Source organism: Coptis chinensis, chromosome 3, assembly GCF_015680905.1.
Source record: "Coptis chinensis isolate HL-2020 chromosome 3, ASM1568090v1, whole genome shotgun sequence".
Lineage (NCBI taxonomy): Eukaryota > Viridiplantae > Streptophyta > Magnoliopsida > Ranunculales > Ranunculaceae > Coptis > Coptis chinensis.
Genome location: NC_141458.1, coordinates 57,916,870 through 57,988,958, shown reverse-complemented (window position 1 = coordinate 57,988,958; position 72,089 = coordinate 57,916,870). Strand labels below are relative to the sequence as shown.

General features: G+C 36.7%; 3 protein-coding genes and 2 long non-coding RNA genes across 7 annotated transcripts; 3 read left to right on the top strand and 2 right to left on the bottom strand.

Annotated features, from left to right (window-relative positions):
- Positions 1 to 2,829: 2,829 nt before the first annotated feature.
- LOC147510173 (Protein kinase superfamily protein) lies at positions 2,830 to 11,734 on the bottom strand. 2 transcript variants are annotated; one of them, XM_086602219.1, is made up of 5 exons: positions 11,547 to 11,734; positions 10,819 to 11,193; positions 10,625 to 10,716; positions 10,065 to 10,538; positions 2,830 to 3,977 (listed from the first exon to the last, which is right to left on the bottom strand). In XM_086602219.1, the coding sequence occupies exons 2-5, from the start codon at positions 11,182 to 11,184 to the stop codon at positions 3,032 to 3,034; spliced, it is 1,878 nt and encodes a 625-aa protein (XP_086458345.1). In that variant the 5' UTR covers positions 11,185 to 11,193; positions 11,547 to 11,734; the 3' UTR covers positions 2,830 to 3,031. The 2 variants fall into 2 exon arrangements, with proteins under 2 accessions (XP_086458345.1, XP_086458346.1); XM_086602220.1 differs by having other exon boundaries at positions 11,389 to 11,547.
- A 2,849-nt stretch (positions 11,735 to 14,583) lies between these two features.
- On the top strand, positions 14,584 to 15,977 carry LOC147510172 (uncharacterized). The gene is made up of 2 exons (XR_015216736.1): positions 14,584 to 14,727; positions 15,012 to 15,977. It is a non-coding gene; the product is annotated as an uncharacterized LOC147510172 (long non-coding RNA).
- Positions 15,978 to 29,153: 13,176 nt separating this feature from the next.
- LOC147510171 (uncharacterized) lies at positions 29,154 to 32,473 on the bottom strand. The gene is made up of 4 exons (XR_015216735.1): positions 32,276 to 32,473; positions 32,161 to 32,182; positions 31,519 to 31,619; positions 29,154 to 30,155 (listed from the first exon to the last, which is right to left on the bottom strand). It is a non-coding gene; the product is annotated as an uncharacterized LOC147510171 (long non-coding RNA).
- A 438-nt stretch (positions 32,474 to 32,911) lies between these two features.
- Positions 32,912 to 57,250, top strand: LOC147510170 (Molecular chaperone Hsp40/DnaJ family protein). 2 transcript variants are annotated; one of them, XM_086602215.1, is made up of 11 exons: positions 32,912 to 33,396; positions 33,489 to 33,557; positions 35,073 to 35,165; positions 39,556 to 39,677; positions 42,993 to 43,188; positions 46,630 to 46,805; positions 48,351 to 48,480; positions 53,813 to 53,973; positions 55,178 to 55,269; positions 55,512 to 55,608; positions 56,694 to 57,250. In XM_086602215.1, the coding sequence occupies exons 1-11, from the start codon at positions 33,124 to 33,126 to the stop codon at positions 56,737 to 56,739; spliced, it is 1,455 nt and encodes a 484-aa protein (XP_086458341.1). In that variant the 5' UTR covers positions 32,912 to 33,123; the 3' UTR covers positions 56,740 to 57,250. The 2 variants fall into 2 exon arrangements, with proteins under 2 accessions (XP_086458341.1, XP_086458343.1); XM_086602217.1 differs by having other exon boundaries at positions 32,920 to 33,396; positions 55,946 to 57,050.
- Positions 57,251 to 58,927: 1,677 nt separating this feature from the next.
- On the top strand, positions 58,928 to 60,726 carry LOC147510169 (uncharacterized). The gene is made up of 3 exons (XM_086602218.1): positions 58,928 to 59,105; positions 59,185 to 59,872; positions 59,940 to 60,726. Exons 2-3 carry the CDS (start codon positions 59,441 to 59,443, stop codon positions 60,219 to 60,221), a joined length of 714 nt encoding a protein of 237 aa, XP_086458344.1. The 5' UTR covers positions 58,928 to 59,105; positions 59,185 to 59,440; the 3' UTR covers positions 60,222 to 60,726.
- The last annotated feature ends 11,363 nt before the right edge of the window (positions 60,727 to 72,089 follow it).

The window sequence follows — 72,089 nt, the reverse complement described above, 5'->3', positions numbered from 1 at the left end:
GTTCCTTGTGCAGAAGTAATGCAAAATTTTGCCAATATATTCCACGAGAAAAATCGAGGCGTAAGACGCCGATTACATTTTATCCACCTTTTTTTCCTTAAGGGTTTGATTCACAACCCATGAATAAAAAAGGGGGCATCTCGTGTGCATATTTTAGCAAATAGATATGTAACACATGGCAAGATCTTCTTAAGGCTTGGATATAGTCTTGGTGTGGGTAGAAAGTACCGTAACATACCTAAAGTCCAAATCCTCTTACTTCGAGGTTCGAATTGGTTGGAATAGGCTCGGAGAACTGGAGGTTCGGAACCGGTTAGAGTAGTAGGCTCGGAGAACTGGAGGTTCGGAACCGGTTAGAGTAGTAGGCTCGGAAAACTGGAGGTTCGGATCTAGTTCGAGTTGTAGGCTCGGAGAACCAACTCCTGACTAGGAACACCAAATCCGGAACTACTAAGTTTGAAACTCCAACTCCCAATCCGAACCTAAACATGTTTTTCTGTTGTTTAAGTCAATAAAGGAGACCTATTTGACTTGAGAAACATGGGGCTTCTAGAAGAGTCAAGATGAGACTTAACAAGAGACGGTCTCCTAGTTAAACACTAATTGGGAAACCTCATCTATTCTTATAAATAAAATAGTTGAACTACGCTTGGAGTTTGATTCCTATACACAAGATACGTAGGCAGCCATTAAAGAACGTGGTTCAACTCATTATCTTCTAAATCTCTTCTTCTTATTGATTCAATACTTCTAGTTGTTCTTTGATCATCAACAAAATATTTGTGTTTCTTGATTAGGAAAAATCATCACACACAAATAATGTTGGTTTGGATTTGAAATATGATTTGATTTTGGTTGTTGCTAGTTCTCTTTTGTGTGCTATATGGATGTGAATGACGTTGTGCATTTGGATTGAATAGAAATGATGCATTACAATTTGTGTTCATACAATTAATCAATAAAAAAAAATCAAAATAATGACAAAACTAATTAGTGAGAACTTGGTCCATACTCAATATAGCTATACTATCCTGGATTCTCGTATGACTTCAACGAACACAAGTAAGAAAGGCCTTCACACATCACCAAATAGGTATGAACTCGGGTATGAACAATGATTGTTTCATACTCCAATAGATGTTCTTACTGATCATATATTATATTAAAGTATGAACAATGATTGTTCCAACAGGTGTTCTTACTGATTATACATTATATTGAGGTATGAACATTGATTGTTCATACCCCAAATAGATATAAACAATAATTGTTCATATGAACAATGAGTGTTCATAGTTTATATTGGGGTATGAACAGTGATTGTTTATACTCCAATAAGTGTTCTTACTGATCATATATTATGTTTATGTATGAACAGTATGAACAATGAGTGTTCATAGCTTATGTTGAGATATAAACAATGATTGTTTATACCCCAAATAGGTATGAACAATAAGTGTTCATAGCTCATGTTGAGGTATGAACAATGATTGTTCATACTCCAATAGATATTCTTACTGATCTTACATTATATTGAGGTATGAACATTGATTGTTCATACCCCAAATAGGTATAAACAATTATTGTCCATAGCTCATGTTGAGGTATGAACAATGAGTGCTCCTACCCTAAATAGATATGAATAATGATTGTTCATACTCCAATAGGTGTTCTTACTGATCATACATTATATTGAGGTATGAACATTAATTGTTCATACCCCAAATAGATATGAACAATGATTATTTATATTCCAATATGTATTCTTACTGATCATACATTATATTGAGGTATGAATAGTGACTGTTCAAACTCCAAATAGGTATATACACTGAGTCGTTTCGGTTGGGTCGAGCCACTTATTATTTCGCATTAAGAGTATACTTGATATTTTATCTATCCGAACCGTTTTTAATTTCACACAAATATATACTTGAACTTTTATCTACCCAGTCCTTACAAGTGATTAAAAAAAAATGTCCTTAGGAATTATTTCTTGACCGATTTGTCTAGGAGAGTTTCTCCCTTTATTAATAAAGTTAGGACAAAAGGAGACCCGTCAGATCCCCATGATTTAGAGTGGGCTGAACATTTTTATTCGCACCACCACTTCCCAGGTAAAGGGTCCATACAGTAAGTCTTAATTTTGTCAAAGCCAAATTGCGGCTGACACGGGCTGTCTGAGACTAGCGAATGGTCTAGCGTTTTCTTGATAAATCTGGTCTATTGGATTGTTTAGAACGAATTGATATTTAGATTTGTTGAGTATCGAATGGAGAGAGTACTAGCTTTAGAAGGGGTGAAATGGCGTGTGGAAAGAGCAAACCGGGTGCAACGAGTAATACTCGTCTGCTCCTTTATAATCAAACCGTAGGAGTTTACCACTAACCAGTAATACTCGTCTCCTCCTTTATAATCAAACCGTAGGAGTTTACCACTAACCAGTATTCGTCAACCCTGGTCAACCAGGATCTTCTTTTTGAAAACTATTAGCACAGTTGGGGATTTCAAAATTTCTAAAATTCCAACAGATCCAAAAACCGGAATTCCGTAACGTCCGAACAAAATTCCTAATATGCATTTTTCATACCCTTACATCATGATTTCAATTCCGTTCGAAATCACGAACTATTAACTATTAGGGTATAGCCTGACCTCAACCGCGTTTAGTCAACCTAACTGACATGCCTCTGGCACATGCAGGGTATATCCAACTGTCAGTCTATACGGTAACACATACAAAAATTATTGTGTCCTCAGTTTCCTCACATTGCAAAGCACACCAACAACAAATACCAAAACAACTGCCGACTTTCAAGAACCAAGGGGGAAACAAGTTTACTGATATATTTACAGTAAGTAAACTAATGAGATAAAAATAGTCATCGTATTAAGCATATATACACCCTAATCTTAGATTTATAAACATAATATCATCTTTTTGTACTTGTGCATGGATACTAGTTTACTGTATCACCTTACGGAAGTTTTAGGAACATCAACCAATGACAGACACATGCAGTTAGTCCAACTACCTTCCTGTAGATGTAGGTACACTTTCTCTGAAAAGGATATTTGCCACCGGCGGTGGAAGCCAAGCTGAGTTTCCCACTGTCTGCCCATCACCTTGCACCAAACTGGTACGGCCTTTCTTTGTCCTTGACCTTCTCATGCTCTTTCCAGCAAAGAAGCCCAACTTCATGGCAGTGAACAGACCCAAGGCAATCATGAGTGGCCTGATGGCCCAGTGGAAGTCCTCAAGGTGTTGGTACTTCTTTACTACACCAGGGCATGTACTGAAAGACACTACTTCAACCTCAGCAGGATCTGCCAAGAAACTGCTACATGCATCTCCAAACTCCAACCTCCCCGGGAAACCAACTACAAGGCATCCATTCGGGATTATTTGCCATATCCTCCCTGTTGCCCATTCTCCTCCCCTTTTCCTTGGCCACTCAAATCGAGGGCTAAATACATTTTCTTTCACCCTCACAAACTGGCCAACATAATAAGATTCTGCCATCTGAAGGTCCGAAGAACTTCCTGTCCAGAGTGTTTCCATCCCTATAACTCCAACAGCTACACCGCCATCACGCTGGATAGAATGGAGAATACCAACAGGAGAGTGCTTGTCTTCGTGCTTCACCCGTACCCAGTCCCCAGCGGCCAAGCCAGATGTCACTCTCTCCACTGTTGATGGTTTGACCCTTAAAGGATCATGGATCCCATGGACCCTAATCAGAATAAAACCATCCCTTTCAGTACCAGTATCCAAACCAACTATAGTTCCTTCTGGAATATCCATGTTTTCGGGTTTGCATGAATTTGGAGTTTTCCTAGAACGCACAGTGTCACCTACTTGGAGCTGATCCTTGCAAAGTAACCACTCGGAGAAACCACCCGTACTTGATTTTTCAGTAAATTTTCTATTTCCAACACCAACCCAACCACCATCACCAAGAATTGCATTCTGCGAGCTGCAAATATCAACATAAATTTGTTAGAATTTACAACAGTTACACTGTTTGAGAAATACAAGTACACAAATCAAACTAGCTGTACATATAACTAAGCTGAAATTAAAGACAGTATTCAGATGGAAGTCGCTCCAAGATTTCAAGCATGGTGATCTAATACATTTTGTCAACTTCGCTAACGTGTATCTTGTAAAATGAAACTAATTAATGACACACTAAATAAATAAAACTCCTTTTCTCCATGGAGCAGAATGTTGACAATCAGGGGTCATTTTCATCAAGTAAAACAGTAGAGAATTGTAATATGAGCACCTGCTACTGCTCAGCACTGAAGGTTATTCAGAAGTTAGTCAGTGCACAACAACAAACAGCAACAAAGGCATCCACGTCGAGTTCTTTAAAAGAAGAAAGCTCTAAAGATATAAGACAAGGGAGTTGAAAACAAGTTGATTGAGACAGACTAAAGAAAAGCAAAATGTATTACCAAGAGTTGAAGCTTCAGAGTACTTGAGCAAGGAAAGACATAACTTTTTTCTTTTTTTTGGATCAGTAGAAGGAAAGACAGAATGAAACGTATAAATGAAAAGAACAATCTATCTACAATATCTTGATACTAAAGCGCCACAAACAATAGGAGAGGGAAATTCTAAGGTCGACAGCAAGAGAAAGGATAACCTGCAACTCATCAAGAGGGATAAAACCCATTTTTAAACTGTCCCTCTGGAATGCTCACTATACTACATAGATGTCTCAACTGCGTGTTCCCATGGCCTATAAAGGTCCTGCGGTTCAGATCATATTATTGACTTTCCACAATAACCATCCTATCACTCATAAACATTAAGCACTGACAATTGGCGAATTCCCAGATATATCTGTACTAATGTTATCACTGTGAGTAAGTTCTCAACCTTCTTCAAGAAATTGTTGAAACAAAAATTAAGCGCTTAATTACTGAAATGATCCATGCACTACACTGTATATTTCACTTTGGGCCACGTACTTTTTAAACACATCAAAAGCACCACGTACAATTCAACTTTTGAGTTTGGGCCACTGTTGTATTTCTGTGAAATCTTTTGCTTATGTGAACAGAAAATACTAAGGGCGACTATGTGTCTTGATGGACCAACACGTAGCTCTGTTTAAGTGAGCGAAATAAAAAAGAAATCTGACCGAAACATAATAAAAAAACAAAATCAGAACCTGACCAAACCAAAACCCTGATGCATTAAAAAATTATAAACCCTAATGCATTAATAAACTCTAATCAACGTCATAAAAACAAATATAACCATAAATCAACCCTAAGCATGCACATTTAGCAAAAAATCAACATTTAACAACACCATCAACAAAGACAACTTCTGCTTTGTTTGTCAAGCTCAATTCCAAAGAAGAAGACACTTCAAGCACTTCAATCGAAAGCCCAATTTCCCATTTCTAAGTTGAAAATAGGTTGCTCTCGCACAAATTAGGGTTTTATTTTGCTCATATTTGGGTTTTTCCAATTCCAGAACTTAAGATTTTAATTTGTGGATTCCAATTATTTTCACTTGCTGATGGATAAATAAAATGTAATGGTCAGATCTCATGTGGAATTTTTTTAATGGAACCACGTAATGGTCTATTCAAACACCTAGGCACCCGTTTGTCAACAGAAGCAAAACAAAGTAACAGAAACATGACAGTGGCCGAATTAAAATATTTTGAAAGTTCATGGTTCTTTTAAATGGAAAAGATAATACGATGCCCCAAGTGAAAAAATACATATGTGTGGCTCATTCCAGTAATTAAGAGTAAATTATGTATACAAGTTCATTATTTTGTGAACTCTTAACGTAGGAAGTATAACAGTATAACTCATATCCTGGGAACTCTTAAGATGTGGTTATAGCCATCTATACAGCATTCACCTTTAGTAATTACGAGTAAATTAAGCATAAAAGTTCATTATATTTTGTGAACTCTTAACATAGGAAGCATAGTTGTCAAATCGTATATTGTATCATATATCATTTTCCATTTTTTACATATCGCATCGTGTATCGTAAGATACAGTATTTTTAAAATTAATATATATATATATATATATATATATATATATATATATATATATATATATATATATATATACACACTTTGCAGAAAAGGGTATTAAGGATTGAAGAGTGAAGACTCATGATTATAGTTTTATATGTTTTTGTGCATGTGTATGTAAGTTTTGTACAAAAATAATCTTATCACACACAGTACTATTAGCGTATGGTACAAAATGGCATCATTTTCAACCATTAGGCACAAATTAGTATTAGGCATAAAAGGATAGACTAGATGTTAGATGAGTAAGCTAGTTGTTGCTTTTGCATTACAGTTGTTTTTATCATATCCTAAAACCTTAGATGGTTTTCTAAGGCTTAGAAAGGAGAAGAAAAAACTAAGTAAATCTTAAAAACTCGTTTTTAGATAATTGTTTTTAATATTTCATGTGTTTGAAGCGCTCGATACAGAATGTATTATGTATTGTATCGTACGATTTGCTCCCTATATTGTGTGATACATAAGTCTTTCGATACACTAGTGTGATATGTATCAATTTGCTTTCGATACGATACATATCGTAACGTGTATCACACGATATTGATAACTATAGTAGGAAGTATAACATAATAACTCATATCCTAGGAACTCTTAAGATGTGGTTATAGGACGCATCTATACAACAATCACCTCTTCCAAGCCTAGACAACTATAACACCAAACTACTAACTTAACCTGTGATTCATAGTAAAATACATTACGAACAACAATTATTATTACATATATATATAGGAAGGGATAGAGACATTAGAGCCACATTGTAAACGAATCCAAACAAAATCGTAGACTTAAAGGTTGAATTGAGGGCTAAATTTTTATAGATATGATCTCCCCACCATGGAGAACATGCTCACAAAAATTAGTTCATTCAAAGAAGTCTAACCTTAGAACATGCTAAAAAAAAATTGGACCGTTAGTTGAAAAGTTCAATAATGAACACTAATTTTTACATGGTTAGACATATCCAAATATTATAATTTTTTGTGAGAATGATCTTCACAGTGGGAGATAATCTCCACAAAAAACCAAGCCTTAATTCATTTGTATGTCGAAATGTGGCTATAATGTGCACATAATAAATGTGGCTCTAACTCTCCTATAATTTATATATATATAATTCCATTCAAAATAAAAGGTTACATACAATACTAGAAAGTATACCCGTGCATACGCACCAACTCTTTTAAAAACTTGTTTAACAATCATAACTATACATATAGAAACTTTTAACAAATCATAATTCCGGTTTTCATCCCTAACCCGTTTTAATTTCCTAACAAATTGTTTTAATCAAGTCTTAAAAACCCGTTTTAATTTCTCAACAAATTGTTTCAATTAAGTTTTAAAAACCCGTTTTTTAATTGGCGAGGGATCTGTTTTAATTTAGAAGTGAGATTCCCGTTTTTAATAGGAGAAGGATTCCCGTTTTAATTAGAAGTGTTGGATTTTTCTTTTTCAATAAGGGAGGAATTCCCATTATATTAGGAGAAATATTCCTGTTTTAATTAGAAGTTTTATAATTTCTCTTTTCAATGGGAAAGGAATTCCCGTTTTAATAGGAAGTGATGACATGGAATTTTAAGAGAGCTAGAAAAATACCCCTTGTAAGAGCTTTAATATTAATATATTGATATGAGTCTCACGTAGCAAGGAGCTATAGACTGCTCCAATGTAAACACCTATGTTAAAAGAATGTTACAATCTATGTATTAGCATTATAGCATGCACCCAATGTATGTTTTTAAAATTTCACATAAATCAAGAGAGTCCAACTATATTTAGTTATTTACAATACCGAAGAAAGAAAGAACGAAAGACAGTAATTTTTTCCCTATTAAAACGGGAATCCTTCTCCTAAAATGAGAATCACAACTTCTAAATTAAGTCAACTAATCAAACGGGATTCCTCCCCCAATTAAAAATAGGTTTTTAAAGCACACTTAATACAATTTTTCAGAAAATTAAAAGGAGTTTTCAACTAAAATGGGAATCCTTTCCTCAATTAAAATGATTTGTTAGAAAATTATTATATGTTATTGAGGAAGTTTTCAAAAGAGCCAGTGCGTATGCACGAACTTACTTTCAAGTTACTTATGACATCACTAAACATCACCCCTTCAAATATCAGACAAGCACAAGACCAACCATACAAAGTATCTATGACTCTGATGCACTTGCGTGCAATAAGGTTATGAATGTGACGCCAAAGAATCACGAACTAGTTGCTTGTGAGCTACGATTGTTGTACGCGACGACCTCACTTGAAACCCACAAAATTGAGAAGGAAGATGACAAATTATTACTTGTATCACCCTGCAAATAATTATCGAACAAGAACACACACAAGGAGTGAAAACCTAACCTTTCTCACACAAACACAAAATTTATAAAATCAACAACCAAGTATGGAAAAAGGCGTACAACTCTATATATAGACCAAAGTAACTATGAATTTAGAAGCTATCCTTCTGAATTCGAATTTAGAAACTAAAATACCTAATTTTTTAAATTAAAAATAAAAATAAAAAGAACCTATGCTAAAAACATTCAAATAGCAATCAAACAATATTCTAAAAATCCCTAGTAATACATAAACCAATACAGACAAAAACTAAGGGTTTAGAACCCTAGAATGCATCAGACCCCCTCCACAATCTTGTGTAAGGTCATCCCCTTTGGCACCAGGGAGAGTAATAACTAGAAAATAAAAGGAAGAAGAGGAAACGAGAAAATCAACAATGTAATCATAGTTGTCAACTCCTGAATCGTATCGGGAATCGATTTCCATTTTTATGGAATCGTAGATCGTATCGACTCGTGAATCGTAAGATTCCAATTACATTTTAGTTTTATTAATATATATTATATTTTGTATATAAGTAGAACTGAAACAACTTAATACGTCAATATTTAGAGTTTGGACGACTTAAAAATTCTTACAAATAAATTGGGCCTAAATTTAATACACAGGCCTGCTTTTAATGGAATAATGGGCCATTTTAAAATAAGACATGGGCTAGGGCATTCATAAAGCGAGTATTAAAAGCAACTGGGCTTTAAAGTCTGGTCCATAATCCATATTACTGCCCAATTGATGTCTCGCTAAAAGTCTAAAACCCTATCTGTTGGAAAGAGAGCGAGAGAATCAAACCGCCGCCCAGAAAAGCAAAAATGAAGATAGAGGGAAGGAGAAGAGAAGCCAGAAATTCCAGCAAAAAAAATAATAAGAGAAGCGAGGAACAGAGTTGAAGAGATCGATTGAAGAATAGAGACATAAATCACAGATCGATCCTCCACTACTTCTTCTTCTTCTCTCTTTCTTCGATCATATATATTTGGGCAGATTTTACTGCACACTTTGAATCGTGGACTCGCGATTCTATTACGATTCCATACGATCCAACGGGTCAAATCGCGATTTTTAAGCGATTTTTCGTATATCTGAGTCAGTCATGCGATTTGCCTCTATGTCCCTTCGAGTCGACTCGAGTCGTACGATTCTAATCGCAAATCATACGATTTTAACAACTATGAATGTAATAACCAATCCATATCCTCATGTGGTGTGAAAAGAGTTCCATTTGGCACCAGGGAAACATTTTGAGTCACTTTGCAATTACTTCCAATGCAATCTGAAACACTGAATCTAGTTTCTCTTCTACTTGACCCTGGATCTCCAAGTGGGTGTACTCAGTATTTAATGTTACAAAAAATACCCACACTTACATACAAGATATAAGTTAGCTGGTGCCTAATACTATCCTTTCCAAGAAATGTGCTCTATCTCGGCAATCATAGGTACTTATCAAGCAATTATCAACCTGATAAAATTTCCATCAAAATAAACATAATGAAGTTTGAACAAATGTGTAAAATGACCCCTATAAAATAAAATAGCGAAAAGAAGTAACTGAAATCAACAACAGAGCTTATTTATTCTTGTGTATAATCTTGATGAGAAAAAGGGGGAAAGATATAAAAGCATACCTTTTGAATGCATTTAATATGTCTACCACCAAAGGCCTATTACGAAGGTCATAGTCAAAGCAACCACGGAGAACATTCTCCACGGGAGGAGGTAACCCATCAGGAATATGTGGTTTCTCTTGCTTTATTACAACTGACTGAAATATTCCCTCCACAGATCTTCCAAACCATGGTTGAACTCCACTAACCATTTCAACAATGCTACATCCAAATCCCCACGAATCGGTCTCAAAAGATATTGGACCTCTTACTTCTGGTTGCCATTGTTCAGGGGCCATGTAGTTAGCAGTTCCAAGTCTTAAAATTATATCTGAACCTGGAAATGGAATCCCAAGCAGTAATGACGGAATCCCAAAATCTCCCAGGAATGGGTGGTCATTTTCATTAAGAAGGAAGTTGTACGGCTTAATATTAAGAACCAGAATTCCTTTGGAGTGAAGTTCTTGAATTCCATGAGCCAATGCAACGCCATACCTGTGCACATCAGTTAATATTAGAAATAGCAATGCAGTTCAATTCTTCAATTTTATGCATTTCATATTAATTAAAATCCACCTCACCTCAATACATCAGCCAAGGGAATTTTTCCTCCCTTGAGACGAGCCATTCTGTTTCCAACTGATCCCTCATAAAACTTCATAACAATGCAGATCTGCAAAAAATATAAAGATGCATAACTAAACAGAAAATCCAGTCTCAACAACAAAAAACTAAGATAATAACAGAACTCCTACATCCAAATACAAACTCTAACCTTTCCATTAATAATCGATATTCCATGGAGCCAACAAACACCAGGTAACCCTTTACACTTGGAATAGTAATTATCAAACTTATCCAAAAACACTTGCATGTGATCCTCCTTAATAGGAGGTAGCATCTTGATAGCAACTTCATGATACTGATCATAATCATCAGTTGATCGATGATGAGTTGCTAACCAAACATCACCAAAAGGGCCCCTTCCAATTCTATGTTTGAGTTTCAACGATGCAGGATCAATCCATGGGCTAGTCATATTTGTTGTTGCCACAACAGTTCTAAGGTGATCAGGATCTCCTTCAAACAATTCAAACTCAAATGATTCAGCAGGTGGTGAGGAGCTAACTTTTCCAGCCATTTTTCGCTCCTGAAATGCAAATCTAATCTAATCAATGAATCCAAAAAATATCCTCATCCATTTTTTCCACAAAAGACAAAACTAACGATTAACTTTTGATAGGTCAACGCAATAAAGTAAAACGTTCTCAGCTACACATGCTTTAGAGTGAAAATATATATAACGATTGCTACTACTTTCAACAGAAACATTTGTTTTACTTACGAAGCCGTGGTTTGAACTCCTCGATTAGGTCACTTCATTTGCCACTCATTTTTTTTTCATTTGGACCAACAAATAGATTTAAAGCATATATAACGAGAACAATAAATAGATATCCAAAGCAGAAAAATAAGGCATGTATTATTGATCAGCATACTCACCGAGTGAAAGAAGAATCGACGAATTGAAAGTGAAATAAAAAAGCGGTTCCACCGCTATAAAAAGAACTTTAATAGACGACAAAAAGGGCAAAGAGGATGCAGACAAAATAATGAAAGAAGATAAAAAGTTTAAAAAAAAAAAAAAAAAGCAACGCAATAGGAACTCTTTAATTTCAGTCTGTCAGAAATATACTTATACATAGGATGTCCATTATACCCAAAAAAAAAACCGCACCGAACCCTGCCCGAGCCCGACAAAACCCGAACCCAGATCCAAACAGAAATACATAGGGTCAGATTTGGTCACACTATCTAACCCGGACCAATCCAAACCCGACTCGATAATTTGGCCCTAAACCCGTTAAAAGGGTTAAAAAGCCCAAAACCATATTCGGACCGAACCCAAACCCAAAACCTAGTTATAGAAGATAAAAATACCCGACCAAAATCCGAACCCGAATCCAAACCAGTCTATCATTCCCAACAACTCTATTTTCATTTATTATCTATTTATCCGAACCTGAAGTCAGGGACAAGCAGCCTCCACTACTATAAATAAGACTTTTTGCCATGGCCTCCAGTCGTGGCCAAAGGTACCCAAAACCGCCACAAAATGTTTTTTGCCGCGGTAAAACTTCTTGCCACGCCCGAAGCAATATTTGGTGTCACAAAATGTCTTTTGCCACGGCAAAGGTACACCCGCGACCAAAAGTACATCTCTTGCCACGGGAGTTACCGCGGCAAAATGTTTTTTGAATTATAAAAAAATAAAAAAGAAAAGGAAATCAAAATATGTGTTGCCACAGCTTGGCCACGACAAAAAATTTGAAAATTTTGAATTTGTCGAAACTTTTCAAATATCTTTAGCTGCGGGGGTGGCTGCCACAAAAAAATTCCTCCAGTGGACTCTACAACTACATCTCACTGCAGCCATAGCCAATGCTTAAAAGTGGTTTTTTTTTAAGGGCACCTATTTTCAATTTTGCACCTGTTCAAATCACTTCAATTTGAACTTATATCTCAACAAGCTTCATAAATAAATAATAAGAGACATACTTAATTAACCAAATATCGACCAAAACAAATAGATAACATTCAACGTCAAATTCTTTACATCACGTTAAACTTGGCCAATACCATAATCCAAAACCTTCACAAGTTTCCAATCTACAAAAGAATTCATAAGTTTCCAATCTACAAAATAATTTATAACTAGTCCGATATAATGCCCCGTTTCCAATCAAAATTCTAATGATGCCTATCCAACCAAATTCAAATCTGCAAAAAACCTAGGTCTTCAAGTCCAATACTAGTATTCATCTTGTTCACCTCTACAAATAGAAAAAGAAAAAGAAAAAAAAAGTGTTAAACCTTAAAAATGGGGTTTGTATAAAAGCAACCATGTGAATGCGGACAACACCAAAAGTAGGTAAAAATATAAAGGAATGTAAATAAGGTGCATATAAATAATGATTTATCGGTCCCATTTCAATACCCATTTCTCCTACACTTTGAGAATGCTATAAATAATGAGTGTACAAGAATTAGAGGCAACAAGACATATAAAGAAAGGTGTGAAGAAAAGAAAGGAGTGGATTAGAGGCAGCGAGACACATAAAGAATTAAAAGCAACAGGATACAAAAAGCATGAGTTAAACTTACAACATTCTAGAGAGGGAAGTTCTCTGCATTAGTGTTTCCATAAATCGAGCTTCCATCGCTTCACATCGTGTATCAAACCCTCTCTTTATCTCATCAAGCTCGCGTTGCCTTTCCTCCTCTTTTTCTTGAGCTACCCTTCGCATTTCAGCCATCTCATTTTCCAATTCAGCAACACGATCAAAAGTTGTACCATGGGAAGATGCTTGAGAGCCAAAATAACTAGTCGGTGTCACACCACGACCCATCAGCCTCACACGCCCATATCGCTCACGCGGCATAACTTAATGGAATGTTACTGTAATGACTAATAGAAGAAGTGGCAGCTCATTCATACCTTATTAATTCCTTAAACATCATCTATATATTACTTTCAATACTATAAATACCAACAGGGAGTGGATGAGAGCCTTTAAGACTATTAATCTACATACCTTAAAAAATATAAAGATCCATAGACTAAGATAAATTCATGGTTATTACAGTTACCTTAAGTGTGTTCCATATATAGCCATAACTTATGATCTCCACCTTGTTGCTCCCAATATTTAGTCCAATAAAATCGATGGGATGATGTCATCAATATTCCCATAGATTCTACATACAAGCTTGGATGTGTATCTGGTCCATCAGGTTGATCATTGTCATTCCAAGTTAGTTTCAACTTCAACTAGATGGGTTATTAAAAACCTTATAAAAGGTAGAAGTGCCTCTTAACCCATTTCCCACCTGTTTAGAATGTTAAATATAGAAATCATCACAACAAATAATATGAGTTTGATATTACTCAATAGTTAATAACCTAATAAATCAAAAATCAGTTGCAAATCTTACCATTTTCATCGCCACTTGGATCCTCTCGTCGTCTTTTTACCATTGTGTGCACTTATCTATGGTATACAAGAAAATTCAAGCAATGGCCAACGTGACTAATAAACGCATTCATAAGAAAAGAAAAATCAATCAAATTAATAATAATAAAAAAAAAAAAAAAAAAAAAAAAAAAAAAACTTATTGAGCACGACACAAGCATCTTCATATTAAGAAGGGTATCATCAATTTAAACTACTAACGTTTCTGTAATAATACGGAACTTTCTCAAGGATATTTCGGTAATATCGCCATGGTAGTTAATTTATATGGTGTAATCATTAATATTTATTTGTTTAATTTATTTGGTTAGTTACACAAATACTTTAGGCTATATTACTATTTGTATTATGTACCGCCTGTTACGTTAGTGGGCCTATTCAATTGTACTGGGCCCGTTCTTTATTTCAAGCTTGCTATATTGTTAGGCGGGCCGTTTTATTTTATTGGGCTTGCTTTGGTCTTTTGGGCCTTTTTCTTTTGGATTTGGTTTTTGGGGTCTGGAAAAGAAGAGAAGGGGAGGTCGGCAGGAGAGAGAAAAAAAAAAAAAAAGGGCGGGGGCTATGTTTTAAGAGTGGGGAGAAGATAGCTTGGAGAAGGGACGAACCCATGCCAAATCAGGTGATTGCAATCTCCTCCATATGCAGACAAGGTAAGTCAATAAGGGTAAGTTAATTTTAATATTTATAGCATGTGTACAGGAGAGAAAGGACGTTTAGAAAAAGAAAGAAATGAGAGACTAGAAAACATGACCTTTCTCTTGGTAGGTCTTAGGTAATTTATGAGTTGTCTTTGTCATGTTCCTTGATTTTCACATGGTTCGTTTATTTATTTCTGGAGCATGAAGGTTCAAGAAATACTTCCTGACCTTGTTGGCTCGAGCCTTAAGATGGGGGTTTTCTTTTATTCACTGCTATTTGAATACCATGTACTTAGATGTGAAACGACCTCTCCACCTTGCCGTGGTTTAATAAAGAAATTGAGTTATATGATATGGAAGAAAGGATGCGTTCAAAGGAGTTCACCCCCAAGGAAATCTGATCGAGTCGAGCTTGTCGATACTGATAAAACCAAGATCCTAGGAATGTAACGGTAAGGTTCATTTGCAGAGGAAGGTACGTAATTCTTGTGTTTGTTAATATTTTTACTTGATGTATTATTTATAATTTTTATTAATTAAATTGATTAAATGTTTCCATTCGGTACAGTGGGTTGTTATGATAGTGTTGATTAATTTTATATTAATAACGTATAACGTACGGGGTTGTTTCGGAGTTAGCATTAAACCCGGCTGATTGGTACAATTGTAACGTTTTTATAAGAAAACGTTATTGGTATGTTCGTTTTATGCTATGACGCAGAAACCGTAGAGAGTTTTAGTGGTTTCTATTTGTGTTTTGGTTACGGTAGAACCGTGGATTGTTGTCAGCGGAGAAGCATGAATAGAACAAAAGGTAGAGAACCCATGCCGCCTTTCTCATCGAAACGGCTTAATCCATTCCTATAGATCTTTACATCTCAATATAGTGGAGAACTACGATTGGCTTGATCCCTAAGTGGGTACGTAGGCAGCCACCCGGCTCAGCCACTTCCATAGGAAAACCCCTAACCCTTTGAAGAACCGGATGTTTTTATATTCTTTTACCGTTGTTTAGTTTGGACATGAAAAATATATAAGTGTGCGTGTTATGCATTGAAAGATTGATTTATCTTGAAGGCTAATGCTTTTCTTGAGTTTATGTTAATCGAGGCACTTACGATGATTTTATAAGCAAACGGTAAGTTTTTGTAAGCAGCTAAAGGTACGTGTCAACCTTGTCTTTTGTATTCAATTTCTTTATTATATATTGACTTCGTATCTAATGTTGATTGTCGGAGTGTAAACGGACAGGGACGAACAGGTCTCTCCATATCGAGATCTACAAGGTGAATACATACCAAAGAATCAAGGTGAAACTTCAAGAATCAAAGAACCATCTTAAAAACGTAGCGGAGGGTTAAGTAACGTTAATACCGGTTACAAGTGGTGACTTATTAATTCATTTATTTCTATGTAAATTATTGTAGCTTATATAGCATGACTTTAATTTATATATGAGGTCATGGAGGGTTGTGCATATATGTGAAAGACCGATCTGGGGTATGAGATTTGTTTCGGGGCGCTGCAGCTACTTGATTTAACTGGCCTTTGTCGAGATGGTTAAGTAGCCGGTGTCACGAATCAATATCTTTAGTAGTTGGGTTTACGGTTGAGGTTTTAATATGATATGTGGAAGTGTATTATTTGATTTTTAGGTTATGACAGGTTTTAGGTATATGAAATGTTGAAAATACAGAGGAAACTCTGCCGGATTTTTGTAGAAAAAAATATATGATGGTTTATCGTTGATTTTATATTAGTATATTGAACGTAGTCTTATTAATGCCTCGTAATCTTTATTGAAGATTTTGGGGCGTTACAGTTTCTCTATTTTCTTTTTTATCAATAAAATATGATGTACAAAAAAATTGTTAAACTAGTAACTAGATGTTTGTGGTAGCAGTGTGGTGCAACTCTATATAGGACTGTCAATTCCATCACATTATGCTTCTGAATCCGTGCTAAAGACATCCTAGCTCTTTTTAAGAAACTATACCAATCATAAATAATGTTTTTGGAGTATAAGACCTAGGAGGACTTAATCTAGAGGCATGACAGGAAAAACGTTCCAAAGTTTCCACTGTTTTTTCGTAAGTACATATAGAGTTAACCATCAAGAAGTGACCAATAAGAATGCATTAGCATAAAGCCATAAACAAACTTTTCTTACTCTAAATGTCAATTTTAGAATCAGGCAAAAAATGCCAAATTCCACAAAGATATCTTAAATATATACACCCTTATATACGTCCGCAACCATAATTAACGTAGCTTGACGTTGTAATAAAAAAAAGTAAAACTCTAAGAGTGAACGTCATTTAAGATATTCTATTGCCCTGAATTCTAGTCAACTTCATCACTTCACAAGAACTAGTCGTACACATTGTCACCCTCTAATTAATAGGATGAACATAATATTCAAAATTTATCTATTACGTCTGGAAACACAATTTTGTGAATTAAAGTTTTCAGCAAAAAGATAGTAAACTCTGGCATTCATAGAATTTACTAAAATTTACATTGCTTATAATCTTATTTCATATGCATCTTCTCAATAGTTTACAATGGTGACTGATATTACGGCAGTATGTGATAACTAATAAAGTATATATGAGACTTAGATTACCATTCACATTCACATTCTTGAATATCAAAAATGTTTTCCACAACTCTACTAACTTTATATCGTTAAGCTAAAAAGATTCTATTGAAAAAACTGAAGATGAGCTCCAAAGTTTTGACAAATGAATAATGAAGGTTCATCCTATACTTAAATAGCTTTACAAAATCTACTTAATCTACATCTCTAGCAAGTTCACCTCTAAACAAGAAAGTCAATAACTAGTTGGGCGCGCTCTTAGTTTAAAATAGTGAATATCAAGATTGAACAATAACAAAAATATGAAAAACAATAATGAAAAATTAAAAAGGGTAGGTGGGTAGAGAATGGGGGATTGCCCCTTGGATTCAACCAATTGAATTCTTGTCCTGAATGAGTTTAAGATGGCAGTGATGCCATTTGATATACGTAAAAACTATTGTTTTATCTACTCTTAACTAATTATGCTAAAAATAAGTAAAAGCTTATGAATTTACACTAGATCAAAGTTTCTACTCTCGATTATATTGCGATATGGTGGAGCAAATAATTCGTTCCACTCCTAGTTTCTTAGACGTAACAGTTTCACTAATTTAACAATTCTATAATATTAACGAGAGCAATAATTGAATTAAACTAATATGGTAAAAATATCTAATTACAATATGCTAAATTATACTATGGCAATTTGATAATAAGGTGTGAATGAGAAGAGAGGTATTAGGGGATTTGATTCCACCTTGATATAAATTAATAAACTAGCATAGATTTGTTGTAATCATAATCTTTATGTTTTCATATGAAGGTTTAGTCTTTTTAATCCCTAATTATTCATGGCAATCTCTACCAATTAATAATTAATATGTAAGGCAATTTAAACTCATTCTCATGGTGAATTAACTATCTTCTAGAGTGGAATAGATTACTACAACTTATTCTACACTAACACATCAAGTCTTCATCAAATTAAGTTTCATCAAACCCCTCTAATGGAGGTTTAGCTATGAATCATGAGACTATCATAAACATAATAATAGAAATAAGAATACATGATGAAGAACTACTTTATTAAAGATAACTTGAATTGAATTAATGGTGGCTAGGCTAATACAACAATAACTAGGGTTTAAAACTAAAGAAGAAAACTAAATTATTATTTAATGGGGGGAGAGAGAGAGAGAGAGAACCCTAATTTACAACTAAACTAAAGAGGAGAGTAGCCAAGTTTTGTTTAGCCTTAAACCTCTTTATATAAGAGAGGGTTAGGTTTATAGTTTCGTGCATGGGCTTTGGAGCTATGTTTTGGGCCATTAAATAAAGCCTGAAACCTAATTACTTAAGTCCCAAAAGGGTTTCTCTATTGGAAATTACTGCAACAATTTTTTGTCCACTTTTACTCCTCTGATTGGATCTAGGACTAGACTATTAGAAAGCTATTTTCGAGCCAGTCGTTTTGACATATAATAAGCCCAATTCCAAGGTCGGAGTCCAAAGATACGGCCTACGGAAGTTCTGTTGACCTTTTTGCTCTTTTTCTACCTACGTTGACTTTGACTTTTTAGCTTTGACTGGGCTTTAAAAAAGACTTTTTTCTCCTTGAAACTTGGGCTTTAACCATAAAACTTCTTAGCAACCAACCTTTGCTCTTTTCTCTTGCAAAAGTGATATATTTCTTCACATATTTGACTCCAAAATCTAAAATACACAAAAGCACATAAACAGTACTAACTATTATTTATTATAAACATAATTGGTCTAAATGTAATATTATTAAGGAGTTAAAACTACAGTTTCAGGTTTTTATCACACTCCCACCACCACGACTAGCCCGTTCACCGTCATCTCCCTCAGGTCATCCGTCATCTAGAAGTAGAACGACCATCAGCAGCTCCTCCAGCCGTCCTCACTCCAGAAATAGGTGCTCTCTTGTGACTCTCTCTCTCCATCTCAATATCCAAGCTAGAATCAAAGATATCAAGTACTAGCTTTCGAGTCCTCTTTTCTACTAAGCTTTCTTCCTATTGATCTTCGCATCACCTCGTCTCTTGAAGTAGTGTGCAACCTCCTCCAACAAGGAAGATTTCTCTTCCCAACTTAGCCTCGCAAACTCTTCAATAGCCCCTGTAGAAGTACGACCACGAATTACGACCTCTGCAAAACAAATAAATGTTAGAACGTAATCATACCAACTTGTAACCAAAACAAACAACCTACACAAACAAACAACCTACACAAGTAAACGACCTACACACAGATAATGACCTACCATCAGTCCTCACACAACGATTCTCCAATTCACATCTAGAAGGACAATAACTCCCCACAATTAATAGAGGCTACGCCACCACTCCTCCTTACTCACACCAACTATCACCGGTGATTTACCCTTCATCACTTGGAAACCAAAGTTCATAACAAAAGATATTTTCATAATAAAGTGCTCCAGCACGTCAGACAAACAAATATTGTAACCCCTCTATCTCAACAGATCCAGAACATGCAACACCCTCCAACTATTACTCACAAATTACAAAGGTGCCTTACCGCAATAGTTCAGAACATCCAAGGTTAGACGTGAGAACGACAACCTCAACCCCGCCTTCAGTTGGCCATACGTAATTACAACCCCACCATCTCGAGGCACATAATCCGAGCCAAACACGTTCTTCTCACCACTCAGGTCGTATATCATCAGATCGGGGCTATCAATCCCAAACTCCTTTCTCAAGTCCCCAAAGTAATCAAACACTGACCTAGACACCACCTCCTCAATCATCGTCTCCAATGAAGAGGACGATGACTCCTCACCTCCACTACGTACCCTAACACCACCATAATCATCACTCACAGTTATCTCTCTCCACTTATCCAACTCAACTTCCCCACTCAAACTATCACTAGTCATCGACATTACAAAAGAAAAACAAAACAAAATATCAAAATTTTGAGATGAAAAGTGATGCACCTGAAGACGAAAAGTCGAAAAGTGTTTGCTTTATTTTTTTTCTCTACTTTTTTTTTCTTTCTGTTGAGATTATAGAGTGAAGAAATGAAAGACCGCCAGACCCTAAACCCTTCAGCTACACAAACCTCGAAAAAGACAAAACCTTTTGATTTTCCACATAACACAATCATAACCTCACCCACAAACCGCGATTTTGGGCCCATGGGTCAGATCTAACAGTTCCCGCACATTTTCCAAACCAAACAAAGCCAGCTGTGCAACACATGTTGAACACTTTATTGCATTTTTTTTTTTTCACACCATAGCTGTCCAAAAAATAAATAAAATAAAGGGGGATGTGTAAGTACCCTCCGTTCTACGCTTATATCACTACAGCACACGTGTCCACACCATATCGTATCTTCATAACTCGTACATCACCATTCCACCAAGACGTGACAACGACCCAGACACAGGTCGTCCCAAATATCAAGCATAGCCATATATGGAAGCAAATGATCTCCCGTAATCTTGAAGCTCAGTCAACGCACTAATCAAGGAGACATTTACTTTGTAACATCAGGAGTAATGACGAATCATCAAGATAACACAAAATATAGATCTACATTTGACAACGGCCTGGAGCAAATATGGAAGGTCAGCTCAAACATCTATAAGTAGATAGAGATGAACTACGTAAGGCTTGATTTAAGTTTATCTAATAAACTTGATATGTAGGCAACTCTTGTCCCAAGAAAGAGTGCAACCATTCCCTGTCAAACACAACATCAAGTCATTGAACCCAAAATATACACCTCTACATTTGGCATTTGAATTGTACTTCGTGCGTGATGGTAAACGTATAATAATAGAAATTGATGCGGTGTTGCAATGCTTTGCATGTTTTGGGTAGGCTAGCATATCGTGATTATATCGCGATATTTGAGGATATATCGACGATAATTACACTTGCATCAATTGAATATATCAAACCCATATCTTTTTATGAAATCTCGATAGATATCGTGATATCGATATTTTGTACTATGGTTCTAACAATTACTCCCCAAAAATATCACCAAATCAGCTCTACCAAACATTCAAGACTCGTCTCACCAAAAAGCTGTAAAAATCAACCCAACCAACAACAACTCTACTCAATAGTAGTAATTCACAACAATAATTCAAAAGAAGAAGAAGGAGGTTATAAAACTACAAAAGAAAACGAAGTTGAACTCGAAGAAGAAGAGAAGATGATGAATAACCATTACCACATTTATTACAAATACTTCCAAAAGATTTCAGAATCAATTGAGACGATCTAGATTATTCAAACGCTGAATATAGTAATTCTTCATTCATCTTCGGTTGTTATTAGAAATGAAACGGTTGTTTATGTTGTTAGTAATAATAAGAGGAGAAGTGATCTTGATTCCCGCTGTTCGCTCCAAGAATTAACCCAGAGAATGATCAATCTAAACCGAATGTTTCCAACAGTGGTGTGAAGAATTCAAAAGCTTAATAATATAAAAAGGTTTTGGTAGGAAGTTCAACATCTACTAAATCATCATGGATAAACTTTGATTTTTGGATAGCTTTTCCGTCGTTCATATGTCTGTCTCTTCTATTTTTTTTGTTTTTTGTTTTTGGTTCTTTTGTTTTATTTTTTGCTGGATTCTGTTCATCTCTTCATATCAAACACCGTTTGAAGAAAATAAAAATAAAAAAGAGGAGTGATAGTGGGAGATTTGGTTCTATGTCTAAGATATATCAAAAAATATCTCCAAAATGTCATTGATTTTTTTATATTTATCGATATATTGTCGATATTAACAAATGTGTGTATGTAAAATATCCCCACACAAGAGTATATATCGACAAAATATATCGAGATTTTAGAGGTCGATATATTTCCATATCCTGATATTTTGTACTATGGTTGTGAGAGCAAGTCCAATGGAGAGTTGCTAAAGGGCGCCCGCCACACCATTATTTTTTCCCTTTTAGCAGGAGAGTTAAATTTCACATGCGCAAAACACAAAAACAACTCCAATGGTTGTTTCATACTTTGAAGTGATAAAGGGATATGGACGACACAATTTCTACAGTCCGTCTATTAGTTGCAAGTATTAAGTTGAATTTTTTTTGGACAAACGACATTTTCTGCCGTCCGGCGAAATTAAATGCACATACGACATAAATTGTTTCGTTCGTCTCCCGAAACTTATTATGGCAGCTATTAGACAAGGCCACAAATTTGGCTGGCTTTATCACATCAGCCAAATTTAGGAGCCTTCTAACAGCCCCATTGGAATGACTTTTTGATGTTTGGGGGTGTTATATAGCTTTTAGTAGCCCATATAGCACCCCCATTGGACTTGCTCTGATGAGGAGAAAACTCTTGCATAGAAGGTGTTGAACTCTGATGCTCGGGCTATGTACCACCCCATAAAATTACAGTAGGTTGGCCACCCTAATATAAATTTAGGGAGCATTAATTGTTAAATGTCAAATTTAGCATAAAGGAACTCAAATATAAGATAAATTTTGCAAAACATTTAATCTCATAATTTTTTTTCCCCGTTAATTGATTATTGTATTCATTAAATTGAAATCCAAGGAATACACAAGTGAATCAAACTAAAAATTACAAGGATGAAAACAAAAATGAAGCATAAATCAATCTGCCCATCCAAGTAATGCTGATGAACACCAACTTTGAGATCCACCCAATCTCTGAAAAAATCAACTACATTCTGCACTTCCACCTAAATCCAAACCGGACTTCCATGCACTCCACCGCAGCATGATACCGACACCCTCAGCTCCAAAGACGATCCAAAGGTCAAAACAACACAAAATACAAGACTCCACATCAGAACGGTCAGACAAGCTATTTCAGAAGAAACAACCCCACCATAAGCGTAACAAAGACGCAGTGGCCTGACCAAAGCAATCTCCGTGACATCGGTACACCGAGGAGTAATAGATGTAGGAGAGAAGGATGAGGATCGCCAGAAGCGAAGAACAAAGAAACTCAACTAGGAACCAAACATCGAGAGCATCGATAACCACAAGTTCACATACACAAGATAAAAAATGAAAATTTAGCTTGAATCCACAATTATCACCACAAACACCTGCAAAATGCAACAAACCAGAGTTGAAAATTAGTGGGTATCAAACCCAAAATATGGGTAGAAAACCCAATCAATGCTTTTCCCAAGCGTACGTGTTTCACCACTTTTTCCAAGAGGACGGAGATCAAACTAATTAATAAAGAGCTTTGATTTGGGAAGAAAACATGTTGGATTTGGTGAAAAAAGGAGGAACATTGGGTTTCAAACCCTAGCAACACTAGGGTTTGTAGGAGGGTTTTTCTCTTTCTCTCACATTTTCCAGGTTTCAAGTAAAAGTTTGAATGATGATATTTAATCTCATATAGTGATGATCAAAGAGTTTAGCATATAGTATTCTCAAAATATTTACAAGTCATGACACCTCATAAAGAAGCCCTTTCCAAAAAGACAAAAAAATAACATGTGACTCCCTGATACATACATCTAATAAGAGGTCATGAGTCATTTGAGCAGAGTAAGTCCCCAACTCTCATACGTGTATCCACCTTAACTAGGTTGAGTCCAAAAACCTACAACAACTATAAGAGGTTAAACCTCAATATAAGCAAACTTAGGACCTACTTAGCATAAGAACCATCTTTTGGATATTAGTTAATACTTTATTTAACTTATACTACCAAATGATTCATAATTAATTGTCAACATTACACATGATAAGAGTACGACTCGTAATACTTAATATCAAAGGAAAATGGTTATCATTAACCATTGGTAACAAATCCAAACATAAGAAACTAATAAACAAATATCTTATAAACTATGACATACCTAATAAATACAAAAAGTGTAAACTAAATATCAATGCGATAAACACTAATACCTAATCTTACAAATACTTGTTTAGATCAATACTTTCCTCTCTCTCTCTACTATCAAGTAATATATATATGTTGGGTAACTACGAATTTAAACTAATTTAACTATCAAGAATATAAACCCTATAATAAAGGTTAGTTCCACTCTTAAACTATCAAGAATTATGGAATTCAACTAATTAAATCAAGAAGAAAAATAGTGAGAGTAATAATATGTTGGGTAACTACGAATTTAAACTAATTTAACTAAGCAATAAAATAAGTTATTCAATGAAGGGGAAGAAACTAGAGAGGTTGACAATCCATCTAATGATTTATTTCATGCCAAATTTAAATTACTCACTAAAAAATAATTTTCTTTAGGTTTTCCAACAATGTTCCAACTTAAAGCCTCAAACTTTATCATCTCTAGCAACAACCTACATCTCTATAGTCATTATTATTAGCATGTAGGATAAGTACAACTAAACATCTCTATTCTAATTATAATAATCCATGGTTCAATTTGATATATAGTTTATCTCTAAACATATATAAGAAACTAAATCCATATATTAAAACATACATAATGAATAATTATACTTTAATAATTTATTCCTCATTAGGCTTCATAATCACTCACTCTAATGGGAGGATTAGCATAATATTATTGGAATAACCACAAGAACATGATTAAAAAAATACATTATGCTATATGGAAGGATAAAGGTGGAAGCTTTATTAATGGTGAAGGAAGAATATTATAATGGTGGCTAACCATAATTCTAACCCTAAAAACTAAACTAAAGTTGGATAATACAATGTATGCTTAGACTTCTAGTTAACCACTACTTTTATAGAGAATAAGTAGGGTTTTACATGTTGTGGTTGAAATTCTATCTCTCCATAGGCTCATGGGATAAAATATTTCACTATGGTCCAATAATCAAAATCTAAATTTGTAGCGTTTTACTATTGCACCATTTTCGTCATGTAGTATTGAAGTTATGAACTCATTTTGCTACACTCGCAAATATCAAATATCAACAACATCATATTGTCCCTAAAGGAAGAATATTATCACATTTCTTTTTTCTTTTTTTTTTAAATAATCAAAATAAATCAACATATATTGTATGGTTTCAACATGTTCAGTCGACCAATACCATTAAAAGGAAAAAACAATTCAGCAGACTACCTATAGTAATGATACAAAGTTTACCACCTCTCCTTCAGTAAAGTTGCCACATACCCTAATTCTTTCTTTCAATAAAAGCTAAGATATATATAGTAAAATATTTGACTGGTTCTTAGTCTATGACTTGTTAAAAATGCTCGATAAGAATGTAATAAATATAATCATCTAGGGGAAAAAATGTCATAGGTTCAAAATCACAACCATCTACATGTATGCAATTCCAAATCCCAACCAAAGTAAATGTAAATTATGATAATAGCATAAAAAAATGGTGAAGGAAAATTATCACAGGAAAATACTTAGACATGTAACTGGAAAGCGAATAGCAAAGTACTAACACATTTAAGTTAAAGAAATTAAATTTGGGTGTGAAAATTTCAACCCCGGTGACAATTAAACAGAATTCAAAGTCTATAAAAGTTATGAATATCCAAATTTTGGTATGATTTTACTAAAATTAGATATTTTGGTGACCAATTAATTAGAAACCCTACAATAATGCACTTGATTCACAGCTATTGAAACATCAAATAATTACATAATAACATTTAACTCAAAAAATAAGCAATGAATATGATTGCTTTCTCAACGGTGGGAGCATATTTGAACACTTTAGCACAAAAAGAAGGGAGAATACGAGATGTATCCATAATAAAACATTAGACATTTCATATATGGACATTTTCAATTTATTCAATAATTCTTGCAACAAAAGATTTGTCATCCTGAGTTCAATGAAGAATAACTTAATCACTAATTCAATATATATTTGATTGTGGTGTGGACTTTCAGGTGAAAATAAAACACATAAGAGGATATTACTTACTTGTGAGAACATACCTTCTATCAATGGATTGAGATGAATTGCAAGAGTGAGAGGTGCAATTTGATTTAAATAGAGATTACCTGAGAAAAATTATGACTTCAGGGTTTAGGCCATGAGATGAATATCAATGAGGAGATTGTAGAATACAACCCATTTCCAAAAATAAATCAATTGCATATAGAATAGATAATTTGTTTAGAAAAAAAACGAATGAGAGAGAGAGAGAGAGAGAGAGAGAGAGAGAGAGAGAGAGAGAGAGAGAGAGAGAGAGAGAGAGAGAGAGAGAGAGAGAGAGAGAGAGAGAGAGAGAGAGAGACCCTGTCTTGTTAAATTGAATAGAAAACAAATTGAAAACTTAGTATAAGGAAAAGGGGGCATAAAATTAGAAGACCATATCTTTGTGATGCTAGTGGAAAGTTTCTCAACGTCTTCTTCTTCTTTACATGCATAACGACATCTTGCGATGATTTTTTTTTAAACTTCTTTGTTATCATCACCTAAGGAACCCAATTGATATAAACGGTGAGAAATTGAAAATAAGAAAAAATAAAAATAAGTAAAGGACCTTAAATGATGAAACTTGTTTGAGAAAGAATGAAAAATCTATCATTGTATCATATCATGAGACTATTTTAATGGTATGGGGAGAAGTGAATTGTTTTTTTCTTTGTTAAGAACTTAGGGTGGAAGATCGAAAGGTTTTGAACTTTGAGAATGAAGGGTTTGCCGTTTGTTTTTTTCACAATTAAGTATCCAATTAATTTATAATCTAACCCACATAACAATGCGTTGCGGCTGTTTATTTATCCATAAAATAGTCCAATCTTGTTAAGTTGATATATGTTTGTTAGTATAGTAGATAGTTTAGTGCTTAGCAGTTTGTATGAAGTTATGTCAGTTTATGACATGTGTAATGTGAAATTTACAGGGGAGACTATGTCGATTTTTTTTGTGGCTATGCATATATGTATATATATTTGTTAGTATAGTAGTGCATAGTTTAATACTTAGTAGTTTGTATGAATTTAGGACATGTTTATGACATATGCAATGTGGAATGTACAGGGGAGACTATCGAATTTTTTGTGTGCCTATGTATGTATGTATGTATGTATGTATGTATAGACGTATAGTGATAGTTTAGTACTTAGTAATTTGTATGAAGTTATGTCAAGTTTATAACATGTGTAATGTGAAATTTACAGGGGAGACTATGTTGAATTTTTTTGTGGCTATGTATATATGTATGTTGGATAGTTTATTACTGAGCGGTTTGTATGAATTTATTACAGATTTATGACATATGTAATGTGAAATTTACTAGGGAAACTATGTTGAATTTTTTGAGCGTTTTCTTGACTTTGTAGAAATAGTTATTCAAGCCTTCAAATGTTGTAAAATTAATTTTCAAAAAGTTTGGAAGCCACTTGGGGAAAAAAAAATTAAACTTCATACGTACGTTTTAAAAAAAGTGACTTGACTACATGGTAATTTGTATTTTTATTTGTTTAAAATTAGATGCTTATGTATTTCATTATTTCCATGTTTAAAAACTAGTTAATGCCCGTGCCTTCGTCACGGATTTCCATAAAGAAACATCATTGATCATGTGATTTAAAGGCATGGATTCCATAAAGAAACATAATTGAAAATGTGATTTAAAATTCCACATGCATTTACTATTTATTGTGATGGAAAAAAAAAATTGATAAGTAAGCAGCTCGATGAAAAGTCTAGTTAATGTGCTAGAAAAAAATTATTCAATGATGTAGATTGGTTTACTTTGATAATTTTTGTGCCAAATTAATTGAAAGCATTTTGAAGTAGGATAGTAATGTGGAACATTTCGAATAAGGAAATGCACGATACAAAATTATTGAAAACGTAATAATTACAAAATCATTCTTGTAGGAATTGTGCGGTAAGAGACTATCAAGGGGATTTTAACTCGTGAGAGCATCTCCAATGGGGGGTGTAAGCCGTATAGAGGCTAGTGGAAAGTTTACACCCCCAGTGTCAAAAAATCTCTATCCAATGGGGGTGCTAAACCGTAGGTAATAGGCTATTAATTTATAGTTTATCTTTAAATTAAAGAGGGACGTCACTTCAAGTGTTATCCGAGTTTAAAATCAAACTTTTTTACACTTCTCCATTGGGAACAATAGAAAATGGATATTTATGGGCTATACAATAATTTGCAATTGGAGTTGTAAAATCTTAATGGCACCTAAGCAGAACCTATGTGGAGGTATAATTTTACACCCCCCATTAGAGATGCCCTGATGTACAACAACTTAATATATATCGTCCATACAGTTTGAATACAATTCAATATCCACCTTTTTTTTTCCAAGGTTTTCTCCAATTGTGAGTTTTGGTTTTAGGTGTGCCTTGTAGATGTAGTCATAAAGATATAGAAAAGCTTTATGTCTTGAGGTAGTGTGAGTCGTATCAATTGGAAATTTGTCTAAAAATAAAAGTTATCGCTGAAAATTTTGTGTCTTGTGTCCCACATGTGATATAGTTAAAGCCTTAGAGGTCATGTGTTGATGACAAATATGTGATATGTTTTTGATAATATATAAACTTGAGTTGGACATACTTTGATGGGAATTAATTTGAGCATACTATAATGAAAAACTTATCAAATATGGTTGTTTAGCAAGATGATGCAAAATGAAAAACTTGTCAAATATGGTTGTTCAGCAAGATGATGCAGGTCCATCTATGCATTTGGCAACATGTGAATGCTTTGAAAGCATGTGTAGTCTTTGCATTAGTTAAAATAGTATGTAAACAGGGTAAATATAAACTAAAATAAAATGATTCAACCGAAAAATGAATAAAATAGTTTTATACTAAACTGAAGAATCAAATTATCATTATTTTCTTCAAATCAGTTGATAACAAGCTCAAGCATTACTAAATAGAAGTTGCTTGGTATTAGGTTAAAACTTTCAAAACCTTGAGGAGATCTCCACTTCGAGTAACTCCGTTTGTTGTTACTTGTAGACTTTGTTGTGAAAGGAGTATGTGCTTCTTTGTTTTTGATAGATCCTCGAAGGGATTCAATCCTGTCCACTATAATAACTAAGAAATGAGTCGTACAACTTAATGACCTAATCCACTATGAAAGTCAACTAATACAAAATCTGACATTGAAAATACCTCTCTCAGTGCTCTTACTTCTTATTAAAAACCACCTCCAATTAGACCAATATATGGGGATACTAACATAATATAATTTACAAGGTATTATGTTATTGGTTCATACATACTTAAGAAATGCATAAATGATTAGTCCATGGCCTGAGTCACTCAAGCAGTAGTAGTTAAGCTGCAAGACCAAAATCATAAAGGTATTGCCATACAATAATTGTTCAGTCCAATTTCAATGCACAAATATGAGGAAGCAATGTTCAAGGATACAAGGAACTAACTCGTTTGCATACAGTACGCCTTGGTGCACCAATAATAAGCGGGAGGGAATGGGTTCCCTTTCGACATTTTCCCCATACATACTTCCTCCATTGACAATTTGCCATACATTAATAACAGAAAGTCCATAATTTGGACTAATTAGACAACAAATGACGATGCATACAAATGGAAAAAAAATCCTACATATTACTTACCAATGCTACTTCATAGTGTGCTCTAATGGAGACTTGAGACCTCCTCAAAGTGGCTTTGGCAGCTTGATCGACACTCTTCGCACCAATTGACTTAGAAATTCGTTTACGAACCCGACCTTGTGATCCATGATCTTGGCTCTATTCACTGCAAGCTCTTCATCTATCATTACCAAAGGCTACAATATCATCGTTGCTACCATTACTATAACGCCTATATCCCATTGACAGAAATTCTACACTGTTAGGTTGTGATGTTGAGTGGTTAGTGCTTCTACCCCAAGAAGTGGAGTTGCACCTAAAAAAACTATAAAGATAATGTATAAGTGGACAGTGGATCTGGTTTACAAAATGTACAATATACTACAAATTCATTTACCAATAGATCAAGTGCATCACAATGAAGTTTTTAGAAGGATAGGGAGGAGCGACTACGCAGAAATCTCCCATTGCAAGATAACACATGTTGCCTTTTTTGGAACCATTCCTAACACATTCAGTACAAAAGTACCAAGTCTTTGTTCTTAAAAAAACTTGGTAGGGCTATAAATTTCACTAACTTACATTTTGCAAACCCTCTATGGGCAACAATTAGATAATTGAAAGCTTCAAGCATGAATAAATATCAACGCAAGGACATGAGAAACCCATAAAAACATAATCATGTTGGTAGAATTGAGAATCTTGTATTAGATCAAAGCATTAGAAATCAGATGAAATATTCCAAAATGTAACCTATGAGAAGCGTGGAGAAAGAATTAACCAAGTTCCTATTGAGATCAAGGTCCAAAGAGCACATAGATGAGTCTATTTAGGGGTGTGGTGGAGTTTGCTTTGTTTCATATTGGCCTTATGACCAAATGATCAAGTATGGTGAAAAATATACATTGCACTTAACTAAGAAATACTTAAGAAAAAGTTGAATGTTCTCGATGGTGTACATTCAAGAAATTAAGGTCTTTCTAGCGAATAATAAAGTAAAAAAAATGGTGTTAAGAGCATCCAAAAATTGGAACTTCAAGCACTACAGAACCATGCAAAAAAAAAAAAATTAATCAATGAAAAAACTCAACTCGCTCCATAAGCACTAATGTTGCGGAAAAAAAATCCAAATCCACCCCAAAACCCCTAAACAATTAGAGCTATCGTGCAATGACAATGATCATAAATAGGAAGCATCAGATTGCAAAAGATTGGGTACTAACACCGTATCGCACATATAAATGAAATCAATGAAACCTCACCTCAAAGCCAATGCATTCTTCATGATGGACCACATAAATAGATATGACAAAAAAATTATATGTAACCATGCTGCGTTGAGAGTTCTCTCATTCTCTTTTCCTTTTTTTTTCGTCAGACATTCCATGTATTTATGGTTCATAGAAATGATGCTCCAACCGTGTTTATTCTCCAAATTATTCAAGGGTGAACTGACAAATTGAAAAGAGATTTAAAAAATGGAATAGAGCTTGAAACCATATAATTCACAACACTTAGATCGCTTGGCCGCGAGAAATTTGTTAAAATTACTCTACGCATCATTATATTTCCATAATAGTTGTCTATAAGAAAGGTAGGCTATCTAAAAAGATTGTTCACAATTCATTATTCTATTTGATACAAATGGATGAAGATGATAACCCAACAATTATATAATCTCAACATACCTCTGAAAATTGCACAATTTTAGCAACGGTACGACAATTGGATGAAGACTCGAAACATAGGTTAGACAATTGGGCAATCCTTCTTCTCTGGGTTTTACTGCCTGCATAAAAAACCAAAGTTTGGTTAAGTTCCTCTATCTTCAGCCACCCTTCAGTCGAATATCAACATATATCAAATTAATCTAAAATTAATAACTAAATAAATACTTTATAGTCAATATTGTTGTCTTACAGTACATACATCTTAGCAACGAAAAACAAATATCATATATATATATATATTATTTAGTTGTTAGCTTTAGAACATATCGGACTCGCCGAGATTACCCAGAAGAGGTTCAATAATTCATTTATTTCTAAACATGGAGCAATAAAATATTGATCAGTGAAATCATCAACACACCATATTAGAAAAAAAAATTTAGCAGCAGCTAAAAACTTTGTTAAACCAAATCACCTACTATTACTCCATTCCAATTACTTGAATAGAGCATGCAAAAGAGTACCACCAATCAACAAAATGAATCCATTTAAGTCTCATTGACATTTCTTATTTTCTGCCATTCATAGTTCGTTTACCAATAAACCAATGAAAGTAAAAGGAAAATTAGAGAGCTTGAGAAGAGACAAAGGAAAAATTACTTGAAAGATGAGGGCTTCACAACTGAAAAAAAGATAACGATGAAAAGAGAGGAAAAAATTAGTTTTAAATAGAGAGATTAATAAGACACTGACTTTCAAGAGAGAAGAACAATACCTGAGCGGATTATAGAGGAGACGAACAAATGTTGAGATTTGAGAGAGAGAGAGCTAAAGAAGAGGAAGAGTAGTTAGGGGTGGGGAAACGAAGGGTTTTGACTCTTGGGATAATTTTTTTCCAATTCCTTGATTGTAAAGACCAAAAGATTTTCTCTTTGTTTGGTTTCCATAATTAAAACTAGTAATTAATATCTAATCTAACTGGCTCGGGAGAAATAGCGAAAGTGAGAACCAAAGGGTTTGCACTACGAAGGGTTTTCACAATTAAGACTTTTAATTAATCCGTGAGAACCAAAGGGTTTGCACTAAAACCAAGGGGTTTTCACAATTAAGACTTTTTTTCTCTCTCACTCTCCCTTTTCCTCTCCTTCTCCTTTAATTCCTAATCCACATGGCAGAATGATGGCCCTCGATTTATACCCCTGAAATCGAATCCCAGTAGAAACCGAGTTGTTTTGTTAAGTTGATAAAAATGAATAAATAAACATTTAAATTCCGGACATATATAATTTTCCGGGGAAGTTCTTGCAAATTCCGATACATTCCGGTTTTTCAAGTTGTCGGAATTCCAAAAATTTCGAAATCATGAACTGTAGTGGGAACATGGCATGGTCAAATGGGTGAGTGTCTCAGTGTCTGAGTGGGTGACCAATGTGCGTGACGCGGGAGCCTCACAAATCACAAGTTTGCCTTTCATCTCATTCTCTAGTGTATCAGTAGTGTATGTGTGTGTATATATATATATATATATATATATATATCAGTAGTGAGAACATAAAAAGAGAAAACGTCTACCGGTTGGTCAAATAAGTCAAACTCACACCCACTTGAATTAGAGGAGGCCAAATGGCGGTCACAATTTCTTCATCTGTTTCAGTCACACCCGCTCTCAATTTCAATCCAGAACATTCTCGACAACCACTTTTCAGAAACTGTGTCTTTACTCCCCACCAATCCAACTCCTCTTTCTCCCTATTTTCTACTAATAATAAACCCCGCAGCCGTCGACGAACCGTATTAATCAAAGCCGCTTCTACCGATTATTACTCCACTCTCGGCGTTCCAAAATCTGCCACTGTTAAAGAAATCAAAGCTGCCTATCGCAAATTGGCACGTCAGGTGTGTGTGCCACCTTTTCTTTCAGTTACCTCGTTATCGTTAGGACGAATGAAACTTATTTGTTTTATTTGTTTATGCTTTTTGGATAATAGTACCATCCTGATGTCAACAAGCAAGCGGGAGCGACGGAGAAGTTCAAGGAAATTAGTGCTGCTTATGAGGTATGAATAATGTGAATACATTTTTTTTTACTGCTCACATTGTTGAAACGAGAATGGTTGCACATACACTGGCACACAATTGATAGGAAGAGAATGTAAGATAGTGGAATGATGACGAAAATACATGCTATTAACCATGTTGCCATCATGTATGACTGTGGTGTTTGGGGGGGTCATTAGCTAGGCGGGGGACTAGAGGAAGAACGTTTCTTTGCGAAATTGGGAAAGGTGACAGTGAGGTTTTCTAAGGATGTGTGGATAGGTGGGAGAGAATTAAGTACGAACTTTTAGGATTTTTATGCCATGCAAAATAGGATGTGTCATCCTACCAAAGATTTATTGTTATGTAAACAAACCTGGAGATATCCTCCATTCTAATGGGTTGATGATTTAGCCACCTTGTATGCCAGGATAGGATCCTCTCCTTTACTTAATGTTGTAATCTACAAGAGGATTAGGAGGTTTGAAGCCACGAGGCCGAATGTTGATTCCTAGTTGGTTCTTGGTATGTTGTAGTACTCATTCCTTTCCTTATCAACCTCTGTGCTGTCCTCTCACCGATCTGTGGTGTTGGAGTCCCATCCAAAATAGCTTTCTTTGCTTGGTGTTCAGTTTCGAGTAAATTTGACCATCAATAACCTCCACATGACATAGAGATTATTGTTTGTTTAAGCCCTTTCTGTTATTTTTTGGTTGTGTCCTTAAACCAACTTCTTATTCATTGTCCAGAGTGTCCATATGGGTTACATCATTCAGATGGATGTAGTGTATATATTTGGTTGTGTCCAGGTTCAGGGGGTTGGCTTCTATCAATGAGGTCCAGACTAGGGTCCACCACATGAACTGAAGGAAGCTGTGGAACTTAAATTTTGCTATTTTTAGGGTTTCTGATTGGAGAGTGTGACATTTTGAGCCCCAGGCTGTTGACAAAAAGAGGATAATTTCCCTAAAAACTTAAAAAGGATGCTCTTCCTTTGGTTAACTAGTGGAGGAAGTATAGGGATGTTTCTTTTGAGTATTCTGTATTTTCTTGGGAGTCTGTTCCACTTGAGGGTTGAGTAGCAGTGGTAGTTCTTTTGCTCTCTTCCTGTATTGTACTATTTCTATCTGCTTATATATGATACTTGATTGTTTACCTATCAAAGGAAAATGCTATCGGTTAAACATGTGTTTGTTCAAAGTAAATTTATTTAGCATGCATGTCATCAGTAATATTGGCTGGAAGAACAAGAGTTGACTAATCAAATGTGCAAATCATTATTCAAATTCATCTCATGCCTAGCAACATCCAACTGGGCAGTGTTTTTCATAACGGGGAAATAAGGATCATGACTATGGCAAAAAAGACATGTATGCTGGACTTGACATTTATAACAGGAGAATGGGTGCTTTCTATCTTTCTTATGAAATTGTTTGTAATAACTAATAAGAAGTTAGACTTGATAATTACTTCTGGTGATTTAAAAATGCATTTAAGTGATATAGTTGTTTGAAGTTTGAAGTTGTGATTGTCAGGTGTTATCAGATGATAAAAAGAGGGCTTTGTATGATCAATATGGTGAAGCTGGGGTTAAGAGCTCAGTAGGGGGTCCAGCTGGAGCCTACACGGTACCTTAAGTAACACCTTTTTTTCTTCTTCTATGACTGCAATAACTTAAATGCCTTAAGTAACACATGATTGTTCTGTATGCTTCCACATTGACTGTTAATAGAACTTAAAAAATGACCCTGTCAACCTCAATGTGTTTGGTACGATATTGTTGTACTGGATTGGCGACAATTCTGATAGCAAATTGTTATCCAGTGGCCTACTGGTCAAGTTCGGAAATTGGTTGCTAGCAACTAGGCGTAGCCGGTTGGAGAAACCCGCGTTGATCTCTCTCTCTTGTTATCTCTCTACAAGCTATGAGTGTTGCCTTTCTCTATTCTCTCCTCACACAAACACTCGGTTGGTTAATACAAGCAACCAATTGCTTTAGTCTATCTCATTATATATATATAAAAACAGCATTATGTGCAATTTAGCTTTGATTCTTGTTTCCTAAACCAAGCCAAACTTGATTTCCAAGTTGGTCACTTGAATGATTACCAAAATCAAATGAAACTTGGTCTCCAAAAGCATTTAATGACCTCTTTACAACAATGCTTTTGGCGTTTTCCTTAGTAGGATATCTCATCCTAAATCGTACTTAATCCCTTTAAGTTGGGTTTAGGGTTTAGGGTTTAGGGTAATGTATTGTTTCGTAAACCAAGCAAAACTCGATTTCCAAGTTGGTCACTTGAATGATTACCAAAACCAAATGAAGCTTGGTTTTCAAAACCATTTAATGACCTCTTAGCGTTGTCCTTAGTAGGATGTCTCATCATACATTGTACTCAATCCATTTATATATATATTTACTCTCAGAATCAGTTTGGTTTTAAGATGAGGAACTTGAAGAACATCGGTAAAGTCAAAGAAGGGGTAACAGGAAAAGTCCCTTACTTGCAACGGGAGTAAAGGGACCGTCGGCTAGACAACCTCGGCATTGGCTGGACCCAATAGTATATGAGTGATAAAAGGACATGGTGGACATATAATTTGATGCACATGAGTAAAAAAATCCATGATGAGGAGGACGATTTTTTTCTGTTTTGGTTGTTTGTTTGTTTGAAAATATGAAATGTTTAAGGATGAGGTATCCGATATACATCCAGAAAAGAAAAAGAAAAAGAAAAGCAAACAACATAATGCCGCAAAAAAAGTCCCATCTCAACACAAAACTACCAAAAGTAGTATCCCTCTGCTTCTCCCAAATCAAAGGCCAGTGAGCCACATAATCGCGAAGGGTAGTATGTTCCATAATTTGCACCCCTTTGAAGAACAGTTGACAACAACTTTTTTCCTCTTTATGAAGGTTGTCTTTGGTCAGGATTTTGTTCGAGGTTGCAACTTGCAACCACATAAAAAAAGAGACTTGTGATGGAACTTTAGACCTCCAAATAAAATTAGAGCTAGGAATGGGACAAGCACGCTGGGTGATGGGAAGGTGTGAACCCATGGAAAAATAGAAAGATTTGGATTAGAAGCTTCTATTCTTGTCAATAGACCAAAGGCGATTATCTGAAGATTTGGGACGACTGTTATGTTGATACACTCTTTTCAGGTGCAAGTGATCCAATAGGGACGTCGATGTGGACTTAATACCATTGGGTCTTTGAAATATATTTTTTGAACCTCATAATCTCCTCCTGGGTGAGAGAGCATACACCAGATTTCTTATGTTCAGTGTTTGAATCATCTGTATTATGTGCAGAAGACTGGGAACCACTAGTAAGATGTTGGAGACCTCCCCCTCGGTAAGAGGACGTACATGATGATGAAGGTCGGAATAGTCTTTCTTAACATGGCCCCATCTATGTCAGGTATCACAGCTGTGCGGTGATTGACTTGAATTCTGATGGGAACAATCTGGGAACATAGGAGGTGCCGATTAAGATGAAGCAGGCATGAAAGAGCAAAATGGTTGTCTAGAATGTTCTGTTTGCCATGGCACTACTTTCAGGAGTAGGAAGTGACAATGCAATTGATGGTTGTATATCTCGACAAACTCTGATTGGAGAGGCAATAGGCATCCTCTAGAGTGGGGAAAGGATCACAATCGAAATGATGAACTTAGCATACTTGGATTGCGGGTTCATCCACCCAGAAATTGAAAAACCCTATGTTTATCCACCTTTTTAGCATATAAATCTGCTGCATCATCACTTGGCCACACAATATTTGTATCATATAGAGTGATTCTTTCCACACAGCTAGTAGTGTAGGATAATAAAACACTCAAAATCTGATTTTCCTGTTTGAACTGCAGAATGTCAGTAGCGAGTAGAAACACTCTTGCATTGTGCTGAGTGCTGACGTCACGTGTAAATTGTGCTTGCAGAGTCCTAGATTTCAGTACTATACATCAACAGATAACCATCACATATATGAGGTTGCATCGAAATAACCTGCCAAGTCATAATAAGTTGTTTGTTGGAGGACCACTTAGCATATTTTGGATCACCCTGTTTTGGTTCTTTCTCTGTTATTGTCAGTAAACCAATCTTTCCCCTTCCGGCAGTATACGTCTTAGCAGACTGAGACCAAACAGTGTGATTTGAACCATCTAATATACAACTCTTGAGTGGGCCAGTGGACAGGGGCTGTCTGGCTGTGGATTGGCAGTGAACTGGTGGTGTACAGGTGGAGTGGTGGTGGTCTGGTTGTTAAAATTTGAGTGAGTACTAGTAGTTGCTGATGGGAAAATGGTGGTGGTTTAGGGTGGCAGCGGTGGCTGAAGGTGACAATGAGAAGGTGGATGTATCTCAAGTATATATGCATATTATTAAAAGCAACAGCAATACATTTGAGGGAGGCAACCCCTTTAAGAGATGATGGTGGCAGATTGTGGTGTGAGCTGCCACTGTGGTGGTGGTGGTGGTGGCTGCACCAACCCTACAGCTGGCTGTGATACCAAGTGGAAAATAAATGAGAGAACAGAATTATCTTTTCCAGAAAAGTATGTGTGGCCTGTAGCACATGTTTTATTTCCATAATTTAATGTTTACAAAATCACGAAGTAGGACATATTGAAAATGAATGACAACATAGTCCTGTTATATGCTAACAGAACTTGTATATGCTGACAAATAATTTTTCCTGTTATAAACGAGTTAACCACATTAAAAAGTAACTCTTTTTGGGTGAAATGTTAGCAAGAATTTTTTTTTATGATTTTTATGTAACATGAGACTTCTTGTAAGGCCCAATATACACAATTAACTGCCCCGAGGAATCTTTTGTTGGTTAATTTTTAGTTTGATGTAATAAATTTTTCTTTAAGAAAAAGTTTCACAACAATCCTGTTTTCTGAAATAGATGACTTTTAGATGTGATCGTCTCATAAGGACAGTTTCCAAAAGCTACAGTTGGTATTTACATATTCATTCTTATATTTCATACATTTTTCTACACTTGTTCCTGGAGTCACAATTGTGGTCATTCAGCTGTAGTTTGTCCCGGTTGTCCCAATTGTTTGTTGTTGGACTTGTTTCTCTGCTGTCCAGGACTCGAGTTTTTCACATTTCTGAAATTCCTACCTTAATAGTGCACCCCCAGTTCTAAGAATGTCGATTTTTTAATTTTTCAGAATTCTTTATGATTGACTTGTATGAAAATCTTTCATTTTCAATATAATGTGTCAGTAGCTTAGTTTTATGAACTGATTTTCCCCAAGCGCTGCTTCTGCTCTATCTACCTCTCCATTCTAATTTGTTCTAGTCGCTGTAGATACTTCTCAATCTTTTCCAGCTTCTACTTTATACAATCATGGTTCAAAAAGGTCAAAATTGGCTACTTAGTCGGCCTCGCCAATCCGTTTTGATTAGCCAATAAATCAGTGTATTTGTTGGCAATTTCACCCAGTTTTGTTTGCTAAAATTTTGGTGTCAAGGTTGATAAAAATCGACGAGTTTGATGATTTGTTGCAATTTTGACCATCGGGATACAGAAATTTAGTCAAGTTGGATTGACTCAGTCTCTTAGCCAATTATTCTCTTATTGATTTATTGGGATTTTACTCATGCATTGATCAAGTTGTTTGCCCGACTTAAAGTTGACGAGACAAGTCATCATAATCAAAGAACCAGTTAAGTCCCAAGTGACTTGTCTCTATTTTCTTAACCATGCATGAACATTTCAACTAGGCTCATCAGCATCCGGTGGACATCTGTAACTGCTGAGGACTTGATATTTTCTCTCCTCTTGACAGTCTTATTAGGTACAACTGTACAACACTTGCTTAATTACCTCTTCTTCTAGATGTAGTGGAGTATAACGGCTCTAGTTCATAACTTTCATACAATAAGACGACTTTTTCAAGGTGTTACAAGCTGTTGGATACTTTTTCTGTCTTTTGAGGTAACTTTTCTTGTAAAGTTTTCAAGTAAATTAATACCTGGCCTTATGTGCTTACAGACAAATCCTTTTGACTTGTTTGAGACGTTCTTTGGGGCAAGCATGGGTGGTTTCTCTGATATGGATCAGGCTGGGTTCAGAACAAGCCGTCGTGCTACTGTAATTAAGGGTGAAGATATACGGTGAGTCTCATGATTTAGCTAATATAGTAATATGTAGGCTGGTCATCAAGCCGAGTAAGTTGTGAGCAACTTGCACTCGGCTTGTTCTAGGCTCGACTCAAACTCGCTCGTTCAATAATATGAGTCGAGTTTGAGCACATTTTAAAACTCGAGCTTGAACTCGAGACGCTTGCGAACTACTTGTAGCTCACATTTTATATAGTTATTTTAACACTGAATTAGGATAATTGTTTATGTGAGTGTGTTGGATTATAGGAACTCAACACATATGGTTGTAATCATATTGTGTACACCTTGTAATAGTTGTTAGATAGTGGTTTATTGTGGTATTAGTGGATTGTGGTTGCATTTTAGTATTTCGTTAAATGGGTTTAGCAAGTTATTTTGGTCTTGACGTAAAATTATGTGTCTATTTGTGCTCACTTATCTCTAGCATGTGGTCAAAGTCAAGGCTATAAACAAAACAAGTTAAATCAAACTCTGGAACCTATTATTGAATTTGAATTTGTAGTCTAGAAAAATAGAAATCTAGACTCGTTGAGCTACTTGAATACTTGACGAGTCGAGCTTGAGCACGAAATAAAAGCTCGAACAAAATTTGAGCTCGACTCGAGAGAAACACGAGCCAAGCTTGAGCACCCTAAAACTCGACTTGAGTAGCTCGATGAGCAGCCCTAGTAATATGGCATCATTTCCAGCAGGTTTGGGAGATAAGTTAAACTTTACAATGATAAATATCATTATCATACTTTTATTTACTATATGATATGATGGAGACTTTTCGATCAATTCCTTTAAGGCTTCAAAATCCTTTCACCTTTTCTTTGTTGGCAGATTATTCATTTGAAACATAAACAGTTGAACTTTCTACAAACACAACAATGACTTTGGTCTCTCGTCCCCTCTTCAGAGTCCACTTTCTTACCCCCTCTCTGCCTCGCTGTAACAACCCACCACATACTACAAGATATTGCTCCCACATGGTCACCCAATGGCCCGCAAAGCATGGCCAATTCATGGGTGTGGGGTCTCCAGAAAAGGTCTGACGTTGGTAAGAGGTAGATCATTATATTTTATGCAAGATTTAAGATGGCTTCCTAGCTGTTGTGGGACGAAACCTCTGTGGGGCATCAAAGTCCCACCAACTTGGGAGCTATTCATTATTAGCTCTTTTTACCATTTCCGTAACAACCTGCTACCTCAATAAGCGAGCCTTCCTCAGCTTTTGACAGAAAACCGCCACATACTACCACGTTGATATTGTCCCCACTTACGCCACTTATCCACCCAAAGGCCCAAACCCAAAGCTTGGCCCATCCATGTTGTATGGTTTCCTCAATAGTCCTCGATACATGTAATAATAGGTGGTTGTGCACGACAATTGGATTCTGAAACCCACAAAATTGAGAAGGGAATCACAAAAGAAACCCTGCAATTCATTAAATGAACACAGACGAAGAGTAAACCCTTTCTTATGCAAACACAAAGTTAATTATCAATCAACCAAGTATGACGATAGGCCTACAACTTAATATTATAAACTAAAGGAACTATGAATTTAGAAGCTAGCATTCTAATTCATAATTAGAAATTAAATACCTGATTTTCGGACTTAAAAATAAACCTGAAAATAGCCTATGCTAAAAACATCAAATTAGCTACCAGACAATATTCTTAAAATCCCAAGTAATATGTAAACCAATATGGACAAAAACTAAGGGTTTGGAACCCTATAATGCATCAGTAACATTCCTACCACTTTAGGAAAAGCCGCCCTTTGGCTTTGATACCATCTTTTTAAGGACCCACAACATTCTAGCACGTGGATATTGTCACCACTTAACCACCCAAAGGCTTATGCCTATAGCATGGCCTTCCATGGTTTTGGGGTTTTCTAGAATGCCTCCACATTAGTATTTAATAGATAATGGGGAGGGATCAGTATACCATACTTTTTATACCATGCCCCATGACCGCACCTACAAGTTGAATTAAGACCTAGTATTTTGTGGACAAACTGTAGAACTTCTCAGCAAGCTTGGTCTTCATTGTGAAATGTACAAATTTCAATTTCAAATCAAACCTAGTCTTGAACTCAGCCTAACTCAATGTCCGTCAAGACCCTTGTTAATGTTGTTCCCTCCAAATGATGAATAGCTAGCACCTACTTTTTTTTTTTTTTTTTTGACATATGCCTTCCTGCCAAACACAAGGTCACAGTTTCGATCCTATTTCTTAGCGTCCATTGCTCCTGTCTCTTCATTGAATTTGGTGCCACCCATCGCACCAAACTCCTTGTTTCACTCAGCAAACGGGTCCCCTTTATTCAGTTGCACAGCCTGCAACAACTGAGCATAATTGTTTCTGTTGCCATTTTGTGGTCCAGCGATGATCTACAAAATTAAACAGTTCTCCCATTTATTATCCTCAAAATTTTCCAATAATTCCTTCCTCTTTCCCCATATATCACATTTCTGAGGATCATCAAAGACTTGCCATGTCTTGGGCCAAATGCTCTACTACCAAACTTTCATGTTAATCTATTCCTTGACAGAAATCCAATTGTTGAATACATCCATAGTAAGCTTCAGGATGTCAGGAAGCTACAGACTAAATATGACATCAAGCCGACCTTAGATCGACCTTCATCCATCCTGACACATTTTACTGCGCATGGCAGTTTTTCAGATTCCAAAACTGTATCATTTACTTTTTGAATGAATTAACTCGCTTCAACATTCGGGAACAGTGTGCTGTAATGTGATCCTAAAAGGCATATGTCATAGTCAGATAGTTGTAAACTAATAATGTATGTTCCATCTTGGGACCAATGTGATAATGTTGTTTTCTCTCCGATTGATAAAAGCAATATCATGTAATTCTTTGAAGACCTTTGAAGGCCATCTTTCATGAAACGGCAGCACCTTATTAGTTTCTACTGGATTAATTATGACTTCTTGCAGTTGCTACTTTTACATTTTTCAGATAATTCTACTTTTTAGTACTTATTTTCTTTTGGCTGGACTCGTAACGGTGGGATGCCTACATATGCGAAATTTATTTGCATGAACTATTGATGGGGAGGTATTTTTTTTTTCAGGGTAACGTTAGGCAGTAGAAAATTCTAGTATATCCATATGGCATATAACTAATGATTAAATAATTCCTGTTTCTTAAATTGAGCAGTGAATACAATTGATTTGTGTTTTAATTAGCTAAATCTTCATTTGTGAGAGACAAGTCAGATTACCTATGCGACAGTGCTGTGAAGCTTATGAATCTGTTGGAGTTGATTTTGTGGCATGCCTGTTTCAGGTATGACATGACGTTGGAATTCTCCGAAGCTATCTTTGGAGCAGAAAAGGAATTTGAACTTTCTCACTTAGAAACATGTGAAGTTTGCATTGGTACCGGAGCAAAAACAGGCTCTAAGATGAGAATATGTTCAACCTGTGGTGGCAGAGGTCAGGTTATGCGTACTGAGCAAACACCTTTCGGAATGTTCTCACAGGTATTAATCGATGGTTCTCCCTGTTTTATTATTTAGAATTAGACTATGCATTAAAAGCTACAGCAAAACTGGTCTTAGAATCCTGAATGTTTGTTGACAAGCTTGTATGGTTAAAGTTGTAGACGTAAATAACTGCTTAAATATCATATTGGTCTCCAAATTAGAAATGATACTTTGTCATAATGAATATAGAAGATATGTGGATCATATCCTTAAAGAGTAAGCAATTCCTCAATGAGAAGGAAACTTCAAAAGCATCCTTATACGCACCGCGGAAAAGAGAAGGATAGTTGCATTGACCTGTTAAGTGTGAACAGGCAAACAGATCTTTGAGAGGTATGCAATGTAAAGGCCTTGAGTATAATAGCCTTACTAAAACTTATTATCATCTTTTTGGTCACTGTATGTTTGTTGGTATACTTGTTATTTTAAAAATCTGTTTGTTCCTTACTTCATTATGTTGCATAGCTCTCAAAGATCTGTTTGCCTGTTGACACTTAACAGGTTAATGCAACTATCCTTCTCTTTTTGTGGAAATTCCAAAACAACCTTCTTCAAAATTTCCAATTATAATGACAGAACATGCCTTTAACCCATTAAGACATGCTCTTTTTAATAAAGTGTTTGCTTAGACCTTATTTCCAATTTTGCAATTAAATTTGTTTCAATATGTGCTGCATTTGTTTTATGTCTTAATAGGTTTCCTTTACAAAGAATTGTTCTTTTAATAAATTAGGTTTTAAGAGTTCTACTTTGTTTACTTTGGGTTGAATTGTTCGTTTAGTAAGTATGTGTTAAGAGCTTTGCTTTATGAAGAATTATTCTTTTAGTATTTCTGTAAGGGTTTCACCTTATAATGAAATGTTCTTTTTAGTAATTGTTTTTATAATAAAGTACTTGAGCAAAAATTATGCCGACTTGGCCTCCTATGAACTCAAAGAGGCATTCTTCTCTACCAGAAAATCTTAATGTATAATGATTGGGGTTTTGCTGATTTGTAACACTTGGGAGTGTATATATATCTTAATGTATATATATATCTTCATATCATGCAAATTTTGCGAAATATATGTTTAAGCTATTCAATGAATGGATATTGGCATGGTTACTATTGGTTCATTATAACTATTATTAGTATTTTATCGTGCAACTGTGTTGCAAAACGAAGATCAGAACCTACAAACATATTCCAGAATGAACAACAAAACCACTTCAATCTTCTCAAAGCTGTAGAGAATGAAACAAGCACTGTAAAGGACATATAAACTACAAATTTCATCTATCCCCAGAAAAGCTCATAATTTTAACAAAACACTTCAACTCTTATCCTAAAGACTAATTAAGAACCCTAGGTTTGGTAAAGACAAGAAACAAATACACCAAAATCCAAAGTGGACAAAAACTCGTCATGAACCACAAATCTAACTAGAAATCGCGAATTCGAAGATAGACACACCAGCTATAATGACAAACTTTTTGCAGTTGATGACGAGATTTTGAGGGAAGAGGCGAGTGATAAGAAGCACATCTATTTTAGAGAAGGGATGTTATTGGGTTAAGAATATCTTTGTATTTTTCCCTGTGAGGAGCTATAAGAGAAGCACAGATGGACGGATTGGTATTTTTTGACCATTGTGGCAAGACTCGCCTTCAAAAATAAACCATCACTATTGTATTGATACTTATTACACTATAGATCTTTTTCTTTTCTTCTTTTCAAATGTGATCAAGAATATCACATTCAAGACCACGGTGCCATACTTTTTTGTGAGTATGAAATTTTCCATCCCAAAAATTAACTCTTCGAATCTCACCCCTCTCATTCCAGCGTTGTAGGAGTTCCAACCACAGAAAAGATAGTTACATTACAAGTTAATTGAACAGAGGTTGAGAATTGTCTTAAAAATTCCTTTGGTTCCTTCTGTCCAAATGCTCTGAAAAATTGCTTGGAAAAGTAGCTTCCCTTAAAACTTGCCAGTAGGTGAGACTTTAGAGATGACCATAGTACAAAATATCGCAATACGGTGAAATATCGACCCCCAAAAATACGATATATATTGTGGATATTTCCCCCACTTTGTTGATATTTAGCATTAGATGATCTGAAAATATCGAGGATATTTTAGCTCGATAGCGATTTGCTATAACTCTCGATATTTGAATGATATTTTGATAAATACCAATCTCGTCGATATATGTTCAAGAAATAGGAAAGATGGAGGCTTCAATCCATTAAAGAAATCATGAAGGAAAAAGCCATTGAAGAATTATGCACCATGAAGTACCAATTTCATACTTTTTTCACCAATTCGTAATTGTTTCCACTTCCCCTTTTCATGATAAAAAGAATGCATCCCCACAAAATCACTTCAAATCTTCTTCTTCCATTTTACTTCTCATCTTTGATTTTGCTTCTATTTTCTTTGAAATATGAAAGAATGAGTCAAGAAGAAAGGATATGGAAGAAGAACGATTTTAGATCTATACACCTCTTTTTTAGATATTAAAGCCTTAAAAACTGTGTTGTCAATTTCTCTTTCTTTAGAAAAAGGTGTTTTTCGAATTCTCTTTTCTATCCTTGTTCATAATATCGTCCATATTTTCAATTTATCCATTTATCGTGAATTTATCACGATATATCTCTATTTATTGTCGATTTTTACAAGTGAAAATGCCCATAGCATATCCTTTCTTAAATTCTCGATATTTTATAGGGTTAGGGTTAGTTAGTGTTACCCCCCACTAGATGAGCCAATTAGGATTTCCCCCCTAGTAGATAGGAAATTAGGGTCTCCCCCCCAAATACACACACAAAAAAACACGGTCAACCCAAGTTGACTTTTTTTTTTGTGTACTTCGGGTAATACTAGTTAACCCTATTTTATATTATGGACACGACACCATGAAGAACCACACCTTCGAAGGAACCTTCTTGGTCTATATTCTCCACCGTGGCAAATTGGGAATACCATGGGTTTGATAAATTACATTGACACAAATAAGTGTCTGACACGGCGGAAATATCAGAAATTTAGGTATAGCACATACAATACATGTGACACGGACACGTATCCAACACGGATTATTTTTCAAATATGGCATGTCCATGTAACCTGGTTTTTTTCATCCATTAGTTGCTTTATGACTAGGTCAGACAAGATCTTGGGGAAAATACTCCATTTTCTTGGTCTGAAGTAGGCATCATCACATGTTCAAGAAATGGAAAAAGTTCCATCCATTTTCATGTTTCCAATCATTGAAGACCGCTTCCAGCCAAGCATGATATATCCGCATCACTAACAATGCACATATCTTGAACTGTAGCAAATATTTTGTTGAACACCATTTAAATGGTCCCAAAGTCACCCTTGAGTGGTTTAGCTCGGCCCATTAAATTTATTGAGGACGTATCTGTTATTGTGAAAATTTGTGACTATCCAGGTCTCTGTCTGCCCGAGATGTGGTGGGGATGGTGAAATGATCTCTGCTTTTTGTCAAAGATGCGCTGGTGAAGGACGCGTTCGAATGAAGAAAGATATCAAAGTTAAAGTTCCGCCTGGTGTCAATAAAGGTAGTATTCTCCGAGTTGCTGGGGAGGGTGACGCAGGACCTAAAGGGTATGTTTAAGAAATGAATTCGTCCATCCTAATGTTACATTTTATGCTGCGTAATATTTTTTCGAAAACTTTCATTGGTTTCTTCTTCGATTATTAAAGAAAAGTATCTCAGAATGACTTATGCTGTACTTAGTATTCTCGTTAAATCTGCCTGGTCATGTGACATTCTGACTCAGGCCATGGTTTTCCCCGTACAGTGATGTTTGACTAAGAATGTAATTAGAACTTGCAGAGTAATTATGACAAGGTATCTCCTCTCAAAGATTGTAGCTCACACAGTCACGTGGTAATTATGGCTTGAGCGAAATTGTAGAAATTTTGATGACAATTCTAGGGATGTCCAGCAGCTCATAGTTAAATGCAAGTCATGTATGTGGGATTTGGGTGTTGTACTTACCGATTTGTAGGGGATTAAAATTGGAAGATCTTGTATTTAAATGGGATGCTGTGATTGAGGCTTAGCCTTTTTATGCTTGTACCTTTTGTAGTGTGAACCTCTCACACTATATCATTATTATTAATATAATATATTGTCTTGCTAATAAAAAAAAAAAAACTGATTATGACAAGGTATCACCGTTATAGACATGAATTCCTCGGAAAGCACAAAATTTGGAGGAAAATTTTGGTTTTTTAACTTAATGGAAAGTATGAAAAATTGTTGGGTTTAGGGTTTTGACATTGTCGGAATTTCTTGAATTCAAAAATTCTTGTCATAATTACAACCAAAGTTTGTGGATAACAGATCAAACATTAGTGTGGTTATTCAACATTTGTGAGTCAGATCTCCTCTCTTTGGAAGGAGCTTTCTTTGGTTATCAATTGCTTGATAATATCCTCATAATTCATCTCATGGAAAATAGGATCTTGTTTTGCCCATAAGTTATCTTGTTTAAACGTCGCTAGAGGCTTGAGTGTCTCCTTCTGCATCATAGCTCCACAAGGGATCTAATGGCTTATTCTAGTTGATCCTCGGTGTGATTTTGAGATGGTACAGTGAGACGTTTTCTAGTTGGGGATGAAGCATCTCTTCTTGTAGAGGAGAAATCTATGGACAATTTTACTATTCCCAGTTGGTGCATTTTGTTCCACCTTTGGAATATTTTTTTGGGTTAGTTAGGGATGACCCAGATCCAACTGGGTGGGGTATATTTAATATATCTCAAAAGGGGGGTTATCTCTAATTGCAACTAGTGGGGGTCATTCAGACCCCATTTTTCCAGTACATTATCATTGTACTGATGAAGTCCAAAGTTTTAGTTGCCATTCCAGATTTCCATGACCAATTTTTTCATGCTGTGAAACCATGGTGTTGTATGAAAATGAATTTTACCTTTATTTTTTAAGTGAAGTTGTGGGCTGCATTTAGATTTTCAAATTTTAGAAAGATCTATTCGTTATGCTCATGGGTCGTTGTTTAGGTTTTCGCCAAACATATGATTATTCTCGTATAGTATGTTTGTTCTCTGATATGTGTATAAGCTAGTCATAAGGGAAGATATCTGATTGAATATTACAAATAAGTGTGAAGTTCTTATTGAACAGGGGGCCTGCTGGAGATCTATATGTATACCTTGATGTTGAAGAGATTCCAGAGATTCAAAGAGATGGGATAAACCTCTGTTCAACAGTTTCTATTAGCTACATCAATGCTATCTTGGGTACTATTGTGAAGGTGATGCATACTCTCTTACTTTCCTTTTTGACGAGTAATGAAAAGTTTCCATTGAACATAGCATGTACTTTTTATCTGTCTCTGTCTCTCTTTTCATTTTCTTAGTACATAACTACATATATATTGGCACATTTAGGAGGTGAATGATATGATGACCAGGCCTCTGGGCATATGGTGTCACTGCTCAAAACAGAATGCAATGCTGTCAATATTTTCTTGGCTATAGAGAGACACACATAAAGTTAAAGCTGATGGAAAATTTTTAGTTAGCATTTCATGCATTTTCTTAATGCACAGCACAGACACAGACACAGACACAGGTCCTTGGATAAATATAAAAAAAATACCATCGAATGTGAAATCAAAAACTATTTTGGTGGCCACTGTTTAGCTATTTTGGCCCATCTGTCCATGTCCTGGACTAATCTTTGTCCCACCAATTTTCTTCCCATAAAAGTAGCATACCGCAATGCGGTGAAGACCGACCATCCTTGCTCCTCAACATCTGCAATGACAATGCAACATGACAAGTATATTAGTAAGGCATATTTAATGCACAGATTTGTTATGGCATCCTTTCCTACACAGAAAATTTAATACTACAGTCTGTACTAAAGTAAAAAGACAGTTATGGTCCCTACTATATCTCTCCTATATATAATCATAAAGTCAAACTTCGTAGGATGAGATATCCCACTCAGATACAACAAATGGAAATACAAATACAAGAACGATACTAGAAAAAGCTACATCTGTGAAGCAAAACTAAAACAATGCGATGCGATCATGCAGGGCCGAGCAAGGAACCCCATCTGAACATCAAGTCCCCGAACAATGTATCTATCCAGTCCTCACAAAACTTCGACCATAGAAAAATGAATCCCTTGATTGCTACAATCACTTGTGCCATAGTCGTCGCACATCCATCAAAGCGTTTCTTGTTTCTTTCCAGCCACAAAGCCCACATGATAGCAAAAGGTAAGATGCTCTACAATCTGCATCCCTTAGGGGAATAGATCCTAAGAATCCAAGAGCTCAACATATTCCTATTTATACAATTCATTGTATTCCAAGGAAACATAAATAGAAACCAACTAATGCTAAACTAAATCCTACTAGAATACCAATTACTAATTAGGCTAGGTTACAAAATAACCAATATTACTAATTCCATCGTTCTCATCTCCTTTGAAAAGCTCGACCACGAGCTTAAGAAAGATCAAAGCCAGACTCAGGCTCGAGAAGGCGAATAGCAACAGTAGCTTCACCAGGAACTTAGTAACAGCTTCATCTGCACCTGGGGTAAAAACTTGGGCCTTTTTCTTCTGAGGACATCAAGTAGCTTTATTACAATCATAACACTTCCATGTAGTAGTATTCACAGTAGGCTTTAGCAATGGAAGCAACAATAGGATAGGAGCAGTAGAAGTAGATAGTAGGAATCGAGTAACCTGCTTTGCTTTCTTAACTTTATTCGGCCAGGGTAGTAATATCAAAAATAGGAAAATGGTCCTGCTTATAATCCATTGGAACAAACTCTTTCCACATAACAGTTTTCATCTATGTCCACGAAGTAGTAGGCGGCTCTCTATTAATATTGTTCATCCAAGCAAATTTGGGCATAACAAGATGGTCAAGGAGCGAGTGCAATAACACGCTTGTGCCCATTGATGTTCTTGTATATAAAAAACATTTCCACTTGATTCACCCAATCAATAAAAACATATGGATCTATCTTGCCAAAAAACTAGGGAATTTCAATCTTCAAGTCACCAGCACCCTTATTTTCTAAAAGATGAAAAAGATGATCGATAACATAAATCTTAGCTTACCGGTATCCTGAGGAGGAGACAAGGAGCGACCATAATTTTAAGCACCTGGATCATCATCCAGAGGACCACCTTGAGGATTACGCTGAGAGCGATCATTCCAAGGTAAGCGGGGAAGATCTGGAGATAGTGCCCAACATTCTGGCCAAGGAGGAGGACGTTCACCATTATCCCCACCCTGTTGATTCCTTCTATTTTGTCTTCTATTAAGCTTGTTACCATTATTTTGTTGCTTTGGAATAATCTCGAATACATGTTTAATCATCCCAGTAGGAAGAGCTGGTACTGCCGAATGAGGCTTATAATCAGCAGCCATTGGTATTACAGATGGAAAAATCACAGGATCATGGATAGTAGGCGTATGTATTACCAACTAATGTTTATGATCAACCCAATCATGTAAGCTCTTTCCACATCATCAACAATAGTCTGTGCATAATTTAATGTATGCTCATTAAGAGGTTTTCCAAAACTCCCAAAGTAAAGTTGCAGGCATGTAAATTGGGTAGTAGAACGGTGTCTGGAACAATTTTTTTCGGTGGTGGAATTGGTGGTATGGGTTGGGGTGGACATGACTTGGTTAGGACACGTTGGCGGGTTGGTAGAGGTGGAGGTGGGGGACCTTAAGTGTACTAATAAATGTCTGCAACTTTGGGATTTTGGTAATATGACATGGGTGGAGGATATTAAGGTTGTGTCGCATAATTTTGTGGTGGTGGGTGTGTTCCATTTGCGAAACTGGGCGGATACACTACGGGTGGATAATAAGGTGAATTTGGTGCAAATTGCATTGGATTTGGATGATGAATAAAAAAATCGGGGATTAGGTTCTTGAGAAAATTGAGGTATCGATACATGTGGAGAATTTGCACCTGAACCATCTGTTGATTTTACACGAAAGATGCGAATTGAGTAGTAATATTCTTCAATTCTAATGTCAACGCATCAAAAATGCCCTCCAACTCATCCGTGTTATGTGTCTTGATATAGGACATGATGAAACTCTCCCATATTTTTTTTCGACTTTGGCTTGGCTTGGCTTGACTCAATTGTTGTTGGCTCAGATTGGCTCTTAGCTGCTTGCTTGTCTTGAGTAGTGTATCAAATCTCTTAAACAGATGTCTTCCCTCACGAACAACACTGCAATAACCCGAAAAAGTATATGTGAGAATGTAATCAAACTTTTTTATTTGATGAAATGGGGTAAGGGACCACAATAACAACCCTGTTTGCCAATAAAAAAAAAAAACCCAATGAATTAAGAAAAAAAAATGATGGAAGAGGAAATAAACATGGAGATGACTGGTGCACATTCTGAGACGACTACGACATTATGTAGCTCGCTTTCCGGAAAAGTTGATTCTCAACCTTGTTTTCTTCTCTATTCGAATTTCTTCAATTCTCCAAGGATTTTACGTACTCCGATGCCACTTTTGATGTGAATTGAAGACCGGAAGCAACTCCAATTAACACACTATTGATTAATTAAGGCTGAATCTAATCCTAATTTGATAGGAAATGAGATTTTAGTATAACCTAAAATCAACACACTTTTAATCCAATCCAAAGGTCACAAACTATATTCTCAATAAATCAACCAACTAATTTGTGAGACCAAAGGCCATAGTTATACAATTCATCCTTGTAGTTCAAAGGAACCTAAAATAGAAACCAACTAATATTAAACTAAATCCTACTAGAATTCCAATTACTTATTAGAGAATGTTATTAAATGCTCAATTTTACGAATTTCATCTGTTTATTTTTACATTAAATTTATACAACTTGTTAAAACAATTTAGCAAGTGAAAGTGTAAAAGAAAAGAAAAAATTTAAAGTATTATTGTCTTTAATCAAAAGAAAGGTTGATGTATTATATCTTGGTATAAAATAGCTATCGTAATTCAATCTTTCTTACTTAGCGACAATGTAATATGTTATTCTTCTTCATGGTCTGTTATGTGAATTATGCAGCGGAATAATATAGAAACAAAAACCAAACTAACACTCGAGCATAATCTCTCAGTAACTATAATAATTTTTCTCAATATCATTATTTTCCAAGAAAACGCCAATTTATTAAGAAAAAAAGAAAATAATTATTATTTTCGAAGAAACAAATACTCAATAAAAACATAAAACGGTTGAAGAATGAGGCTACTGTCTTATTTATAATACCCTTGACTCCTTAAACCCCAAGATACTCTAGTTGGGCTATATTCATTGGGCCGACATGGCTAATTACGAAATAAAAATAAGGACACAAAGAAAGCCCACTAGACACGCCTATAACATCAGCCTGTTCTGGCATGGCCTCAGGAGTCAGGACTCAGGAAACCTGTTCTTAGAGTAGAAGGCATAGTTGTGGATGTCATATATTTATGTCTAGGATTTCACCTTGAACCTTTGTGCTGGTTCCACAGGCACAGTGCATCATATACAGAAAACGTAGATGTTAACTTGATGTCTATCTGCCTAGTGTGTCTTTAAAACCCTTGTTTACTAAAAAACCAGTCTATGCAGTTAAAGGCACAGGCGCTACCTAGCGATGGGTCTATTCAGCCCTAGCTGACACTAGGCACGAGCCTAGGATGCCTTTGGCACGAGGCACTTTGGGTGAATCTAGAGCTTAGGTGATAAGTGTAGTCGGTCCAGGCTAGCCTTTGACTGCATAGATTACTCGTTAATTCCCATCTTGGCTGGTGATGCATTTTTGTGTATGATAACAAGATATGATAGTGGTGCCTTCCAGTTTCTTTTCATAACCTCCCCTTCTATTTCAACTTGGAAGAATAAGTAATTTTGAAGATTGCATATTTTTCCTATGTTACATGGACACACCGTATTTCAAAAGTAATCCGTGTAGGATTCGTATCCACGTGTCCGAGTCTAACACACATAGGCATAATTGTATGTAATATACATCAACTTTTTATATTTAGCCGTGTGTCCGACACGTATCCGTGTCAACTTAGATTCTTTCGTATGGAATTTGTTACTTGAAATCGCTAATTTATATAGGTACTGATAATTATCTCCTTTTGTCATACACACCATTGTAAAAGCATCCCTTTAGTGTATTCATTTATATGGTATTTGTGTTATATATATATATATATATATACAACCATGACCTCAGGTTCGTAAATGTCTTAAGTAAAATCAGGCTTTCTAGGCATTCTATGTGTATCCACCCACTCACTCTCGTATGGTTGCATCTCACTATCTTCAGTTATAGCATTTATTTTCTTCATGGGACTGAGTCTCCTGATTTCCCTTTCTATAGGTGGCTTCTGCTCATTTTGTTCTTTTGGGACAACACTGTTACCCAAAATCTAAGCTATGTCTGAATGGTGTATGATATATTCACCATATCTTTTGTACCTATTCACGTTGCTTTCTCTATGGGGTTGGAAAAGTCTTATTTACAATGGTTTGTGCAACATGTTACGCAGATAATCTCAAAATGGAAACTATTTAATCTGATTCATTGCATCAAACAGGTGAAGACAGTTGATGGGATTACCAAACTACAGGTTCCTCCCGGTATCCAGCCTGGGGATGTTGTTGTATTGGCGAAAAAAGGTGCCCCAAAGCTGAAAAAACCAACAATTCGTGGTGATCATCTTTTCACGGTTAAAGTTTCTATACCAAAGCGTATCAGGTGCACTGTAATTTTTAAATAAATTATTTTAATCTTCTTCTTAGAAGTACATAAATTTCATTTCGGAATCCAGATGCCAAGTGTAGAAGTGAAACATCTTAGGCAGGCATCATAGTTTTCTTTTCCCTGTTTTTTCCTCTGTTGCATTTTAGTTTTATTTTTCCTCTTTTGTCTTTTTGGGGATTAGGGGTGTAATGGGACTTGGGACTAGGTAATTTTGCTGTAATTGGCTGCCTAATTACATCCAAAAAATAAGTACCTTTTACCATCCCAAGTAAAAAAAAAAGGGGTAAATCATGAAATGCTGTGAACTTGAACCAAACAAAATCCGTCTGAAGCTTCTCAATACAAAGAAAACCAGAATGACTACATTTGCCAGATAGAGAAAGGTAGAGATTTGGAAAAACAAAAGCTTGGAATGTCTGATTTCTGGGTTGTCTTGTGGAAAGCAAGTTCCATAGATCCAACTTTTCTGCGAATAACCGGACACAGTTGCATGTTGTAGGTATCAATTATGCGTTAAACAAATTTTGTGAAGTTCATGCCTTAAATGTGATTAGTACTATGGAACCAGATTTTAGTAATCGTGTGAACGTGCTGCACTGTGTGTGGGAAAATTGGTAGAGCTAGGGGACGTAATAGATGGGTTGGAGTATATGTTGTTAATACAACCTGTTTTGAGAAATTCATGCCTTGAATGTGATACATACTATAGAACCGGAATACAAAATCAAATCCATTAAACCGAATGCTGGTAATTCTAGTAATGGTATAAATTTGCTGCACTGTGTGTGGGCTGAATGGGTGAAATTGGCAGAGCTAGTGGACGTTATGTATGGGATTGAGTATGTGTGTATGGTTTAAGATGGGTTTGTTAGATGTATTAGATGATATTCCCCCTCCCCTCTCTCTCTTCCCTCTCTTTATTTTTCTTTCCAAGGCTGTGTCATCCTGTCCCTCCCTTATATGTGGGAAACAATAATCTCTTCATGTTATTTCACTTCCTAATCTGCATACTGGATTACTTATAGTTGTAATTATCAAGTACATCTTGCAGATCTAATTTCTGGGTGCTCTTTCATTTGTATTATTGATTGAACTCTTTTGCTTATGTACAATAATTTGGATATTAATGTAGTTTGTACCTTTTATATTTATTGTATTCCTTTCTACTTAATTTGTTTATGGGTTCATTTCATTGCAGTGCAAGGGAACGTGAATTGCTTGAAGAGCTTTCCCTGCTTAATGAAATCACCATAACTCGTACACGTACCCGTCTGAGACCCCAGACAACGAGTAAGCTAGCATCACCGAAAACATTCACTATTCAATTTATTTTGATGTTCTCATCTTTGCTTTACGGGAAAGAAAATAGTCTCTCTTTTGGAGTTTATTCTGTGGTCAACTTGGTGAAGTTGTAAAATGCATGCCTTTTATGCATCCAAATTCTAGGGATATATAAGCTTTCAGTTATTCTTATACTTCAGTAATTAGCTGTTTTTTCTGAGAGTTTAAAAATTATGCATTGGCTTCTGCAGCTAAAATTGCGGAGTCTCAGCCAAGTACGGATGTAGAGAGCTCTGAAGACTCTGGATCACAAAGTGACTTATGGGAAAAGCTAAAAGGTTTTGCAGGGTAAACTTTTTCTCTTTGTTACTTTCTAAGTGTTAGTGCTTGGGCGCATTCCAAATTCTTAATTAGGTTATTAGAATATTGCGTATTCCCGCATTTATTTGTTTGTTGAATAATATGGATCATATCTTATATTTTAATTATTGAAGACACAAATATATCTACCTAGGGGAGGGTTATACGTAGTAGTTATGTAAATGCCTTTACCCACGGCTCTTGTACACGCTATGCTTTTGGAGATGATTTGAAGGCTGATTTTTAAGAGGAGGATTTTCATAGTGGGATGATTATCTCCCAAAAAAATAAAAATAAAAAAATAAATCAGCCCTTTGTGGTGCAGGTCCAATGTTTCGGTGGAGTGGCTCTAAACAGAGTTGTCCCTAAGGGAGTGGTTCATATCCTTCACTTAGCCGATGAAGTGATGACTTGCCTAGAGTTCTTTCTGGTTGATTTTTATTTTGGTAGGATTCTTGAGGATGATGACGAGTTGGAGCATGAGTCAACCAGGTTGAAGGAAGAAACTCAGTCTTATGCTTATGTGGCAAAGCAGAAATAAAGTAAACGGATGGATCCAATTCAAATTGGACCATGTGATAGGTTGGCTGTAAGAAACCAATTAGAAGTGCAGGACCACTTGATCAGACCGAAATCTCTCATTACCCCTCAATGATCAACGACTACATAGTGCCTGTTCAGTTTAAAATTCATACCGATACATGAGGACACATGTTGTGGGCCATTGTCCATGTGATATGCGCTTCAGCTAAGATACCAAGAAACTCCCAAATTGTCTTATGCGTGTGACCATTCTGGTAGGATTATTTTTGAACTCGTATATTTGTACACTTTTAGAGGTTCTTCATGGTCCTGAGGTTAATGAAAACCACAAAACCGATTGTGTGGCACGTTTTGCGTTTTAGCTTTTTTGCAGGTCCAGGCGTCCAGCTGTACTTGATGTTATCTAGTAGTTCTCTATGTGCAATATCCAAAATCATTCGTGAAGAGCTAACTATTCCATTTATGAGACTTCTCTAAACTGTCATACTCTTCCATAGTCATGTGAATCCTGATACAAATTGATCATGCAGGTCCATTGCCAATGGAGCTCTGAAGTGGCTGAAAGACAACTTATGATCTCCAAAATGTCATGTACAAATGAATTCCAAGCTTGTTCACGTGCTTCCTGAAGGCCATAATTTTTCTTTGAGTGGTTTTGTGTTCCAGGCAGCCATTTATTTTAAGTGGAGGTTCACTTGTCCGAAATCAAACTGTACCCAAAACGATGAGCTCCCAGGTGTTCCGTCTCCTCCCTGTAAAGTTCAATATTAATCAGCCAATTCTTTTTAGCAATTTTCTTTAACTTTTTGTATTCGGTGAGTAGGTTAATATATTTGAAACTTGGTGGATTCTCACTATAGAAGTAATATCAAAATCCGTGCTCACTCCAGGCATAGTATAAAGGTGAGGCTGGATATTACGGTATCTTTCAGTAAGGGAGAAAACAGAGGTATCCTGTGAGATATGAGTGTGTATGTTGTAACGATTGATAACTGACAGCAGGATAGTACAGTTTAGATGTCAATGTCACTACTCTTCCAAGTTCTGAAAACAGTTGTTACAATGAAATGATTTATTTACGATTTAACTACTCTTCGTGACATACCTGACTTTGTATGCAAAGAAATCTGGAGGGGTACAAATCTATACCTGACTACAGCTCCAATTAGGGTATCCTCGTTGATCGATCTGGAACAAAGACCGAGCTAAATGCTGCAACAACCAGGTAATAAAGCAAATTTTGGTATATAATCTTCCATTCAGCTCCATTAATAGTACACTGCAATTGCTAGTATTAGGACTAGAATTTGGAATTATAAATTGTGTACTTTTGAGCTAAATATAAATGGACGATACTCAACAGGGAGACTAAAGTAGGTTTGTTCTAGATCTGTTGGATTGAAGACATTTTTTTTCCCAGGTAGGCTGTATGAACCTCAAAACCTTTAATACAAACCGAAGACCTAAATGTACTCTCTACCAAGCTTTTTTCCTCTCTTTTTTCTCTCTTTCTTGTCTCTCTTCACACTCTTTTCTCATTGTGCAGCCTCCCCTTTCTTCTCCCCATCCTTTTCTTTTTATACCCCTTCCCCTTTTCATCTGGATCATCCACCTGTCTTCTCATCCCTCGGTTCCTTTTCCTGCCGCACATATGCCATGTCTGCTGTCTAGGTTTTGCAGTCATGATTCTCTACTCTTTGAATTCCCCTATTATGTTACATCCCGTTTCTTAATCTATTGACCTAGTCCACTTCTCTTTATTGGGCCACTACAAATGTCCCTTCTCGACTCCGCGGTTTTGATAATGGACCTGGGGTCGAGAACTCCCACCGTTTCTTTTCCTTTTTAGCTAATCATGTTCTTCATCGGTTTGCGTATGATGTTGATGGCAATCATCACGCGTGTTTTCTACAGCTCCTTGTACCTCGAGCTTCCACGCGACACCTTTTATCTGGATCTACCACCCGACTCTTCGATTTTCCCAATCTTTGGAAATGACTCTTTTACCCCTACCCTATTTAAGCTCTTCTCCTTCTTCTCTTCTCCTTTTCATTTTAGTTTTCCCCCTCTTCGTTTACTTTTCCACTGCTCTGCCACCTTTCCCTACTCCAATCAACCTCCGACTTGCGTTCGCTTCCTCCGTTTCTCCGGTGACTTCCTTTCCTTTCCAGCACACTCTTCGGGCTCATCACCTCTCTCTTCATTCCCATTGGTAAGTTTTTTAGGCCTTACTTTCTTTTGTTTGCACTGTGTTTTTGAGTTGGTTCGATATCATGCGTTTGTTCATATTCTTTTCCAATGTTAGGCTCTGAAACCGGTGACTCTTCTTCTTCCCAATCCGACCGAGTAGCCTCTCCACCCGTTCTTGCCCCTGCTGCGGTCCCATCCACCTCCGGTCGTCAGTCCTCTTTATTGCCACCCCCATCTAGGTGCTGTAGACCTAATTTGATCGCAATTAGAGATGCCTATGGAATTCCGGTCGATATAGTGCTGGAGTACGTGCCATCTGTCACCCATTACCCCCATTTGGTTCCTCGACGTCTGGGGCACCTGGTAATCACTGTAGGTCAAATTGTCGCCGGTCTACGGTTTCCTCTCACTCTACTAGACGTCGAGGTGTGTAATCACTTAAATATTCTCCCCTGCTAAGGTATATGGAATTTTTGGACAATTATGTATGCCACGAACTCGTAATAAGACCGGAGAACCTAAGATTACGAGCCGCGATATCTTCTCTCAATACTATATCAAGACCAGTACCAAAGATGTCAGTGTAGGGTACCAGTCCTTTTGTGTGCGCTCCCAGAAGCAATATTTTGTACTCCGTGTCACAATCTCTGACAAAGTGTGGCACCACTACCCGTTATACGTATCGGGGCAATTTCTGTCCGCGGGCATTCCTTCTGACTTAACTTTTAACCATCTCGCCTTCATAGCCCGCGGTGAGTATCTTAGCTCTTCCCTTTTCTCTTGATGTGCTTTCCTTGTTATCAACTAACCTGCGGTTACTCTTCTTTGCAGGTTGGCGGCCATACTCCAAGTCCCGAATCTACGTTGGCGTCTCGTGTCCTATTTTTCAAAGGCTCGCAAAACTCGGTCCTACTCAGGTTGACCTCCTGGGTATCCACCCCACTACCGCTACACCTCTGCTGCCAATCCCTGCTCTCCACACTATCATGATCTTCCTATCTCCTCCGCCCCCAAGGACGTCCCTTCATACCGCTCTATCTCCACTTGGGACGATCAATACACTTCTCGTACCTCCCCTCTTGAAGACATGGATGTCCACAAGGTTAAACTGTTTGATAGTGACTCTGAAGGAGATGATGACGTGAGAGAGGTTCCTTCCACGGAAGTGCGGGCTGCTGCTGACAGGCCCTTGACCAAGAGACCACGGACATCAGTGTCCGAAGAGCCTGCGCCCACCATTCTACTTGCTCAGTTTGCAGTCTCTTCCCCCCGCGCACGTCGATTTGGAAAAGACCCCGTTCCTCTCGTCGCCCCAACATCCGAGCTTGCCATCCTCGAGGACTTCCGTCCTACTTTGAAGGTGCGCCATCGCAAGGTGAATACCACAGACTCCGCTCTGGAGAACCCAATCGTGGCCTCCTCATTATTTTTTGGAGCTCATCTGCCTGAGGACCTGGCCTATGCTGAAGGGGGTTCCTTTGAACAACACCAGACCTCCCTGTACACCAACTGGGAGAAGGTACTATCTCTCTTCTCTTTTTTATTTTATTTTTTATTTATTTTTTCATTCTCTTCCCTGTTCATAGGTGAGCCTGGATATGTCTTACATGATCCGCGTCCTATTTGGTGCCAAGGCCAAGGTGGAGTCCCTTGAGAAAAAACTAAGCGGCCCTACCGGACTACGAATTGCCTACGCCCACCTTCAATCGGATCTAGAAGCTGCCAATTTGGCTAAAGTCCAGGCTCAGGGCGAGCTGAAGACCGTGGAGTCCTCCCACCAACAATACATAGACTCGGTCAACAAACGCGGCCCATCAAAACCATCAAAAAGGAAGTGCTCGCTCTTCAACAACACCGGGCCAATCTGATGCCCTCGCCAACGACACCGGGGAGGCCCCGGATGCTCTCAATCGAAGCATGAGGATGCCTCTGCGCGGATCGATGTAGTAGCACCAATTGGATATGACCACCCTTCAGGAACGCTTTAGGCTCCTAGCTGACAAGAGGGTGGCTAAGAAAATTCAAGAGGAGCATGCACGCCTCCTTCGCGAAGGTCGTCTTCTCCCCGAAGGGCTCGCCGTCCGTGATCGATCGCGAACCCCCCGGTAGCGCGGAAGAGGTGCCGGGCACCGAGGTAACCCCCGAGCATCCCGCGACAGAAGGGCTCATAGGCCAGACGGCGACCACTGAAGAGACTACCGATGCGACTATTGAAGAAGCCAATGATGCGATGACCATTGATGAACCTACTTCTGAAATGCTCTAGGAGCCTTCTTTTTGTATTAAGACCTTTTTACAAACTCTGTATCTGTTACTTGTTTCACTCCATGTTCTGCAAATATTTTGTTTAATGTAGTACTGGATTTTGCCCAATGAGTTTGTTGCCTCTTTACACTTTGACTTTGATTATTTGTTTACATTGCAATGTACCTCCACATATAGATTTTCATGGCTCTACTCCTCATCTAAGACCCCGTTTAACTGTATCAGCTAGATATGTTCCTGATCCGCCTCTTGCCTTTTCCTTAGCACACTCTAGAAATTTGCCCCCCCTGGATCTTTTCACACCTCATTAATGTACTCCGTCATGTCAGCGAAGGGCTCATCCCCTCCGCCGCCTCTCACTTTGAAGAGCTGAGCAGCCTTATGGAACCGCCCTCTTTGACCAAGCCGCAAAGCCTGCTGGAACAACTCATCTTGCTCCAGGCTCCCTCCAGCACTTGTGTCAATGAAAGGCTCGTCGCCCTCGCTGTCTCTCCCCCTGATGGGCCTAGAAGCCTGATGGGGGTCACTCTCTTTGCCCCAGGTGTCTCTCGTATCTGTCGTCCGCGGAGGGATTACCCCACTCCACTGGCTCGACCAAGCCGCGAAGCCTTATGGAACAACTCATCTTGCTTGAGGCTCCCTCTAGCACTAGTGTCAGTGAAGGGCTTGTCCCCTCTCGCTGCCTCTCCCCTTGATGGGCGTAGAAGCCTGATGGGGATCACTCTCTTTGTTCCAGTGTGTCTCAGATCGATTAGTCCGTCAGCGGAGGGGCTCACCCCATTCCACGGCCCGACCGCCCCCCCCGGTTGAACAACTCATCTTGCTCCAGGCTCCTTCCATCACTATTGTTAGCGAAGGGCTCGTCCCCATCCGCTGCCTCTCCCTCTGATGGGCGTAGAAGTCTGATGGGGGTCCCTTTATTTGCCCTAGGTGTCTCTCGCATCTCTCGTCCGCAGAAGGTCTATACCATTCCGCTATCCACATTCTTACTTAGAAATCTCAGCGAAGGGATCGTCCCCATCCGCTGCCTTTCCCTCTGATGGGCGTAGAAGCCTGATGGTGGTCCCTGTCTTTGCCCCAGGTGTCTCTCGCATCTCTCATCCGTAGAAGGTCTATACCATTCCGCTATCCACATTCTTACTTAGAAATCATACATAGCAAATACATTTCTTTTCACAAAAGGGCCGTGGTATTATATATTTACAAACAGCTCTAGTCCTTTGCTCTGGACCTCCATTATATTGCTTTGTACCTTCATTACATTCAATTGTAAAACTTTTTTAGCATTCTCACATTCCAAAGCTTTTCTATCAATTTGCCCTTCATTGTTCGTAACTTATAAAAGTACTAGCCCCTCCTACTTCCACCACGGTGTATGGCCCTTCCGAGTTTGGACCCAACTTCCGGTCCTTTTCCCTCTTTGTACTAGGAGTCACTCATCGGAGCACCAAGTCCCCTATCTGGAATTGCTGCGGCTTAACCCGCTTGTTGTATTGCCTCTTGACTTTTCACAGTTTGACTTTATGGCACTCTTTGCAAGTTGTTCCATGACCTTTTTAGGGTCCTTCTGTCTCATTTTGACTCTATAACACGTCTTTTGAGGTATTATTTCTAGAATAGGGCTGTATCGTGAAAAGGCGAAAAGAACACGAGTTTTCTACAATCAATCAATCAATCAGGTGTTTTGCATTCATTATAATACAAGCTCACGCGTAGGTACATTCAATCAAGTGTTTTGCATTATTTCTAACGCAAGCTCGCTTATAGGTACGTTCATTTAATCAGTCAAGTGTTTTGCATTCATTATAATGCAAGTTCACACGTAAGTGTATTCAGTCAAGTGTTTTACATTCATTCAATCAATCAAGTGTTTTGCATTCATTCTAATACAAACTCACACGTAGATGCATTTAGTCATGTGTTTTGCATTCTGTTGGTGTAGAAAGTGGGGTTTTGGGGTTTGGAAGTTGTTCATTTTAGATCTAACTTATATGATCTAGGCTAGGGTTTAGGGTTTGGAGGCTTAGTCCTTGTCTTACAAAGGGTTTAGTCATTGATTCTTGAAGCCTTGGAGTGTTTCTTGAGCTTTTGAGTTTTTGGACCCTTGAGTTCACTATGACCGTTGACTATGACTTTGATCATTGACTGTTGATTTTTGACAGTTTGACTTTTTTGCAATTTTTCCCAGATGTTCCATGAAACCCCTTTTTCTCTTTTTGGCTCTACAACATGTTATTTGAGGTATTAGTACCAGAATAGGGCTGTATCCTGAAAAAGCAATAAGAACATGAGTTTTCTACAATCAATCAATCAATCATGTGTTTTGCATCCATTATAACGTAATCTCACACGTAGGTGCTTTCAATCAAGTGTTTTGCATTCTTTCTAACACAAGCTCGCTTGTAGGTACGTTCATTCAATCAATCAAGTATTTTGCATTCATTATAATGCAAGCTCACACGTAAGTGTATTCAATAAAGTGTTTTGCAATCATTCAATCAATCAAGTGTTTTGCATTCATTCTAATGCAAACTTGCACGTAGATGCGTTTAATCAAGTGTTTTGCATTCTATTGGTGTAGATAGTGGGGTTTTGGGGTTTGGAAGTTGTTCATTTTAGATCTAACTTATATGATCTAGGCTAAGGTTTAGTGTTTAGAGGCTTAGCCTTTGTCTTATAAAGGGTTTAGTCATTGATTCTTGAAGCCTTAGAGTGTTTCTTGAGCTTTTGAGTTTTTGGACACTTAAGTTCATAGTGACCGTTGACTATTGACTTTTCACAGTTTGACTTTATGACACTCTTTTCCAGTTGTTCCAGGAGGTCCCTTTTTATGGTCCTTCTGTCTCATTTTGGCTCCATAACACGTCTTTTGAGGTATTAGTTCCAGAATAGGGCAGTATCCTGAAAAGGCGATAAGAACACGAGTTTTCTACAATCAATCAATCAATCAATAAGGTGTTTTGCATTCATTATAATGAAAGCTCACCCGTAGGTACATTCAATCAAGTGTTTTGCATTCTTTCTAACGCAAGCTCGCTTGTAGGTACGTTCATTCAATCAGTCAAGTGTTTTGCATTCATTATAATGCAAGCTCACACATAAGTGTGTTCAGTCAAGTGTTTTTGCATTCATTCAATCAATCAAGTGTTTTGCATTTATTTTAATGTAAACTCACACGTAGATGCATTTAGTCATGTGTTTTGCATTCTGTTGGTGTAGAAAGTGGGGTTTTGGGGTTTGGAAGTTGTTCATCTTAGATCTAACTTATATGATCTAGGCTAGGGTTTAGGGTTTGGAGGCTTAGTCTTTGTCTTACAAAGGGTTTAGTCATTGATTCTTGAAGCCTTGGAGTGTTTCCTGAGCTTTTGAGTTTTTGGACCCTTGAGTTCACTATGACCGTTGACTATGGCTTTGATCATTGACCATTGACTTTTGACAGTTTGACTTTTTTGCAATTTTTCCCAGATGTTCCATGAGGCCCCTTTTTCTCTTTTTGGCTCTACAACACGTTATTCGAGGTATTAGTTCCAGAATAGGGCTGTATCCTGAAAAAGCAATATGAACATGAGTTTTCTACAATCAATCAATCAATCATGTGGTTTGCATCCATTATAACGCAACCTCACACGTAGGTGCATTCAATCAAGTGTTTTGCATTCTTTCTAACACAAGCTCGCTTGTAGGTACGTTCATTCAATCAATCAAGTGTTTTGCATTCATTATAATGCAAGCTCGTACGTAGATGCATTTAATCAAGTGTTTTTCATTCTATTGGTGTAGATAGTGGGGTTTTGGGGTTTGGAAGTTGTTCATCTTAGATCTAACTTATATGATATAGGCTAAAGTTTAGCGTTAAGAGGCTAAGTCCTTGTCTTACAAAGGGTTTAGTCATTGATTCTTGAAGCCTTAGAGTGTTTCCTGAGCTTTTGAGTTTTTGGACCCTTGAGTTCACTGTGACCGTTGACTATGGCTTTGATCGTTGACCGTTTATTTTTCACAGTTTGACTTTAAGGCACTCTTTCCCAATTGTTCAAGGAGGTCCCTTTTTAGAGTCCTTCTATCTCATTTTGGCTCCATAACACATCTTTTGAGGTATTAGTTCCAAAATAGGGGACTATCCCGGAAAGGTGATAAGAACACGAGTTTTCTACAATCAATCAATCAATCAGGTGTTTTGCATTCATTATAATGCAAGCACACGCGTAGGTACATTCAATCAAGTGTTTTGCATTCTTTCTAACGCAAGCTCGCTTGTAGGTACGTTCATTCAATCAGTTAAGTGTTTTGCATTTATTATAATGCAAGCTCACACGTAAGTGTATTCAGTCAAGTGTTTTGCATTCATTAAATCAATCAAGTGTTTTGCATTCATTCTAATGCAAACTCACACGTAGATGCATTTAGTCATGTGTTTTGCATTCTGTTGGTGTAGAAAGTGGGGTTTTGGGGTTTGGAAGGTGTTAACCTTAGATTTAACTTATATGATCTAAGCTAGGGTTTAGGGTTTGGTGGCTTAGTCCTTGTCTTACAAAGGGTTTAGTCATTGATTCTTGAAGTCTTGGAGTGTTTCCTGAGCTTTTGAGTTTTTGGACCCTTGAGTTCACTATGACCATTGACTATGGCTTTGATCATTGACCGTTTACTTTTGACAGTTTGACTTTTCTGCACTTTTTCCCAGATGTTCCATGAGGCCCCTTTTTCTCATTTTAGCTCTATAACACGTCTATTGAGGTATTAGTTCCAGAATAGGGTTGTATCATGAAAAGGCGATAAGAACATCAGTTTTCTACCATCAATCAATCAATCAGGTGTTTTGCATTTATTATAATGCAAGCACACGCGTAGGTACATTCAATCAAGTGTTTTGCATTCTTTCTAACACAAGCCTGCTTGTAGGTACGCTCATTCAATCAGTCAAGTGTTTTGCATTCATTATAATGCAAGCTCATACGTAAGTGTATTCAGTCAAGTGTTTTGCATTCATTAAATCAATCAAGTGTTTTGCATTCATTCTAATGCAAACTCACACGTAGATGCATTTAGTCATGTGTTTTGTATTCTGTTGGTGTAGAAAGTGGGGTTTTGGGGTTTGGAAGTTGTTAACCTTAGATCTAACTTATATGATATTGGCTAGGGTTTAGGGTTTGGAGGTTTAGTCCTTGTCTTACAAAGGGTTTAGTCATTGATTCGTGAAGCCTTGGAGTGTTTTCTGAGCTTTTGAGTTTTTGGACCCTTGACTTCACTATGACCGTTGACTATGGCTTTGATCATTGATCGTTGACTTTTGACAGTTTGACTTTTTTGCACTTTTTGCCAGATGTTCCATGAGGCCCCTTTTTCTCATTTTGGCTATATAACACTTCTTTTGAGGTATTAGTTCCAGAATAGGGTTGTATCCTGAAAAGGTGATAAGAACATCAGTTTTCTACAATTAATTAATCAATCAAGTGTTTTGCATTAATTATAATGCAAGCACAGCCATAGGTACATTCAATCAAGTGTTTTGCATTCTTTCTAACGCAAGCTCGCTTGTAGGTACGTTCATTCAATCAGTCAAGTGTTTTGCATTCATTATAATGCAAGCTCATACGTAAGTGTATTCAGTAAAGTGTTTTGCATTCATTAAATCAATCAAGTGTTTTGCATTCATTCTAATGCAAACTCACACGTAGATACATTTAGTCATGTGTTTTGCATTCTGTTGGTGTAGAAAGTGGGGTTTTGGGGTTTGGAAGTTGTTAACCTTAGATCTAACTTATATGATCTAGGCTAGGGTTATGGTTTGGAGGCTTAGTCCTTGTTTTACAAATGGTTTAATCATTGATTCTTGAAGCCTTGGAGTGTTTCCTGAACATTTGAGTTTTTGGACCCTTGAGTTCACTGTGACCGTTCACTATGGCTTTGATCGTTGGCTGTTGACTTTTCACAGTTTGACTTTATGGCACTCTTTCCCAGTTGTTCCAGGAGGTCCCTCTTTAGAGTCCTTCTGTCTCATTTTGGCTCTATAACACGTCTTTTGAGGTATTTGTTCCAAAATAGGGCTCTATCCTGAAAAGGCGATAAGAACATGAGTTTTCTACAATCAATCAATCAATCAGGTGTTTTGCATTCATTATAATTCAAGCACACGTAGATACATTCAATCAAGTGTTTTGCATTCTTTATAACGCAAGCTCTCTTGCAGGTACGTTCATTGAATCAGTCAAGTGTTTTCCATTCATTATAATGCAAGCTCACACGTAAGTGTATTCAGTCAAGTGTTTTGCATTCATTCAATCAATCAAGTATTTTGCATTCATTCTAATGCAAACTCACACGTAGATGCATTTAGTCATGTGTTTTGCATTCTGTTGGTGTAGAAAGTGGGGTTTTGGGGTTTGGAAGTTGTTAACCTTAGATCTAACTTATATGATTTAGGCTAGGGTTTAGGGTTTGGAGGCTTAGTCCTTGTCTTAAAAAGGGTTTAGTCATTGATTCTTGAAGCCTTGAAGTGTTTCCTGAGCTTTTGAGTTTTTGGACCCTTGAGTTCACTATAACCGTTGACTATAGCTTTGATCATTGACCGTTGGCTTTTGACAGTTTGGTTTTTTTGCACTTTTTCCCAGATGTTCCATGAGGCCCCTTTTTCTTTTTGGCTCTACAACACGTTATTCGAGGTATTAGTTCCGAAATAGGATTGTATCCTGAAAAAGCGATAAGAACATGAGTTTTCTACAATCAATCAATCAATCATGTGTTTTGCATCCATTATAACGCAACCTCACACGTAGGTGCATTCAATCAAGTGTTTTGCATTCTTTCTAATCAATCAATCAATCAATCAATCAATCAATCAATCAATCAAGTGTTTTGGTTTCATTCAATCAATCAAGTGTTTTGCATTCATTCTAATGCAAACTCGCACGTAGATGCATTTAGTCATGTGTTTTGCATTATGTTGGTGTAGAAAGTGGGGTTTTGGGGTTTGGAAGTTGTTAACCTTAGATCTAACTTATATGATCTAGGCTAGGGTTTAGGGTTTGGAGGCTTAGTCCTTGTCTTAGAAAGGGTTTAGTCATTGATTTTTGAACCCTTGAAGTGTTTCCTGAGCTTTTGAGTTTTTGGACCCTTGAGTTCACTATGACCGTTGACTATGGTTTTGATCATTGACCGTTGACTTTTGATAGTTTGACTTTTTTGCACTTTTTCCCAGATGTTCCATATGGCACCTTTTTCTCTTTTTGGCTCTACAACACGTTATTTAAGGTATTAGTTCCAGAATAGGGCTGTATCATGGAAAAGCAATAAGAACATGAGTTTTCTACAATCAATCAATCAATCATGTGTTTTGTATCCATTATAGCGCAACCTCACACGTAGGTGCTTTCAATCAAGTGTTTTGCATTCTTTCTAACACAAGCTCGCTTGTAGGTATGTTCATTCAATCAATCAAGTGTTTTGCATTCATTATAATGCAAGCTCAAACATAAGTGTATTCAATCAAGTGTTTTGCATTCATTATAATGCAAACTCGCACGTAGATGCATTTAATCAAGTGTTTTGCATTCTATTGGTGTAGATAGTAGGGTTTTGGGGGTTGGAAGTTGTTCATCTTAGATCTAAGTTATATGGTCTAGGCTAAGGTTTAGCGTTTAGAGGCTTAGTCCTTGTCTTACAAAGAGTTTAGTCATTGATTCTTGAAGCCTTGGAGTGTTTCCTGAGCTTTTGAGTTTTTGGACCCTTGAGTTCACTGTGACAAGGCTTCACGAATCAATGACTAATCCCTTAGTTTGACAATGACTAAGCCTCTAAACGCTAAACCTTAGCCTAGATCATATAAGTTAGATCTAAGATGAACAACTTTCAAACCCCAAAACCCTAGTATCTACACCAATAGAATGCAAAACACTTGATTAAATGCATCTACGTGTGAGTTTGCATTAGAATGAATGCAAAACACTTGATTGATTGAATGAATGCAAAACACTTTATTGAATACACTTTAGTGTGAGCTTGCATTATAATAAATGCAAAACACTTGATTGATTGAATAAACGTACCTACAAGCGAGCTTGTGCTAGAAAGAATGCAAAACATTTGATTGAATGCACCTACGTGTGAGGTCGCGTTATAATGGATGCAAAACACTTTATTGATTGATTGATTGTAGAAAACTTATGTTCTCATCACTTTCTCAGGATACAACCCTATTCTGGAACTAATACCTCAAATAACGTGTTGTAGAGCCAAAATGAGAAAAAAAGACCTCATGGAACATCTGGGAAAAAGTGCAAAAAGGTCAAACTGTCAAAAGTCAACGGTCAATGATCAAAGCCATAGTCAACGGTCATAGTGCACTCTAGGGTGCAAAAACTAAAAAGCTCAGGAAAGACTCCAAGAATTCAAGAAATAATGTCTAAACGCTTTGTAAGACAAGGACTAAGCCTCCAAACCCTAAACCCTAACCTAGATCATATAAGTTAGATCTATGATGAACAACTTGCAAACCCCAAAACCCCACTTTCTACACCAACAGAATGCAAAACAAATGACTAAATGCATCTACGTGTGCGTTTGCATTAGAATGAATGCACAACACTTGATTGATTGAATGAATGCAAAACACTTGACTGAATACACTTACATGTGAGCTTGCATTATAATGAATGCAAAAACACTTGATTTTCAATAATGAACGCATACCTACAAATGAGCTTGTGTTAGAAAGAATGCAAAACACTTGATTGAATGTACCTATCGCGTGATTTTGCATTATAATGAATGCAAAACACCTGATTGATTGATTGATTGATTGTAGAAAACTCATGTTCTTATTGTCTTTTCAGGATACAGCCCTATTATAGAACTAATACCTCAAAAGACGTGTTATAGAGCCAAAATGAGACAGAAGGACCTTAAAAGGGACCTCCTAGAACAATTGGGAAAGAATGTCATAAAGTCAAACTGTGAAAAGTCAACGGTGAACGATAAAAGCCAAAGTCAACGGTCATAGTGAACTCAACTCAAAAGCTCAGGAAACACTCCAAGACTTCATGAATTAATGACTAAACCTTTTGTAAGATAAGGGCTAAGCCTCTACATGCTAAACCTTAGCCTAGATCATATACGTTAGATTTTTTTTTTATTGGTAAGCGAAGTTTTTATGGAGGTCCCCTACCCTTTTTATTAAAAATAAATAAATCATAGTTGTTACATTCTCGCTCTCTCATAAAAGAAATGGGATGTAACTCTATGTTACTAGCTGTGTACAAATTTTTATCTAAATCATCAGCTAGTTTACTAGATGTCTAGATTCCCAAATTACAAGTTCGTGAATATGCTATCAACTTTCGTGCTTGTCACAGGTTCTAGTTTCCCCTTTTTTAAAAAAATAGAAAACGGTCTTGGTATCAGTTTGTGCGGTGACTTTTCGTTGTTGTGCCTTAGTGCCATAATGGGCTGCCTCATTGCGAAATATTGACATTCCACATTTTCCCGCCGCTGACGTTAAACCCATTTCCCCTCAGTCGTGTTTCACAGCTCCGTCTTTTCTTAACCCACTTCTGTAATACTTGTTGCTGAACATGCGTGTCCCGACAGCAATCCTGCTTACATCTTTTCTTTACCAGCCCATAACACTGATGTCGTGCTTCTCACCATTTTCTTTAACATCAACTTGCTTAACAACTTTGTGATGTTCCCTCATAATCCAGCAAACAACCTTGATCATTTATGTAGATGGGGGATGTCTAAGGAGGCTGGTTTAATCCCTTCATTCCTATTTCTACTAACCTTTTTACTTTTTGATGATGTTCCTTGATGCACTGGCCAACATTCAAGGTTGTCATTTTCGTTCCCTTTTTTCTTGTTGGTCGTCTTGCTTTTATCTTTCCTCTCATTCAGCATTTTTACCTGTTGTATTGCTTGACTCCGTCCTTTCATATGAATAGGCTCTGTGCCATTGTTTAATAATTCAACCCATGATAGCTTTTTTTATTCCATTCTATTCATTCCCTTTTCTGGTAGCTTCTCATCTTGTTCCTTGTCTCCCATTCTTTTCTTTGTTAAGTTCTCAGTCCTCTCATCATTATGCAGCCTTACTTGCAGCTCACTTTGTGTCATCTGTTCCTCTTGTTTACTGCTATCCTGATCTTTATTTCGTAACTCTTTCCCACCAGCAGGCTGTTCTTCTAGTGCCGCATCTACCCTCGAGTTTCGACTCTTACATCGATGTTTCTTACCAGGTGTCTGCCAACCAGTTTCCTCAATATTGTGCACTTCATGTACCTCATTGACCACTTCCTTTCCTTTTAGTGTCTGTATTTCTCGTGAATCATCTTGTTGCTCAACTTCAGTTTGAGGTTTCTGAATCCATACCTTTGTAGTACTGTCTTCCTCCCTTTTTACCTTCTTAGGGCAATTGTGATCAGTGTGACCAAAGAGTTCACAGCACATACATCTAGGGGGTTTCCAGTTGTATTCAAAGGAGACTTTGTACGCTCTCCTCTGGTCCAAGATGACAGGTATATCTGCTGGATACGGGCACTTGGTATCAATCTCTACACAAAGTCTCGCATAAGATGTCCTCGACATATTCTCTGTTAGCCGATCAGTGAACATTGGTACTCCAATAGCACTTCCTACTTGGCCGAAACCTTTTTTGTTCCACATTTCCATTGGCAACCCTTTTACTACAACCCAGATAGGAATGGTTTTGAGTTCACGTGTTTCTGCCTTTGCAAAGAGCTTCCATGGCCTCACTACAAACAGGTGGCTAGCTATATGAAACGATCCAATATCTAGTGCTTCTTTCCTGTCATCATCATTCTGAAATTTGAACGTGAACATATTATCTCCATAAGGTTTCATCACAAAGTTTTTAACTCTCCACGTACGGCTTACTGTTTCCTTGACAAAGTTAAAATTCAACCTTTTGCCAACAAACGAACCAACAACAAGGTTTTCAAACTTTTTATTAAACTCTGAAAATTGGGAGTTGTTCACGTGTATTATTGGTTTACCATTCACAAAAGCAGGAGGAATGTATGAGAGTTCATCAGCACCCACTGACTTATTGCCAATGATATCAGCCCATGAACTCTTCTTTATATGCAGATTCGATGCATCCTCCTTTGTTTGTTCTTTCACCTTGCTTGAATCTGATGAACAACTTCCAAACCCCAAAACCCCACTATCTACACCAATAGAATGCAAAACACTTGATTAAATGCATCTACGTGCGAGTTTGCATTAGAATAAATGCAAAACATTTGATTAAATGCATCTACGTGCGAGTTTGTATTAGAATGAATGCAAAACACTTGATTGAATACACTTTCGTGTGAGCTTGCATTATAATGAATGTAAAACACTTGATTGATTGAACACTTGATTGAATGTACCTACGCGTGAGCTTGCATTATAATGAATGCAGAACACTAGATTGATTGATTGATTGTAGAAAACACATGTTCTTATCGCCTTTTCAGGAT

Coding starts and splice junctions, on each gene's coding strand:
- LOC147510173 (XM_086602219.1), bottom strand. CDS start 11,184: ATGGCTGGAAAAGTTAGCTCCTCACCACCTGCTGAATCATTTGAGTTT. Junction 10,717..10,818: donor TATCGATTATTAATGGAAAG/GTTAGAGTTTGT, acceptor TATTTTTTGCAG/ATCTGCATTGTTATGAAGTT. Junction 10,539..10,624: donor CCCTTGGCTGATGTATTGAG/GTGAGGTGGATT, acceptor TGATGTGCACAG/GTATGGCGTTGCATTGGCTC.
- LOC147510170 (XM_086602215.1), top strand. CDS start 33,124: ATGGCGGTCACAATTTCTTCATCTGTTTCAGTCACACCCGCTCTCAAT. Junction 35,166..39,555: donor GTCCAGCTGGAGCCTACACG/GTACCTTAAGTA, acceptor ATGTGCTTACAG/ACAAATCCTTTTGACTTGTT. Junction 48,481..53,812: donor TCTTGGGTACTATTGTGAAG/GTGATGCATACT, acceptor TGCATCAAACAG/GTGAAGACAGTTGATGGGAT.
- LOC147510169 (XM_086602218.1), top strand. CDS start 59,441: ATGGATGTCCACAAGGTTAAACTGTTTGATAGTGACTCTGAAGGAGAT. Junction 59,873..59,939: donor TGTACACCAACTGGGAGAAG/GTACTATCTCTC, acceptor CCCTGTTCATAG/GTGAGCCTGGATATGTCTTA.